Below are 58,453 nucleotides of genomic sequence, written 5' to 3' on the forward strand. Positions count from 1 at the left end.
ACCCCCCCCGCTGAGCCGGACCGGTCGATGCTCTTGCAAACGCATAAGTACTCACAATAATTCCCTGCCACCATGCATGGAACTAAAACAAAGCTTAATATAAAGGAAAAACTAGAGAAGTGACGGAATTACCTACAATGTCGGAATATACCGCGTTTACCCTAGCCGATCAATGAAAATCTCACAGGTTACGGTTAGGTCCAGTTAGGAACAGGTTCCATTAAAAATTTCCTATGCTGACCGTCAACAACAGATTTAATAATCTTAATCTACACCCAAAAAAACATATAATAAAAAAAAAACATCCTTTATTTGGATGCACCTAATCTAAAGTAATACCTTCAAAAAAGACAAAAAAAAATCAAGAAATCAAATAAATAAAATCATGGAAAAATAACAAAAAATCATTGACTTTTAATTTTTTTATTTAAAAAAAAATATCACCAACCCTGGTAGCCTATTGGTAATGTAGGATACCTAATAAAAACAAATTGTATTGGGTTAGGACTCAGAAGTGAGAAGTCAACATAAGGCTAGTAAGACCTCAAATTTAAAAATGAACAATTGCTTCAGAAGTTCAGAACTCGAGTCTTGAGTCTTGACTGGCATGTAGGCATGAGGCATCATGGCAAGTTGGCAACTGCAATTGGCATTCCAGCTTAAACGCTGGATTTTGTATCAATATTTAATACAAGATCAACAATACAATAGTCTCAAATGTTAAATCCTTACCACTAGAACTGAAACTGAAAGCATTATCGGATGAGCTGTGGGCTCCGGCTAAAAGACGTTTTACAATAATTTGGCCTTTGGCGATTCCAATCTTCAAAGTTTGCTAACAGATAATTATCAGATCGGGTAGCAAAATCTACCACAAGTTGATACAACTTATCATAGCTAGCTATGATAAGTTAACTCAACTTACTCAAGAACTCAAACGAGATAGCTAGGCTAAATTATGAACTAGGTATCCGCTACTCTAGTTTTCACTCTTCACCAACTATAAAATGACTATAATACATCAAATGTTGAAAATATGTTCTCATACTTACTTTTAACCTTGTATCTATATGCAGTCACTGTTGATTGAACGCTCACTTCAGATTACGTTACAACTGGCCTCTCACCCATTAATTGCAGTACAGTTAGGGCTTACCTTTCAGCTGTAGTATACAATAATACATACGTCCGTCGTCGACCGAAGCTTAAACCGGAATGGGTCCCCACAGTTTTTCTAAGCCTCATGGGAAAATTGCGGACAAAATTTTTGGATAGCCTAACCCAATTTAATACACAAACAGAAAGATCAATCTCGTCTGAACTCCAACTGTCCATCACTGTGTTTAAGTGTCAACGATACGGAAAAGAAAAAGCGAACGTGAGGATGGAGCCCATTCCAAAACAAAGATTGAAAAACCGGGAGGTGTTTTCGAATACTTAAGTGGACCTAATTAATAACCAGAGTACCGGACCCTTATTTTTTAATAATCTAGAGAGCGTTTGGATTGTCGAAACGCTTCGTTGCTGACCACTTACGTCCAACTACTCTTGTCTCTACTCTGATCAGATAATGGAACGAACTTCGTGGGACTCACTGGAGAGCATGTCACATCTTTGAGNGATGACAATATCTATAGCTTTAAGATGGTTGATGTTGGCTCCAGGGCTGATTTGAGCGTTAATTTGCTCATGGTTAAACTATATAAGGTTGACCCACGAGAAGTTCCGTCTTTCAGTTCAGCTTTCTTATTACGTCACGTAGATCAAGAAACGTAAACAAACCCGTCATTCCCACGACGGATTGGTCGACAGGTTTGATCGCACTTCGGTGATTGGTTAATGCCCGTGACGTCACTGAGATCAGTGACGTCATGGGCCAACAACAAACTATATCTGCAAAAATGGGCTTCTGATGAGTCAACCTTATAACAAGTCAAACAAGAAATTGCCGGGCCAACGCTGCGCACCCTTTGAGACATTAGATTCGGAAGAAATCGAAGCGCATGGTCAAGTCTGTTAAAGAGTTGTTAAGAATGATGCTGGGGAAGGCAAAACTGGATTACGACCATCCAACTGGATTACGACTCATAACCATCCTCATAGCAGTAGCTGGTTTACGGCTTATTGGTGGATGTCCGGATAGATTCAAGGCGTTCGATTCAGGGCTTATTGGTTCACAAAATTGGCGGTGCACGACTGCGCTCTCGTAAGCTCTAGATCAAGCAACCAACGAGGGAGGAGATCCAAACCAGGAAAAGGTTCAGAGGTCAAGATTTGGACGGCGTTGGGTCTCAAATAAAAAGTTCAGTTTATGAAATTATGATCGTTGTTGTAAATTATTCACGTCAAATTCATAATTTGGTAGAAGGATTAAAGATTTCGTTTGTTTACATTTCTAGAGTTTGTACGGTACAGTTTAAAGAGCAACAGTTTAAAACGTTTTCGTAGCAACCAGTATTTCGATGGTGACATTTCGGGGAGATCGATGATTTCAGTGAAATAACGGAAATAATAAGTGGAATTAATAATAAGTTGGCTGATGGCATTTCAAGGCTTAAAGGATGCCGTAAAGTTCGGCTGCAACTATTGTGGTCAAGGTCTCATATCCTCTGATATGAGACAAGGATGGGATTACCATTCCCGTGCTTTCAGATTGTGGAGGCCCGGTTGATGCGGAGCCATCGGGCAAAATAGGGCAAAATCTAGGGAATCGAGTGGCGCACATGTCGCTGAAGATTGATATTGCTGCTCCATCCACCTCTCGACATGATCAATTTGAGAAGATAAGTTGTATCACTGGGGTAAGGGCAATCCATGGAGGGAGGTCTGTGATGAGTGAAGAATGCAAGGAGGCCGGAAGGCTATCTGGAGTCTGGAGAGGATATCCGGGACTCGTGAGAGTAGCGGTAGCCGGTAATTTGTAGAGGCGGGTGCGAAATGGTGCTATGCGGAGGTACCGGTCCCGGTTGTAGAGGGTGTGCACCGGGACTGGAATGGTAGAGGGTGGTAAAGGGTGTGCACCTCGCTGCTACGGCTGCTCCCCACAGCTATGCAGCGATTTGCGATTTCGGTGAATTTTTGGTGGAAGCAGCCATGCTTCGCAGTATAGCGAGGGCAGGAGGGTAGATCTTCATAAACAAACGATCAGACGTGCTGCCGTGGAGTAGATTACATCCAGTCTTGATAGAAGTGTTGGCGATGCTGAAGAATAGATAGGGTGTACGTAGCCTGTGTATCCTCGGATGTGGGTCTGGTAAAAACGTAGGAGAGTTCCTCGTGACTCGTGAGCCACCAAAGTTGGTACCACTCAGGACCCTCAGTATGTTAAGACGCTTCTGGCAACGAGTTAGAAGGCAGTTTATGTGGTTGGGCATTGCGTTTTCGCCTAAATATTTGGAAAGCTGATTTGGCAGGATTTAACGGCCCTTGACTTCATTCTGCGCTAGCTTGTAGAGAATACCTTTGTTGCTCCGTCGAAATTGCACCCTCAATGGCCAAAATACACTGCCAATAACACCTGTCCACCCAAGAGTGCCATCTGAATCTCGTGCTCTGTTGATGTTAGAATATATTTTGTTGACAAGCGGCGCCGAAAATCGAATTGGTGAGGCAGAAAACATTGCTTGTATTCCAGAAACAATGAGAGTCGGTCACTCACAAGCCTTTCCATCAGCTTCCCCAGGCATGTCAACAGAGACATTGACCGATATGAGGATGGGAATTGGGATAAAGAGAGCCGTTTTCCACTCAAGAGTGAGTTCCGACATTCGGAAAGACTGGTTAAAAAGTGCAAGTAGTGCTAAGTCGTAATGGGTGTTGTTTAGATGGAATATGAATGAATTGTGAATGAGGTCAGACCCCGGGGTGGAGCGGGTTTGAAGCCGATGTATGCCTCGCTTTAGATCCCAAAGTGAAAACCGCCTATTGTAGGTTGAGTCGTCTTCACATTCAAGTATCATGGATATCACAGTCATCTTTTCTGTAGTATGCTGCTAGTGTGTGCGAGGGTAGTGGCAAAGGGAGCTGCTAAACTTTCTGCATTGTCAAGGGTGAGTGGGCTTACTAAGGGGGAAAAATTTCCTGAGAATGCCCGGAACATTTTCCAAACTTTCGAAAGTGAGGTTTGTGGATTTATGTGGGAGATTAATTTCGCCCAGGACTCCATTTTTGCAGCTTCAACTGTTGTTTTTGGTTATTGCATCGTCTAAGAGTACAGCTTCTTTTTCAAATGTGATGGACGGAGGTAGCAGTTCTTGTGTGCCGTCCTCCTTGATTGCACCGCCTGTGCGCAGGCTGCTGACCCCCACGGGCATCCTGCACGGTGTGGGCGAGTTAACTCCCTTAGAGGGAAGAGGGCCTTTTTGTGTTCAATCAGCGCGGAGGAGAGTGCCAGATATATGATTTTTATGGGTTATTGCCTATAGGGATGGATTTGCTTGAGAGAGTAGTGGACCACGCATGCCTCTCCCAAGCGCAGGGTTTGTGGGGTAGTGACCATCGTGTAACAGTCCCAATCCTCGGCGACTTTTGGGGGACCAGTCTGCTGAAGAAGTGGAGTGTGATCGCTACTCAGGTCTGAGCCGGTTGAAACGGAGTATGTATGAAAAGGAGGGGCACCAAAGAATAAGTACAATACTGATCCCGTACCGGATTGCGGGTCTATGCGAGTGGGAAAGCCAGGAGTATTGAGGAGTAGAAGAGGTGACTCGCTGATGTCAATAAAAAGAGCGAGGCCGGCACAGTTTTGTTTGAAATTTGAACCACCCTACAGAAGCGGGTGGGCATTAAAGTCACCGCAGATCATGTCGTTTAGCCCTACAAGAGAAACATAGTGTTCGTATTCAGCATGAGTGACGGGGGCGCAAGGATTGCAAAATAGAATGATTTTGGTCCATGTATTCTGGTGTGCAATTTCCACCGCCATGCTTTGCATCTGGCCTTCGCCGTATGTATCCAATGCTACCGCTCTTTGTTGTAGTTGCGCTCCACCCAACAAGAGAAGTCCTCCACATTCATCCCTTCTATCCTGTCTATCCACCATTCCTGTAGGTGTGTTTCTGTGATGTAGACCACGGTAGGGGTTGAACGGGACAAAAACAGCTCCAGTTCTAATAGTTTTGTCATTAGACCTCGGGCACTCAGAGAAATACTGCCTGCAGCGGCATTAGGATGACGACAACTGGCTAATCAGCGTGGCAAGAAGACCCTGGAACATTGCGGAGGGAGGACTGTCTGACGCGGAATAGTATTCTGAGAGGGAGTAAAAACAGCGAACAAAAAGTGAATCGAAAAAAATTTACCAGGAGATCAACAAAGGACTTTTGTGTGGGGTTTTCGGGTTGCTTGATTGCAGGGGATGCCGTGAAGTTTTGCGAGAGCTGAGGCATGGGCGGAAGATATGTAGCTTCAGACCAGAGTTCCCCTCTAAGGATACGTTTGTATTCTTCAGACAGGTGCAATGGGGCAGGAGAGCCGTGGTTTTTACTTTTACGCGAGGAGGCTTTCAAGGAGGAGGAGGAGGAGGGACAGGGTTGCCCTGGTGTTAATACGGATGCTGCGTAGGAGGCTAGCCGCAGCGAGTTTGTATGTCGCGTTGGGTTTGGAGCCCTGTTTTGTAGATGCTCTAGTAGAGGTATGACATTGGTCCCTGGTATATCACTGGTATGCATTGTGTTTCTTGAAGAAGGTTGGCTAAGGTGGGTTTTTGTTGGTAGGTAGATACAGAGCTGCGTACTTCTTTGCAGTCATCTCACGAGAGAGAACTCTAGATGTCACACGGGAGGAGATTACCATGGCTTTTTTTGCAGAAAGGACATCGAGGAGAGGATGCTGGATGGGGGCCCTTACATGATGAGCAGCATTGGTTGGGGAGCGCAGCCGTGCACCACTAATTTTGTGCACCAATAAGCCCTGAATCGAACGCCTTGGATCTCTCCGGACATCCACCAATCTGCCGTGAATCACTCGGCTTTGTCTTCCTCCGGCCTCGCATAGAACTTGCCGTGCACCACCAGGCCGCGGATCGAATCTGACTTCCGGGCATCGTTAAATTACGTAATTTTACGTTCGCCGCTTCGGAGGTTAGGTTTCAGATAGCATAGTTCTGTTTCAAAATTTATCGTCCTCCGACAAGTGGCCGTTCGATCGAGGGCTGATTCGATCCACGGCCTAGATACGGACAGCTTGAAGTGTTGAAGGCTACGTTCCGGAAGGCAGGAATCATGATGGTCTATTACATCTAGGGCAGTGGTGGTCTTCGGCAGGCGACCCCATTGGTTGTCGGCGTTGTGTGTCGGCTTCCCTTGTGATTAGGGTGCCCTTTGAAATTCGGCTAAGTATTGGGTTTGATGAACTGCAATGCTGGCCATGTTTTGGAGATTTGGGCGTAGAAGTTGAACTGTTGGACTTTTTTATCTTCTTGTAGCAGCAGAAAGGTTATAGAGGTGTGACTGGCAGGCAGTGTTTCAAACTGGTTGGTGTGGGTCGAGGCAGTTTCTGAAGAAGTTGATGAGAGAACGTGTTTGGCGTGACCGTGAAGTCTGGGCTTCTTGATTTTGGCAGGTCTTCCTATCACTGGCGAGTCGAAAGGGATGCCGGCAAAATCAGATGTGACTATCACTGCTTCACAGAAGAGGTCTTCTGTCAGGCCAGGGCCGGACGATGATTTGGCCGTACGGTCCATACCTTTGTATATGCTTCACACTTTTTCGGGAAGCACTATTTCTTTTAGATTTGCACCGGATTTCAGGTTAAGCTACTACACCGTGAACTTTGGTTATTGAGCGACAGCACCACACGTCTTGTCACCATGAACGAACAAACGAAACTCTTGGTACGTACGTATCGTACTTGATGCAAGAAGTGTTGCAGGCGAGTAGATTGATTATCTTAGCATTTATAGGAACAATTTGGTTTGTATGGTGAATGAGGGTTGAGCACATCTACGGTGAGGGTTGAGGTGCATTTGAGGGTTAAGCACATCTATGCACCTTGTGCTCTCGATAAAAAGGCCCATCCCATCTGGATAATAACTGGCAAATGAATTCTAGTTTCCATCTGGCAAACCCATTATTGATAATAGCCGACGGATCATTTACGGGTTAAATCTGACTGAGCTTCTGAATCGCATCTGCCAAATTATTTGTGAATGCGCATAATAATTTTGATGTAAAATTCATCCTCCTTTTATAATAATCATCGACACCTCTTACGGAAATTTTCATTGATTTCAGAGCTTTATCTGAAGAATGAACAAAATTATTCACGTAAATATTTATCCATTCTCAGTTCGTAAATCTACGGCGTAAATTACATTTTTTTATTTAATTCATGGTTGAGAATGAGAAAATTAAGATAATTTAAATGCCAGAAATCCGACGACATTAAGTAAACAATTATATTATCAAGGATTAGATGAGATGTTTTCACACTTGCATGACCATGGGTTTTACGCCAATAACTTATCAGAAAGTCTGGGTAAGCCCAAGGCAGATCATAATAACACTCTTCCTGAAAGTCAACCTGTCAAGCATCTTTCCGTGCTCCACTCTTCGCCTTCATTAATTCCGATACTATATAAATATTTGTTACCGTATTTACGTCGTTGAATCGCAGCTAGAGTAAGTTCTCTGTCAACAGAAACGTTTTGATTCGAGTTTTATTCGTTACAATTACATTCCTTGCTGGCCCAAGAATTTTTTTGGTTTGATTTCTATTCACAAAAATTAGCTGATCTCACCAGACAGGGAACAGGGGAGACGGGGAACAACATATGTTAGTTCTAGAATCTAGATTAATTCATTTTGATTTTGTTTCCTGCTGCAAAAGAGGAATTGTTCAGTAGAAAAAAGTTCTCAAAGTCGTTCGAATAGCTCGCGAGTGCATTTCTAGAATATTTTTTGTAGTTATCGACCTCTAATTTACAGGCAATACCATCCAAGTTTTACAAACAAACAAAAAATGCCTCGTGCGATACGCCGTGTCTTCTCTGGCTTGTTACATGATAGAAGACCTTATCTAATCACGCGATCACAGCTCATGTAAAGCGAGATAGAAATGCGATCAGTGAAAAAGTGATGAGTGTGGTGGAATCACAGCTGTTTTGCAAGAGTTATTTTTAATCAAGAGAATTATCTTGTTAACTTGCATGTGTTTGTATTCTCGTGTTGATAAAATAAGGGAACTTGCATTTATTTTACGGTTCTACGGTGCGCAACTGCTGCCATTATCACCAAGGTCTGAGATGAGTCAACAAGTGAGACTTAAAAGCGATCATTCTCAAGTGACTAATATCGACAAATATTCATGAATACTGGCTGCTTTGATCCTTTATTTATAATTAAAGTATCAACATTTTAGATAATAGATCCGTAGCAACTAGGCTATAAATTACGACTCATGATTCGGTGACATAAATTTTGTGAGCGTAAGCAAGAAACCTGCAAGTAAATGCATAATAGTTCTCCAGATTGAGGTCGATCAGACGCGTCGTGTGCTTTTGTACTCTATTTATAATTAATGTATCAACATTAAAATAACAGATCCGAAGCCACTAGAAAATAAATTACGACTCATGATTCGGTGACATAAATTTTGTGAGCGTAAGCAAGAAACCTGCAAGTAAATGCATAATAGTTCTCCAGATTGAGGTCGACCAGACGCGTCGTGCAGCTGTTGCAGGCATGCGCACCTCCAACCTCTTTGTTCTCGCTCGGCGCTGCAAGGATTCGGCCGCAGGGTACAGCTAATTGCACCAATTATTTCTATCAGTGTGGGCCACACAGATGAGCTGTTTATGTAAAAAAAATCAAATGTTGACATAAGAACAAACCTGCAAGTAAATGCATAATAGTTCTCCAGATTGAGGTCGATCAGACGCGTCGTGTGCTTTTGTACTCTATTTATAATTAATGTATCAACATTTCAAATAATAGATCCGTAGCAACTAGGCTATAAATTACGGCTCATTATTCGGTGACATAAATTTTGTGAGCGTAAGCAAGAAACCTGCAAGTAAATGCATAATAGTTCTCCAGATTGAGGTCGACCAGACGCGTCGTGCAGCTGTTGCAGGCATGCGCACCTCCAACCTCTTTGTTCTCGCTCGGCGCTGCAAGGATTCGGCCGCAGGGTACAGCTAATTGCACCAATTATTTCTATCAGTGTGGGCCACACAGATGAGCTGTTTATGTAAAAAAATCAAATGTTGACATAAGAACTATAAATTGCGTCAATTCAGAAAACATCAGTAAAATGTTTAGATATATTCGCTGATCCTGGTTGCCAGGGTGGCAGGTATATTGAACACCATTGCATTGGGCATAAGATAAAAAATCCTTATAATTAAGGTCTCCAAATATGTAAGGATTTCATCCTTGGGATATAAAAAAAAGGATTTCATGCCTTGGAATTTCCATTTCCGTCATCGAGCCTCTTGAGACCCGTTAGATATTTTTTCGTTGTTTTAATGAACTGTGTAGAGATGAGGTTAATTTGACTATATATGGTATTGATAAATGAGATTCAAGGTTTTATGCGACAGTTATTTGATACTGTGGGCTGTGGCATTCCATTGAATACTCTGAGGAAGTGATAAGCATTCCGTTGTTTCGATTTCATGAGAAGGTAATGAGTAAACTATAAAGGTTTTATAACCTATAATAAGATCATGTGGTGAGCACTAGGCCTATTTTAAGGAGCCTTCAGCCCCCTTAGTGTATTTACTTGAACCTGTAGACAATATTTTGTTCATCTATTGGAGCTAAAATACTTTTTAAAAAATTTACGAGTTCAAGATATTTTGGCCTTAATATATAAGATTTTACATAAATAATCATACAGCCTGTGCATATTAACTTGAAGATGATAATTAATTTAAGGGCTTAGGCACACTGTCCGTAATTATACGTAATATTTAAAGATACTGAAGCTCTATTCACAAATTTGCATCAAAATACAATATCATTGTTGGAAATGAAGCCAGAACTCAATGTTCTGCATTCATGTTCCTGTTACCACCACAGCCTAAGAGAGTACCATATACCATGGCTCTATTCATAAATTTGCATCAAAATACAATATCATTGTTAGAAATGAAACAAAAACTCAATGTTCTGCATTCGTGTTCCTGTTACCACCACGGCCTAAAAGAGTACATAATTTAGTCTTACTCCTTATAAGGACAACCCCGAGTTCTCGGCAGCATGAGTATTCGGGGCAGAGGCGCTCTAAAGCTGCTCTCTTGGCGTCCTCAGGCACCAAAACGACACGTCTGAATGCAGTGGCTCTCTGCCACACTTTGAAAACATTGAAAATACATTGAAATTTTGTAATTTCAGCGCCTATAACAATCGTAAATGTATATAATTATGAAAAATTACTTTGACTTCAAATTTTGGCATTTCAGGATATATTTAGTGTTCATCTGATTTTACCAAATCACGAATGGTGCAAAGGGATACAGAAGTAGCTAGTGTAGCGCGGGTCCAGAAATAGCGTAGTCTGGGCGTCCAGCAACAGGTTGACGCAGAGCTGCTTAAGCCTCCACGCGAGATGGATCTCGGACGACGTCGCTCCTCCACTTCCATCGGTGAGACTCATTTCGGCTATTTAATTAAGGAACGTATATTGATGTTGTAAATGGTATTTTTCGCTATTTGTATATGGTATTTTATGGACAAATGCATTGCAAAATATATTGTTCTGAACTGGATTGGTAGTTATCTGCTAAATCAATTTCTTATCATCTTTGTTAATGCGTTTCAATTTTCGGGTCAATTTTTCCAATTGGAATTAGCGACGAGTGAAACGTTGACTGTTTATGATCCTATGAAGTGTCATGATCTGAGATCGCACTCGATGCACAAGATTTAATTCATTATCCGCCGGTAGCTCAAGTAAAATCAAATAGAATTCTTGACTGCTAACTCAAAACTTATCACTACTCAAAACCACAGGCGAAGAATGGTTTTTTGATTTCATGAAATATATTTCGGCCGTGAATGCTGTTTTCGCATCGAGGAAAGTGAAGTGTAAAGTTTTATTTCTTGTAAATGTCCTATTATATTGAACGAACAAGTAAGTCTGCAATTAGTAACGAAAAAAAACTAAATATTGAATAGCTTAGCAATTTTAGTAAATTTTCACCGCCATATCTTAAAGGAATTGCAGGTATGTAGCATGGCTTTTCGAAAGTTTTTATTTATATGAATAGGAATTCTTACTCAGCCATTAATGTCATCTTAAATGCGTCGTAGAACTTCGATCACTGTTTTCCGTGTTTTTAAATAATACACAACTGTGCATTTGAATATACGCATTAAAAATTTTGCTCACCTGCAACTTTTTCCGTGGTCGTCATGGCAAGGATTAGTTCTATTCCTGATATTATTGTAAACAAGATGACTTCATTTAGTCACTCGGGTTCTGAGGTTCTCATTAATACCAAAGATTCTTGAGTTCTTCCTTCATCATGAATGAACTTTCTCGCAAAAAGTTTTATTTCCAACTAAACAGCAACAACAACAAAATACTTTTAACAACAAAAGGCTCATATTTTATCGTAAAATTTATTCTTTCAACTCAATAAACTCTTCTTTTATAATGGGAAATTCGTTCATCTCAAGGAGTACGTTTTTCACAAAAAAATATTTTTCATTTACAACAAGGTGTTTGTGATTCGCCTCAAGAATTTTTTTCAATAAAAGTGCTAAATTTCATTGCCGCAAACTCTTCATTGCCCTTTTTCCCCTAAAACAATTTTCGTCTTTGACCACGAAGACTTTTCCTTCCAAAAAGTATTTTTTCTTCAATAAAATAAAAGTCCTTTCTTCCAGCATAAGCATTTCTCTTTCACAAAAATAGTTTTCCTCCTTCAAAAAGCATTTTTAACCGCAACGAAGATTGCACATGTTCTTACTTCCAGTCAGTTTCTTCGATTACAAAAATGGTTACTTTCAGAACTTTGGCACTTTTTTGCTCAAAAAGACTTAATTATTAGCAACAAATACTTTTTCAATAAAAAGCCAGGTTTTCTCTAGATACAAAGCATCCTTCTTCAACGACGTATAGTGCTCACCCCTTTGCGTTTCTTTGACTTCTTTCGATCAGGTTCGTTACGGCTTTTTGGTTCTCTCGTAGTAATTGGTCATTACGTAATCATTGGCAATCACGTAGGTATTAATCATTGCTAATTATTTACCACTTTTTCCCCTCGCAGGTCACGAAAAGTGTTCATTCCACCATGACCTGGAGCTTGAACATTCACCCCTGCCACGAGAAGAACTTATCCCAGAGCTGGCCGCGAGCTACCGAAGTGTGATCCACAACCTGGGCGAAGACGTGACCAGGCAGGGGCTCCTCAAGACCCCTGAGAGGGCGGCTAAAGCCATGCTTTTCTTCACCAAAGGCTACGACCAAACCATACAAGGTTAATTTTGTCTATTATTAGATCTTCAATAAAATGTGCTATGAAAGCTGGATTACAAATCGCTCCTTTACTGATATAAAAGTTGATAAGTTTGTATTATTTATTGAGAATTTGTCGCTGCACTGCTTTTGTACGTGTCAGTAAATGCTGAAGAAGAGAATGAAAATAAGTGGTCTTGTGGAAGCTGAGAGGCTGGGGAATATAAGCCAGGGGGAGATATTGATCCCGCAACAGGTGGGGGTCTCTTCTTGGGGAAAAGGGGGACCAAGAGTATAGAGCGGAGACCAAAGAGATGAAGACACCGAAATGAGGCGAAAATGATGCGATAAATATATTTCTTATTGAAGTTTGTACGACGGAGTGCAGGAATGAAAAGAGAAAACAAGATTTTATTGTAGAGGCCAAAATTCTGAACACAGTTAAAAATACGTAAGAACAACATTGTGGAAGAATGATATTAAAAACCAGAAAAAATTTAAAAGGTGCACTTAAATTTTAATTGTAATTGCACTATATTGATTCGCATGAATATATGTGCAAATGAGAAATATGGTTTGAAGACGTAACATTGCCATCAATTTAGAGCTAAGAGAAATAGAGCTCACTACACTGATGCGGATGATAAGTGGAGTTCAGTGTAGCACTGACGCGGGAATGCTGAGAATTAAACTAAGTTGTTCAGCATACGGTATACTGGCAGGTTGTGATTTTTAACTGTATGCATGCGATACCATCAATAGTCATATAATCTTCAAGATATCTTGAATACCTATAGACTGAATTATGAATAGCAAATGTAAAACATGTAAACTGAATTTTTCAGCGAGAAATTGTTAACTAGGCCCCACTTACAGAAGTTCTTAACGACGCCATCTTCGACGAGGATCACGACGACATGGTCATCGTCAAGGACATCGAGATGTTCAGCATCTGCGAGCATCACCTCGTGCCCTTCTGGGGCAAAGTCTCGGTCGGGTACCTGCCCAACAAGCGGGTCCTGGGCCTCTCTAAAGTCGCCAGGTGGGCCCTATAACTTTTTTCTTTGTGAGTCCTGTAGATCAATGATCAATTATGCCAGGTGAGCCCTGAAGTTTATCTCTCGCGCAGTTCTATATATAATATAATAGCGGTTTCAGCATTTATTAGGCCGTAGGCCTGTCGCCGATTCTTAACATCGCAGAATATTCACAGCATTTTGCGGTCTCAAACGCGTAACTCACTGCTTCAATTTTGCTACTTAACTGCCCGGCCTCCTTGCCGATTCTGATCAGAAACTGTCGCACAGAGCTGGGGTCGAACCCTCGCCTCTCTACTACTATCTTGGTACTCTGAACTATAACATTCAAGTACAAAGTTCTTCGTATAGACTATAGACTGATAGGCCTCTTTTCTACATTCAATGAAGAATTCTTATTTGTCTAATACTCTTTCTATATATTATGAATTTTATCATCTCATAATTACAAATTATTTAAAATTTAGCCTGGAGTTACTTCGAGTAACCATGCCGAGTGTCCCATTAAAGGTTGCGTTTCAATAAAAGAAGTGAATAGGCTTAGGTTATCAGAAGGGTTTTAGGAAGAAGGCACTGTCTTCTTATCACTGCATCATTTAATATTGAGCTAGCGAATGCTTTTACTAGACCAAGAGCTCCAACTCAGGACCTGAACAGATAGTGAAGCTAGAAGTGCATCTACAGTACACTGGACAACGAAAGACCTCTAGTACTAGCGGCCACAAGTAGTCGCCTACATCACTACCAACAACCAAACTTTCATACGAAATCATTATTGGCTTCTAGTATTATCGCATCTAGAGCCGCTAGTGTATTTTTCTTTACAGGGCGCAAACGGATTGGCTTTGCGAAAAATATTATATAAATAATTATTATTCTATAAAAGTTTATTTCTCATGTACAAGCCATCACGATTTCATGAACATCACCAATCAATCAGTAGTGGATTACAACCCTTCTTGAGAACGAGCCTCAATAGTTAATTGCTTGGTAAATTAAAGTAGTTAAATACTCGTTGCAATAATTTTATTTGGAATATTTTAGTCTTTGGCTATTCTGGATTAATTTAACAGCCATCGTGGGCTGTTATAATAACACCGTCGGCTTAGGAAGTGTAGGCATAACTGTAAAAAAACCGTAAAAAAGTTCACTAAAATTAAATTAGACATAAAGTACTTCGAATTAATCAAACTGTTACTAACATATACAACACTTAGTAAAATCGTTATAAGTCCAACAGTAATATGCATTTAGTTTTACCTACAAACAAAGATATGTTTTAATGAATAACAAACTCGCTGGCTTCATAAAATGAAGCAATAACTACGCATCCTGTATTTCGCTACATATTGACGATTTCTCTTGACAAAAATATTCTATGAGATTTGAAATGCAATGACAATATGAATGTAAACAATTTGTGACTAAGCAAGTGTTAGAGTAACATGGACTTATCAAATTATTGAAGGAACTTAGGGATTCCTAACCTGCTTACTAGTTAGTGGTTACGTGACTGTTAATTAATGTCATGAAGACTGCAAGTAACCGAATGGGTGGATTATTGGATACGGTAAAGAGGACCTGCCATGCACGTACAGGAAATTCTTGATATTGATATAACCGTCTATGATAAATGTTATATTAAAGAATGATGAAGCTAAAAAATAGTCACCTGATTTCATAAGATATTTAAATTTATACGAAGTTAGGTACCTGTTAACTGTGTACTTTATGAATCTTAAGGTTCTTCATTACCAGCCAATCAGGTGGACGTTAGTTGGGCACGTTAGTAGCCGCCACTCGCCACTGACCCCTGAAGCAGCTAGTACCCCACTACACGAAGCCACTAGACCATAATTAGTTACAGTTACTATCTGTCATGTACAGTGGCTGCTCCTAGTTGCTCTGTGTAGCTGCACCTAGTTATAGCGTGTAGCTGTAATACTCCTCTAGTCCGTCAAAAATAACCATTTCTAAATGCACGTCTGCTAAAAAAGACGCGAATTCTCACTGAATGTTGTTGTTACTGTCTTTTTATTGGTGCAGTCACTAATTTGTCTCCATCTCGGACAGGATCGTCGAGGTGTTCAGTCGTCGGCTGCAAGGTAAGGTCAATTATTTTGAAAAGAAATGTTTTATATTTTATCTTATTAAACAAATTATCATTTAAATCTGTCACTATTAAACAACTTATTAAACAATACCGTACTATTATAAAAGAATAAAAGTAACGTAAATTGCATGATCTTATGCACTTTGGAACTTGTGATCTTCAGTGAATGTTTCGTATTATCCTTTGGAGAACATTCGAGATGTGCAAGTTATTTTACTGATACTGAATAAATTTACTGAGTAAATTGACACACTTTTGTAATAATATATATAATGTTTCTTTGATGTACACATCAAACTTTTTTTTCAGTGCAAGAGCGGCTGACGAAACAGATCGCTAACGCCATCGTCGAGGCGATCAAACCTGCCGGCGTGGGGGTGGTGGTCGAGGGCACGTGAGTCACGTAGGCGGGGTGGAGGGCACGTGAGTCACGTAGGCGGGGTGGAGGGCACGTGGAGGGCGTTAGGTAAGTTTTACAGGACACTAATGCCACTGGTAGTTCCACGACCATTACTGACTCCCTGATCCGCCAGAACCATTTTTTGCATTACACAACACCCTGCACAAGTCAGGTACTCATTTTCATTTTGAATGAATGGCTGAGTTGTCCATGAGCTTGACTTCCCGGAAGAACTGTCCTGAGTGAGACTCGAACCCGGGTAGTTAGATGCGAGAGTCTCACTAATGCACCACCACAGCTCCCAGGCTTCGTTAGAATCTGCTAGGCAACCTGACGTGGCAGGAAATTCATCAGGCGACATTCAGTTCTTTGAGTGATGACCTGAAGTTTCCTACAGGCACATGTGCATGGTCATGCGTGGCATCCAGAAAGTCAACTCGAAGACCACGACGTCCACAATGTTGGGGGAGTTCCGGAACGACCAGCGCACCAGGGAAGAGTTTCTGTCGCTCCTCAAGTGATGCAAAATCAGCTTCTCGACGCCATGTTCTCAGAAAACGCGGAACTCGGACGCTGTCGTCAGCACCGAGGTATCTTCCGATGTTGCGGAAAAAATCAAGGACTTTAATGCGGAGGTTGGGAAAAATTGTGTCATGAACCAGTCTTTAATGCGAAGTGAATAGTTGAGGTCAGTAAAGGTTTAGCCTACGGTTTTGGGTCTTTTGAAAACCACGCAACCGGTTTTTTCATAGATCTGCATTGTGGCATCCGCACATTTGCAGTGTTTATTAAAATTATTAATACAATATTCAAACCTGAAAGCCATGTATTATTGGCTACAACTTTATTTCTGTTCAAGCTAAGAATTTCTTCATCCATAAGGGACAAATGAGGACTTTTCTATTTTTGTATCGGCCAAGAAATTATGTGCTTTTCCGAAAACTAATTAAGCGATCTCAGCTTTCCTTTGATTAAGCCGTTTTTAATACAATGACAATATAAAGTAGGTATCATTCACTTGTTTGCTATGAGTTTATATAAAAAAGGTTTTCAAGAATAAATTAGAAATTCTCTTTATTTTACCAGTCACCAGTAGCTGAACTATGTTTATGGTCAATTTATTCTACAATGGCGGACCATTCATGACCTGAAGATTTTCGTACTGGCCCCTTGGTATTTGATTCGCGCTAATCCCTCGAACACGATGACTAATTTTAGTTTAAATTACAATCGAATTACATTTAAATATAATTAGAATTGTGGTATTCCGAAGAAATTTATGCGCAACATGTTTAAAACATGAATTCTACCCGCCCACGACGGGCTCCAGATGGCTTTACATTCAAAAATGATTGCTTATCCTCAACTCAGACTCCTAAAAAATCGTCACCTCGAAAATTGACATATATCTCATATTTTTAAAATTCTGTTCGTCAATGTTTGTTGATGGCTAAGAAAGTGAATGTTTCAGCATCTGTGGTTTATGTAGTGACTATTAACTGGTAGCACGAGATGAAACCTCTTGGGCGCTCATGTTTGTTTAAGTGTTGCTAATAATTCTGTGTATAGAATTACGAGCGATGAAATTTATGTTCGAATTGAAATTGGTTTGCATTGCCAAAGCAGTAACCATATTTTAATCGTGCTGTTCTCGGTTATTTTCTTTGCTTTCTTTTGCATATTTCACTTTCAAGTAGTTACTATTTCCGGATTCCAAATAATATTCACATAATCTGAAATTTTCCAGCTATATGCGCTCTAATGTCTCCCAGGGACGTTTTAATTATATAACAATACTTTCTGCACTACGAAGTCTTTGAGAACAAAACTATTTGTCAGAAAATCAGAGCTGTTATCTAATCTGAGATTATTATATTTAAATTCTCAGCGCTTTAAATTTAAGAATACACTCAAATTTTATGGAATAAATTATTTTCTGTTAGTTTACAAATTATAGCATGCACTTTAATAGAGCATCATTCAAGGTTCATTCTATACCACATTAACAGTCAAAATTCTGATGTTCACTGTAGCATGTACGCTTGTCAATATTTCAGCCTCGCCCCGCTGCATTAATTTAATGGCAACATGAACTGCGGAGTCAATTACTTTCAATGTTTAATTTCATACATCATTCATTATACACGAGAATTTCATTTCAGTTGGCTAACTATAATCTAATACCCGTGGGAAAAAAGCATGTATGTAGTGAAATGTATGTCGTAACTCGTAAGTTATTTTGATCTTCCATGACGTGGCAATGTTGCGACGAAGGTAACCAAGAAACACGTTACTTTTAAGTGTATTTTCAATTATAAGATAGAACGATGATGAAGTGTCTTTCTTCGAAACACATTCCTGTTTAATTCTAGTAAGTAGGAAGAATGTATAAAATGAGCGATGGAAGCTCATTATTGCTCATCCAAGCTCACCATTCATTGTCTTTTCTTTGTCTGAGGAAGAACTTTTGAACTTTGAAAAAAAATTTGTCTCCGGATAAGTTTTCCGTTTCCAATGTCATTCGTACCTAAAGCCTTGGTAGAAGTAGACAAAAGGAAGGCTAAGCGTAGACAGAAGGTAGACAGATGGTAAGCTGAGGGTAGACAGATGGGAAGCTGATGGTAGAGAGATGGTAGGCCGATGGTAGACTGAGAGTATTCGTTCATAGGCTAGTCTGAGAGTGAGAACGACGGCTTTCAATCTGGTGCTGGTCTAAATTACATTTTATTCATAAAATAATGTATGGGATGTTGCATGGAATGTTTTCATTAACACACACCGTTGAAGCAAACATAAATTTGTAACGAAATAATTTTTTGTTAACGCAAACTAATAATATTCGTTAAAAAGTTGGGATAAAAGTTCCTGGTATCAATGGTCAACTCTACTCATCAAGATTAATGGTAAAAGAGGAAATTGATCATATATTATTTTTTATTTAATTTTAATAAAAGTGTTTTATCTTCACAGTGAGTACAATTAAATTCTTTTAATGCTCTGAGGTGTTCCTCTACCCTTAAATGTAAGTGTCTTTAAACCATAGTGTTATGCCCAAAACACTCACTACCATCACGCATCACTCTGGCGACTGAGACTGATATTTTCGACACATATCAGCCAAAATACAACGCTTCTTTATAAATGGCTAACGTTGTGAACAAGATACAATGCGATATAACTGCAGCATATGAGTAACGAGTAAGCTATATAGACCACATAAGTGAAGAAATGAATGTAATGAGTTATGTACTTTACCCTGGAAACCCTGAATGTTCTTGAAGATTATAGTGCATTAACAGTGACCTTGAAACAACATACCTTCCACTACACCTATATGGCTATATTTGATATTATAAAGCTCGGGGAGCATTTCTGCGGAGAATAGACTAACACCAATGTCACTTAAAGTCGCCACAGCACTCTCGTCGCCGGCCTTCAATAGCAACGATCTATTTTATTGGCAAAAATGAAACATAACTCCCTAGCGAAATAAGAACACTTTGGCAGTTATTAAGTGATAATCAAACCTCATAAGTCGTAGTATTGACCAGTATTATATGGTTTTTATTGAGGATCGAGCGGTGAGTCAAGTGCTCTATCTACCGAGTGGCAACTCATATGTCATTGACGGTAGCGGATTTATTGAAAGGGAACTCAAGTTTGTGTAAATGGCATTGAAGGGAAGATGATGGAGTCCTGGTAGAGAGAAGAATCCGGTGACTCAAAGTAAGGCGAGGGGATCGGTGTCCAATCTTGCGACCGATCAATGTCCCGCTCATAATTGCGAAGGACATTCCTTTCCTCTTGCCGATGTGCATTACCGCTATTGAAGTATAATCTGTTTCCTAATCTGTAGCTTTCCGGTGATTTTTTCGTCCCGCTATTTGCGTTTCGTGAACTAGCCATGGATTTGAAGATATTACTCCGCGCCAGAACATTCGAAATAAGTTTCGACTCCGTCGATACGTTTGGAATTTGTATTGACGTTACAGACGAGTCGAACACGGAGGTACGCTGGGTAACATCAGGAACATCTGCTTTACTTAAAGCAAATTTAGTGTCGCGTTGAGCCTCTGAACCGGTGGCCTTCTGAGGAAACATTTGCGGTTCTGAGAGATCAATGACTATGCTTTTGACGCGACCTTGATGAATTGGGCGAGTAGGTAAATAATTCTGCAGGCGTTCATATCTCCACGGATAAAGGGCATCTCTGTCATGTTGCCATTCCTGGCCGTGATATCTTCGTGCAGAATCTGGAGCAGGTCTGTCGTTTTCCTTGAAGTTATACAGTTCATCTATCGAAGGCATTGGAGCTAAAGGTATCGTTTTCGTCGTCGGGCGAATAATGTTGGGGTTTTTTACTCTCAGCGGGGATGTGATTGCATGTGTGCTTCCAATCTCATGGGACTTATTGTCACCATAAACACTGGCTGTTAAATATTCATAAAATAAATCTGGATAATCGTGATATATTCTACTTCTATCACGGGATGAATGTGTTAACTTGACGTATTTATCAAAATGTATAGGATTTTTCTTAGTATTGTCCAAGCTATTTACATTAACATTAATTTTTTCGGGATAATTTGAATCTCTTACATTTCCAGCATAATTTCCTTCGTTTCTTCTGCCGGGGCTTCGGTATACACCATGCAATCTATGTTCGTGGTCAACCTCGTTGAGTTTTCCATGCTGCGCTTGATGCACTCGAACAAAATGGATAGGCACGCTAGTAATGGGTCCTTGTCCTTGATGATCTTCGTTAGAACTTGGATCAGAAAACACAGTTTGTATCTGAAAGTTAGAATTTAGATTATTTTCAGAATTCGTTCGACTTGGAGGATTTTTTGCGTCAAGCTCAGGATCTGCTAATAAATTCGGGTTCGTTTTGGTGGAAGGTTGAAGACGATATCTCGGTATACTGTCCCAATTGTGGTAGTAGTCTTTGGAAACTGAAGGATTGCCGAAACTGTGATAATCATCTTGTGCTTTTAAACTGTCGTCGCCACCCACATGTTTCGCTTGATTTCTCAAGTTCATATAGTAGTCTTGCCACTTCTTGGCTTCATTAAAGGATTTTTCATTCGTATCTGATGTGGTTGTCTTAGATACTTCGTCAGAGAAAGGATTCTCAAAGACAATATTCTGACTTTGTAAGATATGAATTTCTGGCTTATTAGGCTTTAAATTATTTTTAACCAAGATTGGTAGCTTTTGTTCACTTTTAACTTGCTTATCTGTAGATACTTTCTTTGTCCTGTTTGACTTCACGAGATCTCTGAAAGTATCTGATGAAACTAATCTCACAGATTCTGTTAGGAATGAAGATTTTCTAATCTCGTCTTCAAGGGCGTCATAGTATTGGATCTCCAGAGGGTGAGTTCTCTTGTCTTGAAATATAGGAGCTCGATCAGCACTTCTCGGCGAATGTTGTCTCACGTGATCAATCATTTTCTTAGCACGTTTTGGAAGCGGAGGTTGAACCGACGCTTCCTCATCCTCTGTATCGTTCGGTTCTTGGAACTTGGTTTCGACGTCGTCAGACAAATGATTTCCGACGGTGTTGTTCTTTACTTCTGATAGCTTAAGATCGTTTCTGTGATCATTAGGTTTAGGATCATAGTTTCTTTTTCTTGTTTTTAATCTTCCTCCTGCAGAAGCTCGCATTTTTCTGAAGGATTTTGGATAGTAAACGGGTGTTCTAGGGTCACTTCCTTGAACTTGCTCGACTGTCCGCAAATGAATTTTCGGTCCTCCCTGGAACCCGCTATTCACTTGTTCGCGGATTGGGTCTTCTCCGATTTGAATTTCGTCCTGTGTTCCTTCGAGATTTGACGACAGCACATTTCGAGCAATATTATATTTTATTTGAGTGTCCTTAGGATTGGTTTGTGTTATCACTGATTCGGTAATCAGGCGCTCTGAGTTGACTTCCCGAGATGGGTAGAGAGCATCTGGCCTGACAGGGTAATTGTATCTTTGTCTAGCTTTCAATGTCGTCGCCGTCCCAACCGCCAGTTGGTCGTTTCCGTTAGCAAAGCAGGGTACTCGGTAATTAAACATTTTTAATTTTCGTTCCTGGCTACCATCAGGCGATGAATGTCGATTTGAATTTTTGAACTGTCGTAACAATGAATTTTTCCGCAATTTTCTTCTCCGACCCACGCGAGTGGGAGCAACACGCGTGTGTGTGATGTCTTCGTCACTGGGTTCGACAAGTCGTGGATTTCTTGAGCCTGATTTTGTCTTTTTGATTCGCCTTCTTTTACGAGGCTCTACATTGTGAACATCGTCAGCATTTGGAGATTTCATGAATTCCTGAGTAATTTGGTCGTTCTGATCTGAGTTTTGAGGGTTGTTTTTCAACAGCCTCGGCCGTCGTCTTATCCTCAGAATTTTCTTTGAAGAGTTTGAAACCCGAACTGCTTTCACGTTCTGCACTGGAGACTTGGATAGCGCAGTAGGTTGATGACGAGGAACTTGTGAATGCGAAACTGTAATTTCTTTTGGTATTTTCTCGTCCTTTGAGGAAAAATAGTTGCTATTCTTAATGGGATTTATTGGATTGTTCTTATCATGTCTCGAAACTTCTCTGCGAAAGTATGATTTTTTGGTGACATTCAAATAATTCGGAGTATCAGATCTCGCGCTATCGTCTTCAGAAGCAGCGCTCGCGTCTATAATCAACTCTCCGCTTTTTTGGTTGAAGCGACGCGGGTACAAACTTTCATTTTCATCCCCCACGACGCTTGGTCTCCCAGCTGATGTCGTGGCTGCTTCCCTGGACGACACGACCGTGACAGCGCAGGCCAGGAGAGTCATCAAGAACACGGCACTTGTAGGTCGGCTCGACATCTGGAAAATAATGTGAAAATTCCATCAATAAATGCACTAAACCGGAAGTTTCAGACAAAAAATTTCCATCAATATATATAATTAACCGGCAGTTTGAGATTGAAATTTCCTCGTGCTGATTGAAGGACAGCAAACAATTTCTATTTTGTTATCGAGAAAACATTGAATAATTAATGAATACGAATGAAAAAGAAGGGAAAAACAATTACAAGTCGGAGCTAACTTAAAAGTATTTTATAGTTCTGCAGAATTGGCGTGTGGGCCATAAAATGCACGTAAGAAAGTGCTCAGTTCTCGCTTAGAAATCATATCCGTTCTGGCGAGGCGGCACGCGGGCCAACTTTTTGATCGTTGAGACCGAGAAAAACAAACTTTGAATTTTTGTTTTCAGGACAAAAAACAGAACTGGTTTTGACGAAGCGTTCGTGAAAGAGCATAGGTGAATATATAAGAGGTATAAACCACAATATGTAACATATACTGTAGGTAATGTATCTTGAATTTAGAGCCTCATTTTAATAATATGTTCTAAAAAATATCTAATAATCGAAGATGTGTGTTGATTCCTGTATCGTTACAAAGGGGACAAAAAGTAACAATTTTTTACTATTCCCTTTCATGAGATCCTCAGGAGATATTTTCGTAACTTTTATTGCTCGCTCGTCACTCGAATTTGATTACGACTATTTTAGAATGTTCATTCTTCGCTCATTACCAGCTCTAATATAGAACTTTCTTGCGAAAGTCAAGGAGAAAGTAATTGCGGACGTTACTGTGCAGAGATTTTATCATTTTAGTTTATTTTGTAAGAGACAATTAATATTTTTTGCTCCTCTTACCGACTTTTTCCAATGCAGGGAGTTATCAGATTTAGAAGAAATAGAAAATTCTCGGATATGAATCCACATAGAAGGATTTAAATGATAAAAATATTAAATAAATGGTATCCAAAATATTAAAAGTACTTGAACTTTAATCTGTTTGTTCCACGCCGGCATTTTTACTTTCTTTTCGTGTATTGAACTTCTTACTTTAGAGATTATAATGTTTCCAAAATTCCGCCTAAATTACAGAAGAGCGTCGTTTTTTTATAAATTTTACGACTCGATGACTATGCAAAGGCAACAGTAGCCAGACAACAGTAAACTCTTGTGCAGTTACTGCTGCGGACGTTATCCTATCCTTAGCAGCCTTATGCTCCCACTTTAACCTATTTCAGTAGCCTTACTTTCATGTTCATAGTAGACTTAATTTAATTAACAGGTTTCGAGGAGCATTTAATCCCCGCCTCGATTTGTTTCAAGTAGACTCATTAACTCGACCCGAGCAGGCTCTTTTCCCCGCCTTAACCTGTTTCAAGTAGCCTTATTAACAATTGTTCCTAGCAGGCTAATGACCTCGCCTTGTCCCGTTTCACGTATCCTCACGGACATGTTCACAGTAGACTTAATTAACCGGTTTCGAGCAGCAATACCTAGCCTTGATCAGTTTCAAGTAGCCTCATTAACCTGTTCCAAGCAGCCTCATGTCCACGCCTTAATTGACCTGTTTCAAGCAGCTTCATTAACCTGTTTTTGCAGCCTTATTAACCTGTTCTCCCTTAAAGGGAAAGCAGGCCGGTATCGCTGAGGTGTTCCACCTGTTTCCTGATTAGCGTGCTAGGCGCGATGTGGCGTGCACTGTAACGAACTTTAATTGTACAACTGATCTCATTTTGTGTCTTCAGTTAACTCGTCAGTCTACTGATTAAAAACTTGTTTTTAAACTTAAAGAGAATCTTTCGCTTGTTGAATGAAAAACGATCTTCGATGATTTATTGGAAAATATTCCATAGCATTTTTTGCCCACAGGCTACAAATTGGCGTGAAATATTTTTTATACAATGTCAAGCGCGTAAGAGCATGTTTTACATCTGGTCAGGTGGATATACCATAATATTCGTTAATTATTTCACAGTCGTGTATATTAATCTGCACAACACCTCTCTTTCTTTCTCTCTGTCGCGTTAACCAATGTGCTAGTGTGTATTACCAATGTGCGTTAACCTGTGTTCTATTACTTCCATAAACTGTACTTAAATACTACCTTGTGAAATGCAGAATGTTTGCCGTGTTTCATTCAACTTGTCCTTCATGTCCCACTGCACCCTATTTCCAAATATTCTGTACAATTAATGAATTTCTTCATTTATTCATGCATTTTTATCTTGATGGCAGAATCTTATCCCAGCATCACCTCGCAGTTTCTCTTATCCCTACGTTCACGGCGCAGGCAAGTCGGCAACGCTTGCCGTATAGTTCGTGAGTAAAGATGAAATAACGAGAGGGCGGAGCTGCAAGTTAGACACGCGTCGTGCTTCATAATTTTGCGGCACTCTCGTGCTCGTCGTCATGCGTGACAAGTTCAATGGGAGCATATAATTTGCTGCCTTGCAATTGATTAAATATATCTAGGCATGTCCACAGTAATTTGTTTTTAGCGTATTTTCTCATTTATGGAAGAAATGCCCTATTGTGCTCGTCATGTCCGTCCGTCTGTCTGTCCGTCCGTCTGTCCGTCCGTCCGTGACTTCACATTTTCGTCGACGAGAAAATGCGCTCTCGGTCACTCACTGCAGTGAGTACTGAGTTATGTTTTTATTTCATAATATACAAGCAAAATCAGCGCAGATATTCAGCTGAATTGAATGTAAATGAATTCTAATGATTGTTTTTGAGTCATGACAACCTTATTCAGAATCAATCAGAGACACGAAAGATGCTGCAATATTTCACTGTTAGCGTACCTCAAAATAGGAAAATATATTATTATGTTGAAAAAATATTATGAAGTTTAAAATTTGAGTTTATTGATTTCGGAAGCGGAGTGCCCACGTACAAATGGAATACCTATGCACAACTTCAGCCATTCGTCAAAACACAGAATGTCTGTTGACATCCACAATTGTAATGACGCTATGCCACACTCATAGAAATGAGTGAGACTTTGTTCAAATAGCGGTGAACTTTTCCCCTTTGTGTGATTCATCCTGACCCAGTTTGGCCCGGCAAAAGGGCGAATCAGCGCTTCGTTCGCTCTCTGCTCGTGCTGCGGGTAAAATGTGTCAAATTTAGACTATATGATTCAATCATTTTTCTGATTGCATGTAAATCGGATACCTGTCTAATATATGTACTGAATGTAATGTCATATATTTCACCACAATCAGTGTGGAATTCCAGAGGGGTAAAATATTAACTGATAAACAAAGCAATTCGGAAAGCATGACCTAAAAACCTGGAAAGCCCAGCATATACCTACACTTTCAGTCCTTCATCATCACTGACAAGTCTCTGCAAGCTACCACAGCTGTTTCATTGAAAAAAATAGAGCATAAATCATCCGGGGCCCAGCATCAGCCCAGCCTGCACCACATACCCCTATATGTACATCAGGCACCGTATACTATTAAAACTCGCTCAAGTGCATATAGCTTTCTAGGTAAACGTAGCGGCCGGTTTCACGTCGGTTATGGATTAATTTAGCTTAAAAAGCTGTCAGTGATTGGCCGACAGAGTTACAAACTCGTTATTATTTTCGATAATAATGCCTCTGGTCTAGCGAAGTCCATGGATACATTTGAGGTTGCGATCGGCAGCGTCCGCTCTCACTGCGTCCCGAGGGGCAAAGCGAGTCGACAGGTCTACGCCCCGGTGCTGGAAAGCCAGCATGAAGAAAGTGATGTTCCGATGCGCTTGCTGGAGATAAGTACTTTTGCCTGCGGTCATGGCATTTAGATATTGAGAATGCATATTGACTTTCATTCAGTTCATTCCTTCCCGCCAAACCACCATTAACTTTCATTGTAGTGTCTCTTACTATCTTTTACTATAATTTGTTTTATAATTTAATCTACACATTTTCACAATGACGCAATCGGAAGAACTGTGATTACTAGATGGGAATAATTTAGTAATGATCTCATTAGATGACCATTTATACTCAAGCTTCATTAACCACGCCCCTACCCTCGGACCTGATGAAACAAGGGCAAGTGTTTAATGCGGCTTCTTAAAATGAGAAGACCTTTAATCTTTACAGTCCCATCAAACATTGCCTGTACTGTTCATGGCCCTTTCATTCTCATTAACCCTTCACGGTGCCATTAATTTCACACTCACCCTAAAAAGTCACATTAATTTTGCTCGCTCCATGCATTCACATTCCCATTAATTTTACCGCCAACCTCAACAGTTTCGTTCATCTTGCCCTAATCCTTGATTAGGCCTGATTAGTCAAATTCGTAACCTATTTCTGTTCATGTCCACTTACTATTATTAATTCATTCGTGTTCATATATTCACCTTAGTCATACCGTCAACACTCCTCAGCTTCATTCATCTCGCTGATGACCGACCGTAACTATCTGAGCTACCATGCATCATCATGCATGTATGGTAGTTACCATGTATACGAGCTACCATGCATGTAGATTCAAAAGATTTAAAATACTTTTTACATAGAAGAGTCCTTTCGATGCTCGGCACTGGAATATTCAGGACGTTTCGAACGTTTACATCACTTTACATACGGGAATATTAACTCGATATGACACATAAATTGTTGTGTTAAAATCTCAAGGCACTGAAAACCGGTGTAACAATTTCTCTATTCGAAGTTCTAATCAATTTCTAATGTTTATAAAATTAATTTAACGAGGAAAAAATGTTCAAAAATGTTGACTAGGTTCATTTTTGTTAAACATATATCAAAGAGCATTTTTAGTTACGTGACATTCCTTAATCAAGTTTCAGACTTTTTCTGAGACGAAAATATTTTAAATTCTCAGATATTATCAAAGCAACGTCAACATTGCCTGCTATATAACACCGGCGCGTACGGAGTGCAAAAGAACCAAGTTTTCCTTGTAAATGAATTTCATCTCAAAAGAAATGGCAGCTGTCTGAGCAGGGTTCAGGACAACGAAACTATTGAGAAACAGGATTGAATGATTACTTCATTTTTAGCGCATTTTCTCATTTATGGAAAAAATGCACTATTGTGCTCGCCGTGTCCGTCCGTCCGTCTGTCTGTCCGTGACCTCAAGTTTTCGTCGACGAGAAAATGCGCTCTCTGTCACTCACTGCAGTGAGTACTGAGTTATATTTTTCCTTCAATAGGGTTCTCGTGTTCCCTATAAACTTTTTTTAGTTTAAAAAATTCGACCTAATAAAATCTAATGTTTAGAATATAATCTTTTTTACAGTTTTACAGTTGGATTATAGTAAATTGTTATTAGAAAGTCCTCTCAGATCTCTAGGAGACAATTAAAGAACATTACAAGAATCTGCACCTACAATGAGCATTGTAATATTCTGATTATGTTTTTTTTCGAACCTGTTGCCATGTGCATACAAATTTAATTTTTCATATTTTGGTCCATACGTATAGTATATCCGTAATTACCTCAAATTGCAATCCATGAGGCAGAAATTATCAATTTTCGAAGAAAGTTTTCACGAGACCAGCGAGACGACAAGAAGTATTATGAGGGAGAAAGTTGACCAGTAAAGGAGACGAGTTGATCATTAGAAAAAGCACGACTTTCGTTTATGCCAGCGTCTTCTAGGAACAGGTTCGGGACTCTTGTTTAGTGCGCGATAATATGACACCTAATGACACTAGGTATGTATATGACACCTCATGTATGAAGATAGAATATATGCAATATTCAACATAGAGAATTAAATGGTCATGACATTTCATCTAATAACTGACGATCACTGGCCACTTCTCGATTATTTTTTGCGTACTTGTATTTTGTCGCTCCGAACGATAGGCAGATTTGATTTTGAGTGCCGCTGGCTTCGGCAATACGGCGGCTTGATGAAGTTCGAAGCTAAAAAAATGATCAATCACTTCCCTGTAAGATAAATAAGTTTCACATCAATCTGTTTTTTTTTCTGTGGAAATGTAAACTATGTTATTTTAATCTATTTATTATCAATAAACTAGAATATAGACATACCTTCGTGTTTTTAGGGTAGTATGGAAGATTAGGACGTCACAGTTCTTTCCAACGTTTATTTCTTTGATATTTTTCAAATAATCCACTATTTAACGCTAAATTTTCAATCAATTTGTCCTTGTTATTCACTTGCAAGTAAAAATCGGTTACGGCTGTAAGCTGCAGTGTTTATAATTTATGGACGAATATTGCGGCATCTGTTGCCTCTCCTACATTTGGCTCCTCGGTGAAAGCACTTGCTCGTGAACTGTGTCTTCAAAATCTGTGAAAAATTATATGTGTGAAATTTTTTAATGATGATTGCAAATTTATAAATGTTTTACTCTACAGACTTGAGCAAAAAAAAAACATTATTAAATTAAATTATGTGTGACTTTATATGTTAAATTGAAATTAAACAATGAATTGACACATCACAGCTTGGTATTAAAATCTGTTGTCGCCCTAGAAGCATAAACACAGCGTCAGCTGGCACAGCTACCAGTGACCTACACACACGGGACAGACGCGCCAGCGACCCTCACTCCACGGCAGCCAAACCTGCAGTGCAGCTAAGGAGGGCTACGGAGTCGGCACGGATGCCGAACTGAAGGCGTGATGCAAAATTTTCTCTCGCGCAGACGCGTACCGCGGCGGATGAGGTTATCCCGCGACATGCAGCAATGTTCCCTTTAATTAATTTACCTCGACGATAATACTGGAACCAAAGTATTTAAAAATGCAGCATGCGTGTGAAAAATAATTGATAATGATCCCATTTAATTTTTGGTTTAAATTATCTCGTTATTCACACAACCTTTTCCTGAAATTTAGAGAGCTTGTCGGACGGCGTTGAAGGCAAATTTAGCGAATGGCTTCAAACCCATATAATGATAATGCATTCATATTTAAGGACTCGCACATTGACGTGAAATGTTATACGGCAATGCTCGGAAATTTTTTCAACATGAAAATTCAAGATTTCTTTCTCTTACTTCCATCAACTTTTTCTGCTTAGCGGTTGAACTCCAATAGGCCATGATTTTTCAGAAGCCGGGAGAAGGAAGATGTTGTTCGTGGCGCACGTCAAAACGCACCTCGAGTTCTGCGAGACAGTCTGGACTCTGGTCACCCTGACTAAGAAAAAGACAGCTATGGAACTCATTGAATCGGTGCTGTGGAGAACGACTTAAGTGATCACATACTTATAGGTGTCGCACACGAGCAGCTTCTGGAAGGAAAACATTACTATGAATTTGAGTTTTGAGTCCGGACATAATTGGAAACTTACAATTCAAATTGTAAAAAATTGTAAATTGTAAAAAAAATTTTTAAAAAATTGTAAATTGTAATGGAAACAACGACACTAACAAATGATCCTTACTTTTAATTTTGAGAAAGGAATTTTTTACTAGCAAAATCTGTCGCGTCGCCGCCGATGCGAGGCATTGCAGGATTCTTGCTACAGCTTGCTGGGACTCCAACCTCGTAACTCACTGCGCCAATTTGGCTGTTCTCAACCATACGGTCACCTTGCAAATTTCAACCAAGACTTCCAAGAGAAGTTGATTTCAAACCCACAATTCGCTCCTCCAATCCTTGTCCTCTAACTGTAACTCCGTGATAATTTTACTCTGGGACAGTTTTCTCTATTGCCTTGATATTTTTCCTGTTCATTTCTTGTCTCGTCTCTTTTTCCCGTTTCATGGCGAGAAAACGATTCTGAGATGCTGGAGTCTTGATGCTACCAAGTGTAACTGACAACAGTGACAAGCAAATTTGTGGTGAACTTATAAGGACCAACAGGTACTACCAGTGCCATTGCCGAAACGAGAACGTTTTTATACTGGATACTGAGAAGATTGATAGCGTTTTAATAATAGTGGTGTGAAGAACCTCGTATCGAGAATCTTCTTAGGGTAGAATAATTTGACACGCGTAGTTTGCCGACGGTTTCTGGCGAAGTCGAAACATTTATTAAAACTAAACGAAATATAAAACATACGTATATACACAATAATTGTACAAACAAGTCAGGTACAACAGCCTCGGGTATAGCGGCTACTTACCAAATTATTGAGGTAAGCTCGGTTAGTCAAACTGGTAATCGCTTTCATCGTCTAATGATGGCCTATGCCAATCGCAACGCTTTAGTAAACTGGCGTGCTCGAGAATAGGACGAATCTAAAATTTTATATTAAGCGTACATGAGAAAACCCTCCACAAGCGGTTTCAGCGTTTATTAGGCCGTAGGCCTGTCGTTGATTCTTAACATCGCAGAACATTCATAGCAATTTGCGGTTTCGAACTCGCAACTCACTGCTACAATTCTGCTGTGCTTAACCGCCCGGCCTCCTCGTCGATTATGACCAGAAACTGACGCACAGAACTGGGATCGAACCCGCGCCTTTCTGCTCCAATCTTGGTACTCTGAACTGTAACCACTGGGCCACCCTGCCCTTTTAGTTTTAAACTAGTAAACCAAGGTATGAGTCTCATTGTTCACTAGTCGATCTCCTTCATTGACGTGACTGTGATTTCGTGTTTTCTGGAGTTAATTAAAGAACGAATCAGCATTCTCCTCGTCATCGCTGCTGCTGCTGCTGCTGGTAGCTTTTGCAATTGTGTCAGAAAGCTTCCCATCAACCAGAGAGATTATTTCCTGCCTTACTTCTCTCAGTTTAGATTCGTAAAATCTATCAAGTAAAATCTAGTAATCTAAAAATTAATAAAAGTAAAATCTAAAAAGTACTATTAAAAGTAAAATCTAAAGGCTTTATCTATATATGTAGCGGTAGCGCTGTAGCGGCAAAACTTCGATCGTATCGCTACTTAAATAAGTAGCGGGCGCTACCGCTACAATTGCTTACTAAATGTAGCGCCGCTACTGCTACATGTAGCGCGCTACTGCCCACCTCTGTCGACAATGCACCAACCTTGAACGCTGTCACGAACAGACTTGATTGACACTTAAGCATTATAGGTAAAGCACGCAGGAGTCGCCGAGTAAAAAAGTCATTGGACAATATTTTTTCGCCGCTTCCGTCAAAGGTGGGACCAACGGCTACCTTTAGAAGTGTGTAAGGCTTTTATAAGACTACAAAAATTTGCGTCTTGCTTAGATCGGAACTATGCAAATTATTAGAGGGAAAAAACTGACATGCAACTCATCCATTTAAAACACTTCTTCTCTCTTCGAGTCACTGACATGTGGAACCGACTCCGAAAGATTTGATGCTCCGAGTATTATTAAATTCAGGAACAGACAAGATTAGAGTGTAGACTGTTGAGGAATGTTGTTTGGAAATGTTTCGAAAAAACAGGCAGATGATCAGCTTCAACGTCAGTTTTGGATAGATTTGGTCAAAAGGAGATAGTCTCAGAAGGATCGGTGTTGAAATTGGCTGGCATAGTTTATCCTGTTGCAGATTCTTGTAATGTTCTTTAATTGTCTCCTAGAGAACAGTAACACACTATTCTATTTGCGAAATTAAAAACATTCCACTATAATCCAAATCTTTTAGCTCTGTCGATTGCGAAGTCATGACATTGTATAGTCGCTTCCGCTACCGAATAAAAAAAACATTATACAATAGAAATACCCATTTTTACGTCTCTTCTCCTCTACGTCTACGCTAGTCAGTCTAATGTAACATTGTCCTGGGAGCTTTTTATGCCATGTGATGATGTTGGCCTCTCATCGACTTGGCACTTATAAAAGCTCATTGGTCTCGATGTAGTGACTTTGCTTGAATGTGTTGAAAAATTTAATGGAAACTTCAAACTTGACGTTCCAGAATCAATAACCTAGAATTTTTAAACTTGATAAAGTGTAGACTACCTATAATATTACTACTACGTTGCAGGTTTCGTAAAATTTTGAGCATCCAATCACGTTTTTCGGACGTTAGAACTTATATTGATGGATGATAAGATAATCAATGTGTTTATGTAGACAAAGGCATTGTTGAGCTAGCACAATAGAATTAATGGGCCGAATTGCTTTGCATCTTATTTACTGCCGGATTGCGAAAGGAGCGGAGTCAACGTTATCGGTGATCTCTCTCTGCCGACAGCTGACACAGACAGGAGACAGCGACAGTCTGTCTCTGTGACTCGTGACTTCGTGAATACTGACCAGTCACTGAGTAGTCAGTCTAGTGACTTATTGCTGGAGAGTGGAGCCAGTCTAGGATTTTAGGCCCAAGTGGACAGTGCGCTACATCAGATCTTGGTGATTTCTTTTATTATTTTTACTATCACTACTAGTACTACAGACTACTGTCTGAGAGACTGAGACCTGAGTAGGGCGGGCTGTAGGCCTACTGAGTACTGACTATAGTAACTACAAAATCTACAATGACACTATTCTATTGTTATTTATGTAGAATGTGCTATTCCAATGTAAATTTTATTCTTTGAATTTTGACAAGTGGCTAAAAATTAATGTCATGATTTTAATCTCTAAAATTTACTTGTAGCTTTAAAATTGATATTATCCATGCAGGCCATGGCCAATTTGGCCATGCTTCTTGATTGATGATTCATGTTTGCTTTGCGGCTTACTTAGGCTAGTTACTGGTGTGGCTGGTGCTGTGGTCAGTGTGGTGTGTGTAGGTAGCCTACCTAGACTGCAGAATGCTGAATGTGGATGTCATCACTCATCACTCCCCACTGAGTCCCCAGTCATCACTCCCACTCAGTCTCCCAGAAACAGAAAGTCCCAGACTCCCAGTCACCACTCGCCAGTTATCCAGTACCTAGCTTTCACAACATTACAACTTACAAGGATACAAGCATATTCATAATTCATTCATAACTTACCCTCAAAATCAATTTAGGTATTGTCATTTAATTTGGAATCAAGTGACAACTGACAACTAATGGAATGGAATTGTTCTATGAACGATTGATTATTAATGTAACTACAGTGAATGTTGTGCATTAAAATTACAAAACCTCATGTCATCTAATTCTAATGATCTATTGTCATGTTTACTAATCCAGGTACTGTTCCTATAAATTGTAAAACAATTTTAAATGATTTTATTTTTACATTTTAAACCCATCATTAATTTTTGCATCATATTCATGAAAATTATCAACATTATTTTATCTAGCAAATTATAAATTTAAAATAATTTTATACGAGTGTTGATCACTGGCTCACTGCTAGTAAATTTCTAATTTTTTCAATGACACCCAAGTCCTCATTTCTAATAACAATAAAGACGAATTCGAATCTTATTAACCCTTTGACAGGCAAGCATTGAAATATTCAGTAATTATTGATTAAAATTTAAGAAACCTGTTAAAGAAAGTAAGAAGCATTTCACAAAGTATTTATTCATACATATGTATTTTTAAAAATTTTGCATATTGGAGGAATAAATTGTGGCATTTTAAATGCCTTCTTAATGACCAGCTACCTATGTAATTGAGGAGCGCCCCAACCAAACTTCCAAAGTAGGACTGTAGGAGCACATGCCTTGGAAAAGGAGCTGACTCCCTCACTCTCCCTGGCCAACTGCATAACTGCGCTCCAGCACCCAAATCACCATCATTTCCTCTCCATTTACTAGTGCTGTAGATGCTTCAAATTGCACCACCTCCTGTTGTCAAGTGTTGAGTGCTCCGTTCCGTTGGTTGTGGTGGACCTAAGTGACTGTCCACGTCCTGGAATTGATTTTATGTCTGAGAATTTGATTGATCATTAACACCTTGCAGAGTAACATCTGCCATGTGTATTGTGTTTCAATTAGTTTCTATTACCCATAGCAGTTATAATGTACATATATTGTTGTTGTTCACTGGGCAAAGTCAAATAATCCCATTTTAATAGTAAATTGCTATCTCTAGATTGAAGATGCATAATAGCCTAATAGGCAACTGCTGTTTGCTTCTATCAAATCTTGGTGTCATTAACCTTCATTCTTCCATGCTTTACTGTCTGGGTGAGACCCAACTTTCTAAAGAACTATACAATGGTTGCATGATTGAAAATGTGTCATAAATCCAGTTATTCTTCCCAAACCAACCAACCTTGATCAACAGTTAGTATGCAGGTAGAGTGCATATAGCATAATGCCTCTGCTGAAACTATGCAATCAACTCTTTCCTATAATTTTACTTTTCCTAAAATCAATCCTCACCCCCATTCATCAGACTATATATTCACAGGTGGATGGCATAAGGCCTCTGGCAGATTAAAAGGAACTTCTTTTTCTAAAATTCAACCATGCTTATCTGTGCATCATTGCTCAGTAGCTGAGCCATTGTAATGTGTTAATTAATGCTGTGTAACTTTGATATAATTGTGAATGAATATTCCGTGTTATTTACATTTTATTTATGTATTTGTCCCCAGAGTTTTCAGCTGCCATGGCTATGTCATTACGTTATCCTATCTATTGTCAAAAGTTAAGACATTCAAACATTTACCAGCATTCAAAAATAATATTTCAGTTAAGGCGTCAAGAGTGCAATAAATTTTACTCAACTGCCAGAAATTTGTCCTCAAACCTCTTGAATTCATCAACAAAAGGAGAGCTACAATTCTTCACTGGACTGAGCAGATGCGCAGTTCATGCTGGAAGGACTAATAGATTTCACACATCAGTTTTTAATCTTACAGACAAGTGAGAGCTTCCTTTCTGTTCTGTTAGAGCTTGATGCTTAATGGTTTAATCTGTTGAAAAAATATATCTGTATATATATAGCTTGTAGAATATTCTGCAGAGAAACTTTTGATGATTTAAAGACTACTTATGGAGCTAATTTCTATTGTATTCATTTAGCTGTTTGGATAAATATTTCTATTTACACAATTAGGAAATTTGTTTAAATTCAGTTTATTTTTCTGCAGTTAATCTCCGAGATCATTAATAGCAAACAAAACTTGAATTAATTACTGTTTTTACGGCTCTTAGGAAGATCCTCCTATGAATTCATTTAGTGTTATTGTTAAAAAGAGCAAGTTATCATATTAGGTAACGGTACCAAATTTTAGGAGAAATTTGTAAGGTCTGTTATGAAAACATCTGATTATTGTAAACTGAGAATGATTGATTAATTAACATGTGCCTTCACCAGCTTTAACATACATTACTTGTTACAGGATTAAGATCAGCTTCAAGACAGAGAATGATACAGTCACTTTAGCAGGCTCCGAAGGGGACTCGCTGCTTGATATTGTCAACAACAACAACTACCAGATTGATGGCTATGGTGAGCAATGTCAACCTTGTTGTTGGAATATCTCAACACTTTGCATCATGAACCATTTGCTTTAAAGGAGAATCTGAGCTTCAAGATAATTTTGTATTTTTTTCTTTCAGAAAAAATCTTTATTTATACATGAAAAATGCATTAGTTTTTACAACACTTCTCTTTAACTTCACTTCTTGTTTGTTTGTCTCATTGTCTGTGTGTCTGTCTGTCTGTCTGCTACAAATCTTATAATCAATATTTAACACACTTCTACCTGTCCAATCGATCTGAATTTTGGCACACTTGCGTAAAGTTGGAGACAATGCATGAATCAATTGACAGAATAAATAATTTTATAAATTAAAAAAATTTTCATTATTAAAAAGAATTAGAAAATAATTTCGTCTGCTACAAATCTTATAATCCATGTATGACACAATTTGACCTGTCCAATTAATCTGAAATTTTGCACAAAAAGTCAGAGACAATGCATGAATCAATTGACAGAATAAATAATTTTGATAATTTACAAAATTTTGATATCTTAAAAAATTGTTGAAAAATTTTTTTTTTAATATTTGAAAATAAAATTAGAAATTCATTGTACATGTATAACATCCAAGACACTGTATTGTTCAGAAGTGTTGTCTTTAAAAAGTAATTTTTAAACGCATATTTTTTTTAAATAGAAGTAAGAGTAACATTGAAATAACAATGAATGTCACAAAATAATATTTTTCTTCAGTTGCAACTCAAGCAGTGAGCAATGCACCAAAAATATCTAATACAGTAATTGACAAGAAATTGTTAGTCTAAATAATTGTAATGTATTATAAAATCGGTAATTAGCAATCTATGTTCAAAGTAATAAAGACTGCATTTGTGCAGGAGCGTGTGACGGGACGGTTGCTTGCTCCACCTGCCACGTCGTACTCGACCAGGCCACCTTTGATGCCGTCAACAAGGGCATCACAGAAGAAGAGAAGGACCTCCTGGACATGGCATCTGATGTTGAAGCCACGTAAGTTGTGTGCTGCTGGTTTGTTCCTAAGATAAAGCAGCATTTTGTATGGGCACTATGTACATATCGTCCTATTTGAATGCTCCCAATGCCAAACTGGGTTACATTAGTATTGTAAGTTTACAGTAATTTCTGTCATATTTGTCGGTATAAAAAATTTGTTTGTCGGTAGCTGCTATTGCTTATCGTGAATCATTGTTCTATGGTGTAAGGTGTGGTTTGATTTACTCCAGAAAGTAATGCGTTAGGCAGTTGCTGGATGGCATAGTTGCTTACACATGGTTTTGGTGGTGCTTGTAGCTGCGGCTCGTCTCTCTCTCTGGCCGGATGTGGCTTCCTTGCGCCCTATGTTCTTGGTGCGGTCACTTGCTTGAGAGAAGCAAACTTTTGTCCCGATGTCTCAAAAGGAATGCAGTTAAAGTCCCCTGCCACCAAAAATACTACCGTCCAGTATTCACTTCCAAAATTAACTCCTGACGCGCGAATGTCCTCTAAGGGTAATGCTAATTCACCGAATAGAAGTTCATACGAGCACTTTCATGGTAAAGGAAAAACATGGATACCAGATCGCCATTTAGGTGCAACTCTTCAGACCTCGGCTGATCAACTCTACGGGATAGAAAACTTTCAAGGCGCTGCGCCTGCGACGCCTGAAGTGGCTCAATCTTCGTATGGACCTTCAGTTTCCTTGGTGAAAACTGCACGTGGTGAGGTAAATCAAACTTTAGTCAAGAGCTTTATATGCGTTACTGATATGGGTTTATTGTTAAAATAAAATGCAGAATTTTGACGGACAACATTCAACTGCTGAAAAATGAAAGTGTAAATGGAAGCTATCATTACCTGGATTTTTTCTGTTTCGTCTTTAAGTTGGCATGTGCAGATGTGTATGCTTTATGCATAGAAAGGAGTATGCGCAAGCTAATGGATTGAATAATTTAGACTGTATGAATAAGTGACCCAGTTATTTCATGCAGTGTGTGCCTCGTGCTGCCACTACGGGAAGCTTAGAGGCCTGGAGAGTGGCCGGAGCATCAGCAGGAGCTCTACTTGGAGCCGCCCTCATGGCAGGATCCCCTTCTTTAGACGTACTATGGCAGACATTCCTGATGGCTGCTAACGACTCAACTCGTTTTGTGATTGGACCGTTCAGTCGCAAGTTCCTTATGGAGAAATACATACGTGATGCCATGCAGGACCTGCCTAACGACGCGCACTTGTCACTTTCTGGGAGATTCTTTGTGTCGCTCACAAACGCCAAGACGGGGGAAAATATCATTGTCTCTCGCTGGGAATCTACTGAGGAGTTGGTCGACTGCTTGGTATGTTCTTCTTACATCCCTGCGTTCTCCGGCGGAAACATACCTCTGTTCCGAGGAGTACAGTACATTGATGGCGGATTCTCCAATAATCAGCCTAGGCCTTTTGCACCTTGCCTTTGTATCTCACCTTTCGCTGGACGAGCTGACATAAGTCCCAGAGATGCTGCTGGGTGGGGCCGTTACGTTAGGTTCGCCAAGGCAGATCTTCTGCTATCCAAAGAGAATTTCACGCGATTTTATCGCTCGGTTATGCCACTGAAAACTGAACAGCTCTACCAGCTTTACTGGCAGGGCTATAGAGACGCTGAATTTTTCTTGGAAACACGAGTGCATCGGAATAGTGGTAATCTTAAGAATACATTCACTAGTCATTGACCAAAGTATTGCGTTTTATCTGAGAAACACGTAGAGTTACGGCTTTTTGACGAGTAAAATTAGTGGACAGAACTATACCGTATTACCAGTGGTGGGCACGGTCCGGTAATTCGCTAACTGCTAATTAGCGAAGCTGACGCTTTCCTTAGCCGTGATGGCTGACTACAACATATGTATGTCAACTAATCACGTCTTGTGTAACCTATCACGTCTCTTGTTACACAAGACGTGATTGGTTGACGTACATATGTTGACGTAGTCAGCCATCAGTGTGGCACACCGGCTAAGGAAAACGTCAGCTTCGCTAATTAGCGGTTAGCGGACTGTGCCCACCACTGCGTATTACTACAGTAACCCCATTAGAAAACTTCGTTCGGACAGTTCAGTCTCTTTTTTTTACTAGTATGTTCGACGTCTTTTGTGTGCTTCATGTGAACATCGGAGTAGATTTTATATTTGCTAGCAGGTCAGCGCACGGTCAGACTAAGTTGAACGATTGCGCCCAGCCTCGAGATGTGTGTACTGTATTAGATATGTTAGCAGTATGAAACATGTTAACGGGATGAGATATGTTTGCAGTATGTGTTGTGTTTAAAAAATGAATGTCTTCAACCTAGATCCTTAGTTTATTACTCGGTTGTTCCTCCGTCTTCGTGATAGATGTCTTATTTTAATCTCATATTTCCTGTTTTATAAGTGAAGTTGAACCACAAAGTGATTGGTGAAGGCGCATTTCAGACCATTTTTGGCATTATTAAATTTTCAAATTTAGGTAAGCAGCGACGTGACTGGATAAAATTATAGCGTAAAACCGAGCGTATGGGTGTTCTGCTCATAGTATCTGTAATGTTCAATTGGTCAGCAGCTGTTAGAGTTGTCGAATGAAACCTCAATTTCGTATCCACACTCAACCCGATTGAAACGATCGCACAAGCTACGCGTGTTTAATGCATCTCCGTTTAATGTAATGCATAGCATGTTAAGTAAAAATGTGGTAATCTTAACTGTTTTATCAGGTTAGACTCGTAGGTTAAAATGGAAGTTCATGAGAAACTTGGTCTCTGTAGTGTTTATACTGTAGGATAACTGATAAAACTAAGTCTTGTCTTGCCATTACGTGAATAATTTCATTATAACTTGCAGGAGGTTAGACAATTCTGGAATGGTTAGTACTTATTAATAGTCTGCTAAGATTTAAATAATTTTCGTCATGGATTTGTAAAAAATGTTTTACAAATTTCTACAATGTTTGTCATTGATTTACCCAATGTTTCGTGTATATTTGTAAAACTTTTCATGTGTATTTTTCCAAACTTCTTTGTGGATTCTTAACATTTTTTGCTTCGAACATGTATACGTACTATTTGTAGATTCAATATATAAGACAATCGCTGTGGATGCTCCGCTGTTTCTTGTGCAGTATTTTGCAAAGTTTTTCCTGTAACCAAATACAAAAAATTGCGACACGAGAGACTCAACCTTAACCTTTACAGATTGGAAAATTTTTGATCGGAAATTTCATTAAAGCTATCAAAAGAATTCAATAATTTACCCTTCGTTTATGAGTTTCATTGAGTTCGGCATTATTATTTATTAGGATATTAGGATAATTATTTTATTTATAGAGGCCATTGAGAACTGGAGCAATTATCCTCTGATTTTCTAAGTAGCAAAGCATGAGTATTATTAGTATTCAGGAACAGTATCTGACATTAACCTGGATTTTCTTGCGCCTGCTGATCAATTTCAACGAAGAATATGCACACCGGATTCTGGAATGACTTATTCAAAACTTGGTTGGTACTTGGATTCTTTGGACAATATCGGCTTATTATGCAGTTCGTAATCGCGGCTCGCTTGATAGTTGAAATGCTCAAGTTTTAGTTGAAATGCTCAAGTTTTAGTTGAAATGTTCAAGTTTTACTATAGTTTAAATGCGTGTTTCTCTTTATTGTTTATAATCGTGTAATCATGTATTTTGTCCCATATTACCGTGGGCTAGACCGCATTCTGGATTAGCTGTCCTAACGCCGTGTCTGGGCAGGTCGCGGCTGGGCTGCCAGGTGTACGTGACGCCGGCGGTGGACGGCGCGACGGTCGTGGTGCCGGCGCCCGTGGACCTCAGGGATCTCTGACGCGCCCGTGGACCTCAGGGACCTCTGACGCGGACGTCGGATGACCGTGGACCTCAGGGACCTCTGACGCGGACCTCGGATGACCGTGGACCTCAGGGACCTCTGACGCGGACGCCGAACAACCGTGGACCTCAGGGACCTCTGACGCGAACGTCGGATGACCGTGGACCTCAGGGACCTCTGACGCGGATGTCGGATGACCGTGGACCTCAGGGACCTCTGACGCGGACGTCGGATGACCGTGGACCTCAGGGACCTCTGACGCGACCGTGGACCTCAGGGACCTCTGACGCGGACGTCGGATGACTGTGGAGCCTCCTTGTTCTAAGGTCAAGGCCTGACACATTTATTATACATTTCATGCCATCGTATGCTATTCTTATTAAAACAATTAATGAATTAATTGGAATTTTATAGCGGATGATAATTTCAAAAGCTGAATATATGTGATTTTTTTGTTTGATGAAAATATGTTTATATCCATGAAGGGGTTTGTTCTATTTAGCGGTACTTTGTGGCGTGCGTGAGTTTTATTCTATTTTTATTGTTATTAACTAATGGTAATCATTGCTTTCACTTCATTTTGTATTACTTAACTCGTCAATCACTGCCGACAATTATGAACAATTGAACAATACATGACCCACTTCAGTTCAAGTTATTTGCTTGTCTTCACCTAATTCGTTATCCGCTTTCAATTATTGGTTAATACGTTTAAATAATTATTGTTTATTATTAACTTCAGCTTGATAATCTCGTCCAGAATTAAATTATCGAATTATGCCTTCCTCACCCGCAAGTTTCAAGAACAGACAAGACGAAGCTATGCAGGAGCATATGTTCAGTCTTAAAATGCCTAGCAAATTACGGACCAGGCAATAAGTCCAGCAGCTATCTCAATCAATCGTCAGCTATGGAAAGATCGGGTTCCAAAGGCCGGATCCCTTGTGAATCAAGCCACGAAAAGTTCAACAACCGGCAACAGGCCATGGGCCTATTTCTTCAGTGCCGACACTTCTATTCTATTCTAAAGTAAGGAGCCTTACCACCCACCTGTTGAAGCATTTAAATGCACGCACACGCATTTCAATATATTTTTTATTTACTGGGGTGGTTATTTATTTACTTGCGTTAGTATCAGTGTAAAACCGTGGCATTGTGGTAGGATTGTCATTTGTTTGTGTCGCGCTCTATCTTCTATATGAATTTTCCGTCGTAGTCTTCTAGAAGTTTTATTCATGTAATATCTAAACGCATTACTTCTTATGTTTAGGTATTGGGATTAACTGTTAACTTCAATTCAATTTATTGTTTTTAGCTATTGATAATCACAATTGTTGTTTTATTCCATTTAAAATATTGATATTGATTACAGTATTTATTTACTTGGTTGAATTCTGACTTCATGTTAGCTGACTAACATATAATTTCAACTTTCCTGAGGTTTTAAATAAATTCATGACGAGTGAAGCGTAAATTGAATGATTTAACAAACTTAAGTACGGCATATGTCAAAGTATGTAGTTAATTATTGTTAAGATGTTATTTGTTGTAATGTTGAACAGCTATTGTCCGTGGACGTTTCTCTTGTGGCTGATGGCCTATAGCGGCAATTTTCTATTTATCGACATTTGGAATAAAAATGATTATGGTATTTGATTTTTATTTCATTATGAATTTAATTATCTTTGAGAAATTAGAGGTCACGACGGTGTGACGATGCGAAAGATCTCCTTTGTTGCTCATTTTCATTCGTAATGAAAATTTGGTTCTAAAAGACGCTCGATTTTTTTAATTTGTTAGTCAATACCTGAGACAATTCATGCAAGATCCCAGCGGTGGAGCATCACAGCGAGCGAGTAGACAGTAGATCTCAAAAATATCTACAAGTACCTATATAGATAGATAAACATGAAAAACTTATGGAATTTTTCATTAAATAAAATATGAACATCAGAAATTAAACAGTAGATAAAAAAATATATAAAATAAAACAGTAGATCAAGCAAGAACAACGGTAGACTATATAAAACAAGTTCTACTTGTAGACACTACGGTAGATTTAACGATAAATTCTAAGTTTTGCTCATTCATGTAGCAACTCGATCTTTACAGAATTCTCGAGGAACACTTTTAACAATGTGGCATTAGGTCGAGCGCATGGTTGCCTTCCTTCGCTTAGTCTCATGTTATATTAGTTAAGTTGGATCGAAGCTCATGATTCTTTAAGTTGTTGGCGAGATATCGACGATCTGGCAGCTCTTCTCATACGGACCAACAAACGTGAGCGCATCCGGCACGCTAAGAGCTGTAGGCTGCGTAAGTTGCTCTTCCTCGACGGCCGCTTTCCGGTTCAATGGTTCAGATCGACTTGTCAGAGCCCTGAGGGAGGCTTATGGAGATATTCCACGTAACTTGAGAGATCTCGCTGGTGGGGAGGCAAGGGAGAGCCATCAGACAGAGTGTTGCCAAATTAGTCTGCGTTACTTGCGCTGCTGTGTCAGAGTTACAGAGAAAGTGCGCCTGGAGGTGGGTGGTGATCATGAGATAATTTACTCAAAACAGGTGCTTTTCTATTCCATGACTGGATGTCGGATAGTGGATTAGGTTGCCACAGAACGTAATAAATTGTAAAAAATTTAATTTTGGGTAAAATGAAATACTACATTCATCACTACTGCCGTCATCAATCCGCATTATCATTATTGTTACGGCCAATGCATCCACTATAATTCGTCCCAATTTGCTGCTGTTCACAGCCAATGGTCTGGATTCACAGCTGCTTCTGGCCAATGCATTCATCGCTGGCCAATCAGCACTCCATGATACTCAGTCCCAGAGCGCGGCACTTTTAACGAGCTTCAATGTAGTGCGATTGAATCAGATTGTTGAGAATAAAATGCTGCGCCAAATTGTTCGTAATAAAATAAGGCATTAAAAGCTGGCTCTGCGTCTCTCGATAATTACAGCTACCGCTGAAAAGAACACCAAAGTCCCTATTAATTTGTCCGATGCAGTTGTGTTTTTTAGCCCGCTTATTGGAATCAATCTTTGCCAGAAAAGCGAGTATCGTTCGTTTAATTAGCGAGGTACATTTTGATTGAATATCACATGGAGTTGGCGGCTAAAAGTGAGCTTCTTTGGTAAGCTGACGCGAGCCAACTTCGATCATTACGCTCGCTGCCCCACCACCCGCCACCCTACACCTGCCACCCGCCGCCCGCCACCCGTTTGTCGAGCCCCCATTCTAGATAACTGTTGACGCGATCGTAAGTCTTCTACGTGATCGTAAGTCCCCAGCATGTTCGTAAATCCCCAAAACGATCGTAAGTCCCCAAAACGATCGTAAGTCCCCAAAACGGTCGTAAGTCCCCAGCGTGGTCGTTAGTACACAGTGCTATTGTTAGTCCCCAGTTCGGCCGTAAGCCCCCAGCGTTGTTGCAAGTCCCCAGCGTGATCGTAGGTCCTCAGTGCAGTCGTAATTCCCCAGCGTGGTCGTCCCCAGCGTGGTCGCAAGTCCCCAGCGTTGTCGTAAGCACCCAGTGTTGCCGTAAGACCACAGGGCAGTCGTTTTCACGCGGTGGTCGTAAGTCCCATTTAGTACTGTTTCTTTGATAAGTTGGCTAAACAAATAAACCAGTTAATAACGTGGGAGCATCATTATTCCTAGGAAAATTATTGAAAAATATATTGGTCTGATCGGCTGGAGGCTGGAACGGTTCGACTCTGACTTGTGACGGATCCTGATTTAAGGTCCAGGAAAGTTTGTCGATGGCAGCGCTTCACACGTGGGAAGTTGTACGAACTGAACACTGAATGGGTTTATTAGCACATAAAATCCCGCATGCGTTTTTTCGTGGAATTCGAATAATGAACACGGCTTATATGACGAGCAAACATCAAATTTTCAAATGTATAACGTAAAATGGCGCTACAGTGCTTCAATGCGGCTTGGGCAAAATCAAATAATTGTTCATGTAAAATATTTGAGTATAAAATTAGTCACGATCTTCACGAACATTTTATCGCAAGTAACCGATAATATATAACCGACGTCGATCATTTAAAGAACACTTCCACGTCAAAGTATACCTCAGACTACGAGCTTTAATACAAAATACCTATCTGCGTTTTATTTTCTTCTTGAATTGTAAAAAAACTACTCGCTGTCGTTTATTTTATGTCCAATAACGATATGAAGAGCAAGAAAGAAGAGTGGCAGAGTCTCTCATTGTGTTGCCTACCAAATGGCCGGGATGCTTGACCTCTCTATGTCTATTTAAACTTTATCTAAGAATCATTGATTGAGGTTCAATAAGCACAGAGAAATGTAAAATTAATCTTTAGAAAATAGACCGCTTGCTCTGGTCGTCATTCAGAAGAATGTTGTGAATTTTGTGGGCTTAAAGAAATATCATTAGTTAATGGAACGTAGTGGGTGTCGGTGGGTATTACTATTAATAACATTTCCATAATTTATGTTAGTGTTGGCTGACATTCGTTGCGTGCAGGTGGAGTGATCTGCAAGATGCACTAGACAAGTTTCAAATACGATTAAGTAAGCCAAATGGATTTTTATTTTGTAAAATTAATTCTAAAGTTTTAGCTAAAATAGTCAATAATTTATTTCTAGATGAATAATGTATAATTTTCTACTTCGAAATACGTCTGCGAGACGAACAATTTGCAGCGAAATTGTTTCCCTTTGAGTGAAGTGCTTTACCCGCATGATTGCTCAGCAGCTTGGCGAAAATTTCCATTGTGAATGATTCCTAAAATCAATTTCGATTGCTTAAAAATCAGTAAAAATAAAATATTTTCATAATAATTTGTGTACGGAGTGGTGAATGTTGGACTATGGTGAGATGGATTTGTCATCAACCTAACTACGATGGAACGCGTGCTGCTGAGTTCCCTGCCTCCACACAAGGTAAGTGAACATTTCTTCGCAGTTTGAATTACCGTGAACATTCTAACCAACATTCATCACCGTTTATTCACTCTTGTTGCAAATTTAAGGTGTAATGGACTATTTCTGGGACAATTTCGCGTATTATCTTATAAATACTTGACGATGATTTCTCTGAATTGGTTTTCTTTGTAACTTTTCCTTTTCTTTGGGGTCAAAACTTTAAACAATATTGCATAGCATAGCGCTAGTCGGTGCCATGCTTTGACAGGTCAGATCCGGCGGTCTCCGAATCTCGCACAGTCTTCCTAGAGGTTCAAATTTTTCTGAAGTAATATGATGCTGTCTGATGCATCTATTTTCGCGCAAACCTCATTGCTATTAGCATACTTTCGTAATTGGATGCTGCAACGCGAATTTTGGTACTAGTATAGTAGTATACTAATCACAATAATTCCACTCGCTTGAATCGATTAGGGTCAATCTGACTATTGTTCAGATTCTAAGATAAAGATTTGCCTGTCAAATATTCATTAACTATTTTTACAGAGTATTTGTTATTTTTACTGGCATGAAGCACATTTTTATTATCGAGCTTGCACTCCCACGATTCTTTGCCGATATATGCATATGCATCCTGTGAAGATGTACGTAGTCTTAGTTCTGGGAAACCTGTACATTACATTGTGTAAGCTATACATGTACAAAGTACATACCTACTGCACATCCATTCTACAATCTTAACGTACGCTATATGTACATCCGTTCATTGCGAAGTATTAGTCTCCAACAAACCGTTTTATATTATTGTTACGCAAAATTTTAATTTTCCACTAAACCGGATCGAGTTTTTTGCACAAGTGCAAGAAGCGCGAGCTCTGTGCTAAATTAACTCTGCTAAATCCACCAGGAAATTCAATCCTAGTTTTCAAATGGACTTAAAGATATTATGTATATATAAGACGTCGAAAAGACAGGTACTTATAAAGACAGGTATACTTGAATCGCTAGTTTACTAAGTATTTAAGAGCAAAGAAGACGCGAAGTAAAGTCGTCATCTCTTTTCTATTCCATGTATGCTGAGAAAAAAATACCGTACCAATACCATATTCCATATATGTTGAGAAAAAAATACCATACCCTGGGTAGAGAAAGAAATACCATACCCTATTCATCTCTCCATATACTGACGGTAACGTTAGTTACAAGGCCTAAAGGAACAAAATGAACGGAGATGTTTGAAGTCTTCGGAGTCAAAGGGTTAAAATAATTGTTGAAAATTGGTGGACGTTCGTAGCTATCTTTTCGCAGCCATTGATAAGTTGGTTAATATTTTCGACCGAGATGACATGACGCCAGATGGGCTTGTCATTTGAGCAATTTTACCCCTCGTTGGTTGGGTTCATCCCTCGAGAGGATCATACGAGGGTAGTTTGCGGTACAGTAAATCGCTTGGAACTGTCAACTTTGATCCTCCAATCGACTGCTCAGTTCGGACCAGCACTGCCATGTGAGCTCAATTTGCGAAAACTATATATACGATAATAATAAAAAAATCCCATTAGCCATTTGAAAATCTAAGAACTATTGAAACAATAACGAAATCAATATCAGCCATAAAACTCTAGATTTCATCCCGATCAATAAGGCTGTAAGACCTGCTTCACTGACCGGGAACCATTGAGGCTTAGGTTGTGCATGGATTTAATTAGATGTGTTGGCGCGCGTAATTTGGTTGCGGATTATCAAAGAGTGGAATTCGCTCGTCGAGTTAAGAGGTCTGGTCTGGCGCGCCGGATTACCGTTTATGATTCGTTGAACACTTGTTAAATGGAGTGAGTGGATGAGAGTTGATGCACTTAGGAGTTGGATGAGCGAGGCCAGTATGCGCTTAATGGGTAAACTATCGCTCGATGAATACATATATAGTACGTGCTCCTAATGCCTTTGTTTGTGAGTGAGCAATTATGAGGTTAGTGAGTGGAAAACAAGCTTGTTTTCTGTGCTTTAGCTTTTAGTTGAGTTTGGACAAATAATGAACAAATTTGCAAGCCCACTCGCATTATTGTATTATCAGGGACCAACATGGCCTCTATCATAATACGCGGCTCTCGTTGTCTGATCAATTATTTTAGGATAGTCTTACCCTCATTCCTCCTACCCTCACAACCCTCACAGGATCTCCTCGAGCTTGATTAATTATTATTGGTCGGGGATGGGGGGGAGGTAGCTGGGGGGAGGGATGGGGAGACACGTGCTCCGCAAAAGCGCACAAATTACACGCAAAAGATCGGCAATCGACGACGTGGATTAAGCGAGGGAAGACTCGACGGTAAATACAAAAATGTCGTTTAATAGATAATGGAACTGTGGGAAAATTGTTCTAATAATCACCTCCGTAGGATTGTTACGGCGTTGACAAGCTGATTTTGATTTTTAGCGATAGAAACGTTGGTTAAAAATTGATTTTTTTTCGACAAGGACTCGTGCAAATTGTATTGACGATTTTTAGTGGCCTGACCTCAGCGTAATGAATGCCAGGTTTAATGAGACCTCCATGCCGTCCTTCATTTTATATATATTCCATGGCATTCTTATTCTTTATGAGTACAATTCTGTCGTTCATTTGTTTCTGTTCTAGTGGCGGAATTTCATGTGCAGTATATCGCAGAGCCACAGTTCATTTGTTTCGCTTCCGTTAGTGCGGGGTTTTTGCATCAGTCGCTGGCTAGGTTTTAGAAATCGAGACTACGTATCGCTGCTATTCCATTTTGCTCTATTGTTTACCTGAGCTCGTTATGGTTCCTAGCTTTGTATATTCGTGGGAATGCCGTTCAAATTCTCCAGCCTTTATGGACTTCCGACGCTGCTTTTTGCACCGGCATTTGCGGCACTGCATGTTAGGTTAGCGCTCGCGTGGCCATTTCGCTCTTTCCGTGCTGCATTTAGTGAAGAAATCTGACCCATGCACGCCTCGAGCTCGTGCTGCTCTGTGGTACATGGAGATATTTGGTCCACAGCTATGTGGTCCACACATTCACAGCTATGTGGTCCACACATTCACAGCTATGTGGTCCACACAGCTCTGTGGTACACGCCTTCACAGCTATGTGGTCCACACAGCTCTGTGGTACACACAGCTATGCGGTCCACAGCTATGTTGTCCACACAGCTATGTGGTCCGCACAGCTATGCGGTCCACACAGCTCTGAGTTCCACAGCTCTGTGGTCGACACGTACAGCTTTGGTCTGCATTTGCAACAAGACCAAGGAGGTTGCAGACTAAAAGCTTCCTTGATTTAAATATTTGTAACGTAAATGCATCTGTTATCACGATTTTCATCATGCCTTGAAACTATCATTTTGTTGCCCCTGAATTTTCTTGTTGACGATAATTTGCGCAATATATTACTGCAAAAAAGGACATTCAGATTCAAGAAATATATACAAAGTTATTAAATCAAGAAGCAGCGTTTCTCTGCGCCGATCATTTGACGGAACATAAATCACATTTACGTCAATCTCCGAAGCACTTAGCACCTTTGCCTGATCCCTGGCAAGCCTAGCCTCTTATAGGATCATTTAAGCGGCACTTGAGAGGCATCCTGTAGGACTACATCAAACCAGGCCTCATCAATAAAATATGAAGCCTCTCGCCGCCTCCTAAGTGATGTTTTGACCTGCCAAGCGGCCAGGTCTTGTGTCAAGCATTATTGACGAGTCACTCTGCCTGTCACTACTTGATCCTAATTTAGTGATGGCGAGAACGACTTGCCGCTTATGAGCGCCATTGATCCCATTTTTTTATTGTTGTTGTAAACGCAATCATACGGCAACTGCGCGAATTACGGGCGAATGGGTAAATTGTGGGCGAATTTGTAACTTTTGGTCCAATATGTGAATTTTTAGTGAATAGGTGAATTCTAGTGCAAACGTAAATTCTATAGAATACATCAATTTTTGGTTTAATTGTAAATTGTAGGCGAATACACAAATTTTTTGCGAATACGTGAATTTTGGACAAATGCGTAAATTGCGTTAACAGCTGACGAGCCTGCGAGTGCTGTTTANGCCATCTGAGCCTCCACTGCCCTCACCCGCCATCTGAGCCTCCACTGCCCTCACCCGCCATCTGAGCCTCCACTGCCCTCACCCGCCATCTGAGCCTCCACTGCCCTCACCCGCCATCTGAGCCTCCACTGCCCTCACCCGCCATCTGAGCCTCCACTGCCCTCACCCGCCATCTGAGCCTCCACTGCCCTCACCCGCCATCTGAGCCTCCACTGCCCTCACCCGCCATCTGAGCCTCCACTGCCCTCACCCGCCATCTGAGCCTCCACTGCCCTCACCCGCCATCTGAGCCTCCACTGCCCTCACCCGCCATCTGAGCCTCCACTGCCCTCACCCGCCATCTGAGCCTCCACTGCCCTCACCCGCCATCTGAGCCTCCACTGCCCTCACCCGCCATCTGAGCCTCCACTGCCCTCACCCGCCATCTGAGCCTCCACTGCCCTCACCCGCCATCTGAGCCTCCACTGCCCTCACCCGCCATCTGAGCCTCCACTGCCCTCACCCGCCATCTGAGCCTCCACTGCCCTCACCCGCCATCTGAGCCTCCACTGCCCTCACCCGCCATCTGAGCCTCCACTGCCCTCACCCGCCATCTGAGCCTCCACTGCCCTCACCCGCCATCTGAGCCTCCACTGCCCTCACCCGCCATCTGAGCCTCCACTGCCCTCACCCGCCATCTGAGCCTCCACTGCCCTCACCCGCCATCTGAGCCTCCACTGCCCTCACCCGCCATCTGAGCCTCCACTGCCCTCACCCGCCATCTGAGCCTCCACTGCCCTCACCCGCCCTCTGAGCCTCAACTGCCCTCATTTGCCCTCTGAGCCTCCACTGCCCTCACCCGCCCTCTGAGCCTCCACTGCCCTTACTCACCCTTTGAGCCCTCATTGCCTTACCCGTCCTCTGAGCCCTCACTCCCTCAATCCCCTCACCCGTCCTTCATCCTCTTACCCACCCTCCACCCTCTTACCCACCCTCCACCCTCTTACCCGTCTTCTACCCTCTTATCCATCCTTCACCCTTTTACCCACCTTCACTATCCTCGCTGCCCTCTCTTTACACACTCACACTTACCCATTCTCTACTCTTTATGCCCTCTTTGTCCTCACCCACCCTTACCCACCGCCATCATTCTACTTCACTCCTCCACCCGCCTGCAGCTCATCACAAATCTCTGACTACTCGACTGGCAATCGTTGTAATATCGAGGTGTGCGCATTACTAACAATGTGGATAGCACGGAAAAGTGATTATTTTATTTACCATGCAACTTGAAGATGACATTTTGCATGATAAGTTGGTCAATGAACCTATCGTTTGCTTACCATCACTCATTGATGGCTGAAGCTCTATAACCTCTATTGCTTCTATAATACGGTACTAGGACGGCATGCCACTTATTCCTGCAGCACAGCTTTGGGATAATTCAAAATTTGTGCATCCAAGTAATTTATTGCATATATTTTTTCTCGCTCTTCCATCTCTATTGCACTTCATTTGAACTGATGATTTGTTGTGTATGTCACGCTACCCTCACCTCTATCTACCCTCGCCTCACGCTACCCTCGCCTCTCGCTACCCTCACCTCTCGCTACCCTCACCTCTCGCTACCATCACCTCACGCTACCCTAACCTCACGCTACCCTCACCTCTTGCTACCCTCACCTCTTGCTACCCACATATCGCCCACCCGATATGTTATCCGAGCACCGCAGCAAATTTTGCCCAAAACTCAAGTTCGCGCAAAAGTGTTGGAAGCTTTCAGCGCCGCAAAAATTATCCTGGGAATAAAGTGTGCCGGCAAAACCTGCACCTCACTCTTTGCGCTGAACTTCTTCATCTGCTGCTGCTGCTGTTACTCTTTTCTTTTTGATGCTTTAGATTTTTGTTGCGTCTGAGGTTTACTTTGCTGTTGTGAAAGCGCTTGACTCATGCTCAGTCTTAGTGCGAGGTCACTGCACAGTGCACAGTCATTGCACAGTGCACAGGCACTATACATATCCACTGCACAGCCACAGCACATCTAAAGCAAAGCCACTGCTCTGCTAATTACACATTAGAATGAGAAATTCGAGAATTTTCATGCGTTAAACAAGTTCTGGCTTTATCTGCGCCTCTATCTTCATCGTCCAATATAAATATACTATTCTGCGAAGCATCTCATATTCATGTATACTTCTATGTATTGCAATTTATTTATATAATTCTCGATATGTCAACAGCTGAAGCTGCATCCTAAAAATCTAGCGTAGGTACATCAGGAGCAATTTACCTATTGAGAGTCTGTTCCTGTTATCACTTTCATCGTCTCAATTCGTAATTGTCTTTACGAAAAAATCTCATCGTCTCTACAGTTATATTCCCATCAATTGTCGGACGTTGAAATAACGTTTATTTGACGTTGTTTAACGAAAGTCACTCTTAATCAACGTTTCTTTCAGTGTCATTTGCCTGGAAGGAATTCACGCCGCATATCATTAACATTTCAATTCGTAATTTTTCTTGCAAAAAATGACAGATAAACTGTTATTTAAAAAAATATCAAATTTTTGCCGCTCTGCTTTTAAATGCAGGATTATATACGAAGTCAAAATACGCGCTTTTCGGAATGGCTGAACTTTAAATGTCGTTATATATCTGTAAAATCTGCTCTTAAGTCGTATTTTCATTTAATTTTAATTAATTCAAAGAAAGTTCAGAGATTGAGCGTTAATATCACATCGCCTGTATAGTGGCCCTAGCACTGCATGCAAACCAGAGTTCTGCATCGCTGGTCGTCTTCAGAACTGCGCTGCCACCAGAAAAGTTCTGTCGGACAACGCTGCTGCTTCCACCAATCGCTAACTCGCCGATATTTCTTCGATCCTTTAAAGTTTATGAATCGCTATTCCCTGCGAGTGAAGCCCCTCTACCCCCCTCCTCCTTCTTCTTCTTTTCGGCCTGCAGCGATACATGCACTGGGAGCAGCCGACAAACTTCTCAGACACACGCCTGCAGCTGCTGCTGCTGCTGCTGCTGCTGCTGCTGCACACGCTGCTGCTGCTGCACACGCTCCTGCTGCTGCTGCACACGCTGCTACTGCGGCTGCTGCACACTCTGCTACTGCTCGGTGTGCTGCATACGCTGCTGCTGTTGCTGCTCTGAGTGCTGCATACGCTGCTGCTGCTCTGTGTGCTGCATACGCTGCTGCTGTTGCTGCTCTGTGTGCTTGCATACGCTGCTGCAGCTGCTGCTGCTACAGCTGCTGCACACGCTGCTGCTGCAGCTACAGCTGCACACTCTGCTGCTGCTGCTGCTCTATGTGCTGCTGCTGCTGCTGCTGCTCTATCTGCAGCAAACGCTTCTGCTGCTGCTGCTCTATGTGCTGCTGCTGCTGCTGCTGCTCTATCTGCAGCAAACGCTGCTGCTGCTGCTGCTCTGCGTGCTGCACACGCTGCTGCTCTGTGTGCTTGCACACGCTGCTGCTGCTGCTCTGAGTGCTGCTGCACACGCTGCTGCTGCTGCTGCTCTGTGTGCTGCACACGCTGCTGCTNGAGCGCTCTGCGGATACACTCTAGACTTATTCATTTCAACTGGACGCCGAAGACATCAATGTTAAAGCTCCAACTTATAAACCGAACTTAGATTATCCTAAACTGTAAGCCGAACTATAATCCTAAATAATATTCTATAATCGTTTACGCTGTTCCTCGATATCCTCGGATCCCGCCACAACCGAACCATCCCTCAGGTCATTCTTAATTACTATTCATATAAGAGGTGCACAGAAAAGCAGCCTGTTACAGTTTGGTGCACATGTCGTGGTGGTTGTATTGTGTTGTTCCTGTATTGTGTTGTGCCTGCCTTGTGTTGTGTCTTTGTGTTGTTCCTGTGTTGTGTTGTGTCTGTGTTGTGTCTGTGTTGTGTTGTGCCTGTGTTGTGTTGTGTCTTTGTTGTGCCTGTGATGTGTTGTGCCTGTGATGTGTTGTGCCTGTGTTGTGTTGTGCCTGTGTTGTGTTGTGCCTGTGTTGTGTTGTGTCTGTGTTGTGTTGTGCCTGTGAATCTCTGCTCCAGATGATCTGTTGTGCAATCTCTGCTCCAGATGATCTGTTGTGCCATCTCTGCTCCAGATGATCTGTTGTGCCATCTCTGCTCCTGATGATCTGTTGTGCCATCTCTGCTCCAGATGATCTGTTGTGCAATCTCTGCTCCAGATAATCTGTCGTGCAATCTCTGCTCCAGATGATCTGTTGTGCAATCTCTGTCCCTGATGATCTGTTTTGCAATCTCTGCTCCAGATGATCTGTTGTGCAATCTCTGCCCTTCACAATCTGTTCATTATCTTCCAGTAAAGTCTTCAACTCGTCCCCTCATCTCCTCCCCTCACCACTCCCCTCACGGCTCCCCTCACCCCTCGTGTATCAGACCCTCACTCTAATCAGTCGGTGAGTAAGCTGTCGGCAGCTTTTGATTAGCTATTAATGGTCGGCCGAGGTAGACCTCCCCTCGGTTCCCTTGGTCTCCCCTCTTTCTCCCCTTCCCTCGCATACTGCACGTCTGTCACGTCTTTATTTTCCCCCAACAATTTTCTTTTATTTTTTAATTGTGGATGTCGCTATCTTTTCCTTATGTTCTTCCTTTTGTATTTATCCTTACTACATTTATTCATTTTTTCGACTCCGCTGCCCCGATTTAAATCACGCTCCGCTGTTCCTCTTATGACGCTCTTCATTGTGTTTATTTTTATTTCAATATCTTTTTCACTTTATTCTTAAAATGATAAGATGCTGTAGTATTACGGATTCCCGTATATGTCTTTGCCGCGGACATTTGCTAATGCCGTACCTACGTATTTTTTCTGCAGTTTAGTTGAGTGGTCGCACCTTGATACCTACTCTCTAAGCACCATATAGACCACATCAAGACAGACTCAATCGAAATGTTCGAGTGACACAGAAACTTGAGGTGACTACTGACCAGAGGACATACTTTTAAAACTTGCTATGATAAACGTATTGGCACAAGTACTTATAACAGCATAAGTGCACGTAGCGGCTTATACACATATTGGCCTCTGTACGCGTAGCGCCCTTACACTTCGCGGCTTAAGTACATGAATCGGCCTTAGTACAGGTAGCGGCCGATTTCTCGTCTGTGATTGATATAAATTAGCCTTGAAAAGCAATTAGCTCCTGGCTGACAAAGTTACAAACTCACTAGAATTGCTGTTTTATGCTGGTTGGGTTTGTAAATATTTCCTGACCTACATGAATTTCTCCTCAGCACTTGTCATGCGGGTTTTACTGTACGAGATTTTGTCAAAAAGTGTCTAGTTTTTCCAAAGTTATTTACATTATTTATTAAATGCTATGAGAATAAGTACAGGTGTCTGTCACCTTCACTTTGGATCGTGTCTTGCCCCTGTTGACGATCAAGGCTTTAATCACAGTACGGATTCTTAGTGCATCGTTAGTAATGAAATTGCAGTTTAAATGAAGATCTTGAGTGATCAAGTTCATTTTATCCACATGAAGAAATCGACTTACCAGTGAGTAAGCACAGGTTAGGATGTACATCAGGAGTCGAGTACATTACGAGTACGCTACAGGGATATCGAAACTGTGTCATACCTTGTCAGACCGTCCTGTACTAATTTAATTATAAATATTTTTGTACTGAAACTAATTTAATTTACCTTATCACACAGTATGTGGGAATTTTGTAAAAAAATTCGAGTATTATCTCAGGCGTAGTTTATTTATTTAAATTCAAGGTTTGTTCCGACACGGATTAGCGACAGAGCTTGTGTCAGGGACTGCACAAGATCGGCGACTTCACCCAAGCTGCGACGACAATGAGGAGAGCAATGTCGATTATACGACAATAAGGAAAATAAATTCGAACGTTAAATGTATAAAAACGTAAGTAACAGAAACAATATTAAAAAGTAAACTTGTTGCATCATTAGCTTATATAGCTGCACCAGCAAAACAGCAACAATATGAGGATTGTCACAGAAAAAAACAGCAAACACAAGACGAGTTTAGGTAACCTGACACCTGCGACGAGGTGTAAAGTTTGTCACCTGCTACAAGGAATCCCTACAATGACACGACGTATCCCTGCTTTGACGGCCTGAGCTGCGCTCAGCACCCGCGTCTCCGACGCTGCAGATTTGTCCTCGGCTTAAACGCGCAGGTTGCGTTAGCCCTGTTAGACGGTCGCGTTAAATGAGCGTAGCTTAAAGGCAAGGCAGTCCACCCGCCCCTAGGTACTTAGTTAGACGGGTCGCGCTAAATGCACGTAAAATAAAGGCAAGGCAGTCCACCCGCCCCTAGGTACTTAGTTAGACAATGTCGCATTAAAGGCACCTAGCATAGAGGCAAGGCAGTCCACCCGCCCCTAGGTACTTAGTTGGACGGGTCGCGCTAAATGCACGTAGCATAAAGGCATGGCAGTCCATCCGCCCCTAGGTATCCTAGTTAGACGGCGTCGCATTAAAGGCACCTAGTCTTAATGCACGGCAGTCCACCCGCCCCTATATAGATGCTTAGTTAACCGGTGTCACATTTAAGGCACCTATAGCGTAAATGAACAGGTTGTCCACCCGCCCCTCGGTGCCTAGTTAAACGGCGTCACATTAAAGGCACCTAGCGTAAATGAACAGCTAGGTCGTCCACTTGCCCCTCTGTGCCTAGTTGACGATGAATCTTCGTCCGTTTCTGTTATACTCGCAATTTAAGTCACTAATAATTTGTATTACTTTAAAACCTTTGCAAAAATTTTCCTCTCCTTACTTACCTACTATTCCCTACAACTTAATTAGTTGTGTTCGGAAAGAGAGATTATATCAGATGGCAAGGCTGTCTCAAACCGTTCACTGTCTCCATCCTGTTTTTTTCTAATTTTCCGTTTTGCGTTTTAGTGAGAATTGAATACTACTATCAAACAAATTTAGGTGTATAATCACATCATACCAGCAGACATTGCTGTACAATAACTTGTTTAACGTTGTATATTCGAATACATTCCAATATGGTGCGTAAGAATAGGTTCTGAAATCAACAGTCTTTTGCTAAAACACAATCGCGATCACATAAAACTCATTTTAAGTTTTGCAATCAACCGTTCGTAAAGACCTGCTAATTTTCATTGACTCGTATGAAAAAATTTTGTGCCAAAAGAGGGTAAACAAACAATACGGACCAAATACCGTGGACTTGAAAACAAACGTGTTTCTCTCCGGAAAAATAACAAGCCTAGTTTTCTGTCAAAATTCAATTAACTCTTCAAATGTTATCATGGTGACCAATTTAATTGTTCATCCTCCACCTCCAATACTATTCACATCACCACTGCCTGCCATCATTATCACCTAATAATTTAATAACTTTTCCGAGTCTTGATTACACCGGTGAGAGAGCGAGTGTTTGGCGGGATATACGAAGAATGGGGCTATTTGTAAAATAAAAATGATGTGCCATAAAATAAGCACGGAATAAATTTAAGGATAGAATATAGCCGTATAATATCTCACTCTATTCGTTCTTCTATCTATTTTTGTCTCCGACGATTCCGTGGAGATGATGGGATGACTAATTTGCTTTAAATTAGTTCAGCGAGTAGACTGCATTACAGCATTAGAGTTCCTCGATAGTGGTACAGAACTTGAGATATACAAGAAACTTGTTTAATTCCTGGGCAAGGGTTACAGTTCAAGGGTTACCAGGGGTTACAGTTCAGAGTACAAGTAAGTAAGTTGTGGATTCGATCCTAGCTGCCTGCTACAGTCCTGGGAAAATCGACAAGTTGCATAAGCAAAGTTAGAGCAGTGAGTAGTGTGTTCGAGATCTCAACAAGATGTGAAAATTCTTCGGTGTATAGTGTCGGCGACAGGTCTAACGGCACATTGAACGCTGACACCGCTATACTGTACCGCTATACTGTACCGCTATACTATACTGCTATACCATACCGCTATAATATATACTTCTATTGTATACCGCTATACTGTGCCGCTTTACTATACCGCTATATTATACTAATTAGCCCTGAGAACATCGGTGCAACTTAGCTTAGGAGGATCTGTGGCATATGAGCCGCGTCCAGAGATGATTAAGATTCGAAGTATTAACATACGAGCTGACACTAGTACATTCATGGACATCACGGGCATGACAATGTGTTAACACGTGATACTGACCTGCCGTCTGATGACCTGCCAGTTAATTTGCCATTCAAGCAGACTAATGACATAAGAACTTTTAAGAACCCAGGACGATGTCTGTTAAGTACCGTACGTGGGTGGTGGGGAGGGGTACGACAGTATGGGGGGGGGACTAAGCAAGACTTAGAGATGCGCTGCTAATCTGTTTAGTCGCTGCTTCTTAAGCCCGGCGCTAATTAGCGAGCTGCTTGTGGTGTGTGCGCTGAAGTGGCTGAAGCCTTACAGCTCAGCTCCTGCCAAATGACGAAGCCTTAATGAGCTGCTGCCGCTACCGCTGCTCTGCACTTGTTACAACTGCTTCATGGCTGCTGCTGCTGTGCACTTGTTACAACTGCTTCATGGCTGCTGCTGCTGCTGTGCACTTGTTACAACCGCTTCATGGCTGCTGCTGCTGCTGTGCACTTGCTACAAC

General features: G+C 40.8%; 3 protein-coding genes across 4 annotated transcripts; 2 read left to right on the top strand and 1 right to left on the bottom strand.

Moving 5' to 3' along the window:
• The first annotated feature begins 10,393 nt into the window (after positions 1-10,393).
• On the top strand, positions 10,394-18,953 carry LOC108666001 (GTP cyclohydrolase 1). The gene is made up of 6 exons (XM_018152805.2): positions 10,394-10,588; positions 12,218-12,427; positions 13,282-13,447; positions 15,516-15,547; positions 15,865-15,949; positions 16,353-18,953. The coding sequence occupies exons 1-6, from the start codon at positions 10,552-10,554 to the stop codon at positions 16,474-16,476; spliced, it is 654 nt and encodes a 217-aa protein (XP_018008294.1). The 5' UTR covers positions 10,394-10,551; the 3' UTR covers positions 16,477-18,953.
• On the bottom strand, positions 18,883-29,102 carry LOC108666000. The gene is made up of 2 exons (XM_018152804.2): positions 28,818-29,102; positions 18,883-22,810 (listed from the first exon to the last, which is right to left on the bottom strand). The coding sequence occupies exon 2, from the start codon at positions 22,808-22,810 to the stop codon at positions 19,610-19,612; it is 3,201 nt and encodes a 1,066-aa protein (XP_018008293.1). The 5' UTR covers positions 28,818-29,102; the 3' UTR covers positions 18,883-19,609.
• A 6,066-nt stretch (positions 29,103-35,168) lies between these two features.
• LOC108666002 (adrenodoxin) lies at positions 35,169-41,289 on the top strand. Of its 2 annotated transcripts, XM_018152806.1 has the most exons (5): positions 35,169-35,434; positions 35,914-36,023; positions 36,894-37,026; positions 37,327-37,738; positions 38,004-38,941. In XM_018152806.1, the coding sequence occupies exons 1-5, from the start codon at positions 35,178-35,180 to the stop codon at positions 38,721-38,723; spliced, it is 1,632 nt and encodes a 543-aa protein (XP_018008295.1). In that variant the 5' UTR covers positions 35,169-35,177; the 3' UTR covers positions 38,724-38,941. The 2 variants fall into 2 exon arrangements, with proteins under 2 accessions (XP_018008295.1, XP_018008296.1); XM_018152807.2 differs by lacking the exons at positions 37,327-37,738; positions 38,004-38,941 and adding an exon at positions 40,768-41,289.
• Positions 41,290-58,453: the final 17,164 nt, after the last annotated feature.

Source organism: Hyalella azteca, unplaced genomic scaffold, assembly GCF_000764305.2.
Source record: "Hyalella azteca isolate HAZT.00-mixed unplaced genomic scaffold, Hazt_2.0.2 contig16721, whole genome shotgun sequence".
In the NCBI taxonomy this organism is placed as follows: domain Eukaryota; kingdom Metazoa; phylum Arthropoda; class Malacostraca; order Amphipoda; family Hyalellidae; genus Hyalella; species Hyalella azteca.

Coding starts and splice junctions, on each gene's coding strand:
- LOC108666001 (XM_018152805.2), top strand. CDS start 10,552: ATGGATCTCGGACGACGTCGCTCCTCCACTTCCATCG. Junction 12,428..13,281: donor CTACGACCAAACCATACAAG/GTTAATTTTGTC, acceptor CCCCACTTACAG/AAGTTCTTAACGACGCCATC. Junction 13,448..15,515: donor GGCCTCTCTAAAGTCGCCAG/GTGGGCCCTATA, acceptor CATCTCGGACAG/GATCGTCGAGGTGTTCAGTC.
- LOC108666000 (XM_018152804.2), bottom strand. CDS start 22,810: ATGTCGAGCCGACCTACAAGTGCCGTGTTCTTGATGACTCTCCTGGCC.
- LOC108666002 (XM_018152806.1), top strand. CDS start 35,178: ATGGCTATGTCATTACGTTATCCTATCTATTGTCAAAAGTTAAGACAT. Junction 37,027..37,326: donor GCATCTGATGTTGAAGCCAC/GTAAGTTGTGTG, acceptor TGGTGCTTGTAG/CTGCGGCTCGTCTCTCTCTC. Junction 37,739..38,003: donor TGAAAACTGCACGTGGTGAG/GTAAATCAAACT, acceptor TATTTCATGCAG/TGTGTGCCTCGTGCTGCCAC.